A 72,089-nucleotide genomic window follows, 5' to 3' on the forward strand; every position below is an offset into this window, starting at 1 on the left:
ATCATGCCGTCTATGCTGAACGCATCGAGAGAGTCCAGAAGCGGTTCATCAGATATGCTCTTCGAGGTCTACCGTGGAATGATTCTGTTAACCTGCCTCCTTATAACCAACGTTGTGCGCTGATTGACATGGAGTCTTTAGCCAACCGTCGAACATTGCTGCAAAGACTGTTTGTTTTCGACGTTGTCACCGGCAAAATCGATTGCAGCTGTCTTCTTAGCAACTTGCGCTTCCACGCTCCAGCCCGCCGGCTTCGTAATTCGAGATTGCTGTGGATTCCCATTCATCGTTCGGATTACGGATATCACAGCCCGTTTGATTCGTGTTGTAGGTTGTTTAATGATGTGTGTGACTCGTTTGATTTTAATATAAGTAAATTAGTGTTTAAAAATAGAATTAAGTCTAGCTGATCAGTCTGTGCGGCATTCAGCCGAAGATGTTGTCAAATAAATAAATAAATAATTGTGGAAATCGATTCACTACTCTGGGAGCTTTGAATAAATGCGCAAATATTTTAAAATCATAAAATGTATGACAAATTGAAATCAATTTGAAGTAACTTAAAAATTGAATATTTTTGCAAAAAAAATCGTAGTTTTCTTAATTTTTTGTAGTTCTTTGGCCAGACTTATATCAATTATGTTCTTAATAAATACGCAAATATTTTAAAACCATAAAATGTATGGGAGTACGAGATTTGTTTGAAGTTATAACGAAATTGTATATCATTCCTGAAAATTCGTAGTTTTCTGATTTTTTTTGTAGTTCTTCTGCCAGATTTACATCAATAATATTCTGCAAACTTGTTCTGCATAAATACGCAAATATTTTAAAATCATAAAATGTATGGGAATTCAAGATAAGTTTAACTTATAACAAAATTGTATATTTTTCCTGGAAAAATCGTAGTTTTCTGAATTTTTGTTGTTCTTTGGCCAGATTTATATCAATAATGTTCTGCAAACTTGTTCTGGATAAATACGCAAAAATTTTAAAATCATAAAATGTATGGAAATTCGAGATTAGTTTGAAATTATAACAAAATTGTATATTTTTCTTGAAAAAATCGTAGTTTTCTGAATTTTTGTAGTTCTTCTGCCAGATTTCCATCAATAATATTCTGCAAACTTGATCTGGATAAATACGCAAATATTTTAATATCATAAAATGGATGGGAATTCGAGATTAGTTTGAAGTTATAACAAAATTGTATATTTTTCGTGGAAAAATCGTAATTTTCTGAATTTTTGCAGTTCTTCGGCCAGATTTATATCAATGATGTTCTGCAAACTTGTTCTGGATAAATACAGAAATATTTTAAAATCATGAAACGTATGGGAATCGAGATTAGTTTGAAATTATAAAGAAATTGTATATTTTTCCTGAAAAATTCGTAGTTTTCTGAATTTTTGTAGTTCTTCTGCCAGATTTCCATCAATAATATTCTGCAAACTTGTTCTGGATAAATACGCAAATATTTTAATATCATAAAATGTATGGGAATTCGAGATTAGTTTGAAGTTATAACAAAACTGTCTATTTTTCCTGGAAAAATCGTAGTTTTCTGAATTTTTGTAGCTCTTCGGCCAGATTTATATCAATAATGTTCTGCAAACTTGTTCTGTATAAATACACAAATATTTTAAAATCATTAAACGTATGGGAATTCGAGATTAGTTTGAAGTTATAACGAAATTGTATATTTTTCCTGAAAAATTCGTAGTTTTATGATTTTTTTGTAGTTCTTTGAAGAGAAAAATATCAACAATGTTCTGAGAATTTCTTCCTTAAGTATATGCGCACATTTTAAAATAAAAAAATGCATTGGTCATCGCGACAAATTTAAAGTTACAAAAGAAAATATGGTTTCTCTGTATTATACGTAGTTTTGTGAATATATTGCAGTGCTTTGAGTTATAAATAATCACTAAAATCACATTGATAGCTTTATTACACTCGTGTGGGCTATTCACCATCAAAAAATCATGTGGTCATCGCGATAAATTTAAAGTTCTGCTCGAACATAAAAATCTTACGAAATTTATAACGACTTGCTCCGGGGTTTTTAGTACTAGAAATTAGAATTATTATCAGAGAAAATTTTCAAAACATGTATACTCATCCAGAGATCCTAAAAAATTCATTGCTGCAAACATTTTTGAAATCGGACTTGTAACGGCCGAGATATAGAAGGTTGAAATTAGCGTTCCAACTTTTTTTGAGGCATCGGCGTTTGAGTGTTAAAAAGTTCTTTCAGGAATTTCTTTGGAAGTTCCTATGGAAATTCTTCCGGGAATTTCAAGGTAAGCTCCTCCATAAATTCTTTTCATGGGAGAATTCGTATAGAAATTCATTGGAAAATTCCTCTAAAAATTTTGTGGGAAATTCTTCCAAAAAATTCGAGAAATTCCTCAAAGAACTTCTTGGGAAATTTCCTCGAAGAATTTCTTGGGATACTTCTTTAACAAAAATTATGAGAAATCAATCCAAGAAGTTTAATGGAAAATTCATTTAGGAATTCTTCGGAAAATTCGTCCTGGAATTACTTGGGACACTCCTTCATGAATTCTTTGGGAAATTCCTAAAGGAATTCCTTGGGGTATTCCACCAGAAATTCCATAAAAAATCCTCCATAAATTTCTTGATAAATCACTCCCGGAATTTCTTGGGTAATTCCTCCAAGAGTTTCTTTGAATTCCTCCAGCACTCCGTTGAGAAATTCATCTAGGAATCCATTGGTAAATTCCTCCAGGAATTCCTTAGAATATTTTTCCAGGAATTCCTTGGGACCCTTCTGCAGACATTCCTTAGGAAATTTCTCCAGGAATTCCTTGGGAAATTCCTCCAAAAATTTCTTGGGAAATCTTTCAAGATTTTTGTTTGGAAGATTCCTTCAAGAATTTCTTAGCAAATTCCTTCAAAAGTTTCTTGGCAAATTACTTCAAGAATTTCTTAAGAAATTTCTCCGGGAATTATTTGGAAAATTCTTCCAGAAGCTCTTGGGAAATTCCAGCAGAAACTCCTGGGGGAATACTTCCAGAAGTTCCTTGAGAAATTTATACAGGAAATCCTTGGGATGTCCTAGAGTTCCTTGGGTAATGCCTTCAATATTTCGTAGAGAAATACCTCCTGGAATTCCTTGAATAATCTCTGAGAAATTCACTGGGAAATTCTTCAAAACATTTCTTGGGAAATTCACTCTGGGGTTTCTTGGGAAATTTCTCCAAGAATTTCCTGAAAATGCCCTCTAGGAATTACTTGGGAAATTACACCAACATTTTTTTTATTTTGATAAATTCCTCCCGGAATTCCATGGGAAATTTAACCAGGAATTCCTTGGAAAATTTCTCCAAGAATTCATGATGTTTTTCCCAGCAAATGTTTGAGAAATTCCTCCTGGAATTCCTTTGGGAATTCCACCCAGGAATTCTTTGAGAATTCTTCAAGAAGTTCCTTGTGAATTTTCTCTAGGCATCCTTTGTTTAGTTCCTCCAGGAAATTTCGTCAGAAATTACTCCCGGTATTCCTTGGCAATTCCTCCAGGAACCCTTTGGGAGATTTCTATAGGATTTAAATTGGTCTAGAAAATCCTTGAGAAATTTCTATAGAAAATTCATGGAAAATTCCTCTTTGAATTTCCTAGGGAATTATTCCTGGAATTCCTTGGAGAATCCTTCCAGGAATTCCACTGGAAATTTCTTCTGGAGTTTCTTGGGTGACTACTGCTGGAATTCCTTGGGAACTTCCTTCAGGAATTCTCTGGAAAATTTTTGAAATACTCCCTTGACATTTTTTTTCATTAATTCCTTGGTCAAATTGACCAGGAAATTCTTTATGGAGTTCTTTAGTAATTCCTTTTGGAATTCTTTGTGGAAGTCCACCAAGAATACGTTGTGGATATCTAGCATCAAATTCTAAGGAAATTCTTCCAGGTGTCGTTTGGAAAATTCCCCCTATTTCTTGAGAAACTACATGGACTGCGAAAGGGTCGAAGTACAATCATTAGAAAAGTGGCACATAAAGTTCCAGTGACAACGTAGAACCAGAAAGAAGATTAAAAAAAATCAAAACAGTGAATACACTGAAATAAATTTTGTTGTTGTTTCCACCGAATCCATGGTAAAATTAAGAACTGTACCAACAATTTTCAACCGAATGCAAAATTCTGTTAATTGTACTGAAACATTGTCAATATTACCATGCGTGAAGTACCATTGACTAAAAACATTCTTGATGTTACTATTTTGACATTGTATTTTTGACCATGTTTATCTAAGACGCGCAACATTCAAGTCTACATGGTCGAAATTACAATGCCCAAATAGTAGAACCAAGAATGTTTTTAGTCAACAGTAATACACGCATGGTAATATTGACAATGTTTCAGTACAATTAACAGAATTTTGCATTCGGTTGAAAATTGTTGGTATAGTTCTTAATTCTACCATGGATTCGGTGGAAACGACAACAAAATTTATTTCAGTGTAGGAGGTCTGCGATATTCAGGAGCAGATTTTGTTCCTCTGAAATTGGACGACAGCGAAAGATTAAGCATCTCTTTAAGCTGTTAAGCTAAACCAAAACGTTCTCAAATTTTGTTTGCAAATTTTTGACAACGGGCTCTCGGTGATTTGAAAAGCGTTATCACAAACACACTCAACAGAAATGTTTGGTTTGTGACGCGATGCGATTGAACCACTAGCTGTCATCGCGGCTCGGCTGCGGCGACCGCGGCGACGGCTTTACGGCGTTCTTTATTCTTATCCACTCGAAATGAGTCCATGTGTGAGTGACGTTGAGCGCATAGTGGGTAAGGTGCGATGCAAAGAGATAAGAGATCGGATAAGCGTCGAAGCACACTCTGTGGAAACTATATGCAGAACGCATGAACCGCACATAGTAGATGAGTTGCGATGAGTGCGGTGATGCGATGGAGCTGCTTCGACGCATGTGAACGCAAGAGAACGCAAGAGAAAGCAAGAGAACGCTTGTCGGGTATGGATTTTATGATTGCGCTCGTTGTGTATGTTAAGCAATGCGGATTTAATGTGTTGGGAATATAAAATGCTTTAATATGTTGTTGTTTTTAAACATAACTCAAAGCTTTCTCAAATGACTTGCATTTTGACGATCCAGTCGTAATAAAAATTTATCATACTGTCTATCGATCGCCATGTAAAATAACATACTTCATTGCATATAAAATAGTATTCCATCAAATCGTTTAAGTTTTTTTACAGCAAAATTTTGTTATTATATGTGTAGGTATAAGAAAACATTTTATTTTATTTGTTTGGGATTTAAATCAAGTGATCAATGTTAGATATGGTCGTTTGTTCAGGGCATGTTATTCATGTGCAAGTTAGAAAGTTTAATGTTTTATGAAATTCAACTTAATTGCTTAAAGGTGTCTGATTAAAAGGTTCTGCTTTTTTCTTTGTCGGGCAAAACTAGATCCCTTAACGAAAAGAGTAAATAAACACGAATATTGACCATGCATCCAAATCATACTGCTTAAAACCAAAGAACACCGAATACAAAATTATAAATATTAATTAATATCCCCCAATTTTAAAAATCATTCTCATTACATTCAACAAGGTATGTATGGTTATTGGTTATGGTTGATGTATAACATTATGGGTTTCACGCATTACGGGCTAAAACAACTTTTGTTGCTACGGTTTGTAAAAAAATGTTCATACTGACAACAATGAGTCATTTAACTAATCACTCTTAGTAATGTACACTGTACATATTTTTGTGCGAGGAATATGTAAGAATATGAATATGTTACACAGCTAGTCGCGTTCGGTAATTTTTACCGAAATCTCAACTGCTGAACGTTCGGTAATGGTTTTTTACCGAAATTCTGTAAAAATTACCAAATTTCGGTAAAATCTTATCGTTTATCTGTCAAAATTTACCGAAGTTCGGTAAACATCACCGAATTTTTCCGGTAAAAAACTTAACGGTTGAAATTTCGGTAAAATATTACCGAAGTCGGTGATTTTTTCTCAGTGTGTATGAATATTATTCAAACATGGAGAAATAATAGTATGATTTCATTGAACATCATGCAAAAATGAAACAAAAAACGTATACATTTTTTAAATTGGATGCACCATCTTTGTTTACTCTTCCGTTCAACATCCATTTACTCCGAATGAATTTGGTTGCATACGGTGTTTGGCGCAGTTATGTTTCAATAACGGTTGCAATTTGTAAATTAATAGACATGTCATGATTTATTAAAACTATTACACACATTTATTGAAGAATTTCAATGTATTGCTTGTGTACTTATTAGAGACATCTTTTCTCGTAGATATCGCCGAAAATTTTATAATAAAAAACCTATACCCTTACATAATACATACCTGCTGATTTATTGTTACTTTTTACCGAGACCAGCACAATCAAGAAGTCTACAAAATTTTCTAATGCCGAAAATCAGTATAACAGTCTCATATTGATTTAAATTGAAATCAACACTTAGATAGCCCAGTACAGAAAGTAAAAATATGTGTATACAAAAGACATCGCTCACGCGGATATAATTACATTTTATAAATTCTTTTCTTAAATAATTAATTCAATAATCTCAATCTTGTACAGTTACACCAGATTTTTTTTTTAACAGGTTTGTTTTTGCTATTGCAACAGGATCAAAACTGACTGTTATAGCAAAAAAAAAAAAAACGGCTCGTGAAAAACAAAAAGCGGGTGCATTTTATCTTTCCACTCTAATAGATGAAACGATCATTTCACTACCCACATCCAAAGAAGCGCTTCAACATATAAGCGACTTCATCGATCAAATCACGCGAGTCGTTGATGCGCACGAAATAGGCGAAAAAGGATGTGAAAACAACATGCGCACCCTCATTGAAAACCTCATGCACTATGGCATATCAAACATCCCTCTTCTCATCTCATAACTTATCGCATCCGATCGCATCTCACCTTACCCACTATGGTCACAGCCTGAGTGAGTGATTGAACGGCGGTTTTTCTTTTGTTTTCGGGCCGCCGTCCCGTCGCTTGAGCCGTTCGCTTTGCCCGTTCGTTCCGTTCGTTCAGTTTCAGCCAGTTGCGTTCGTGGACCCGTCTGGCACAGACGGTGGCGTGGCGCGTTGGTCGTCGTCGGTGGTGGTGGCTTTATTTTGATACTGGTTAATACTTCCGCACACACATTCATTGCGTTTCGGAAGATCGGTTCGGCTCGTGCTATCTTTCTTGACGTGATTGTTTCGAGCTGGATGGGATGAGGGTCTGCTGCAGATAAGCTTTGTAATCGCAATTTTGTCAGTTGCTACGTTGACAAGGATAAAGCAGAAGGTCGAATTTGGGGAGAGTAGCTGACGAAGCAAAGTGATCAACTGGTTGAGATGACGATTAGAAACGGTGCTTGACAGCTGCAGCCAGATATAATTCCTGAGATACGGGAGAAGAGTCCAAGGAATTTAAGACGAGATTTATTTTTAGTTGTAAGTATAGAGGGTGTCTCTATTTCATACGGACGTACAGTAGTAAGGGAAGTCAGAAGGTAAATGGAAATAAAAGTCAATGAACCGTTCTTGTCGAAGAAAATACTGAGACATCGAAGCCCAGTTTCTGTTAGACCACGAAACGTTTGATAAGAATGTGTACGCTGATAGAATACAATATTGATTATAACGATAAGTTTTCTGATATCAACAATCAGCGCTACGACAAGCACAAGGTCAAGAATCAGGCGAAGAAAAATGCAACGTAACAAAAATAACCGGTTTGGTTGTATGCACGATTCTAGAATTGCACTCCTGCTGAGAAGCTGAAATCAGACGCTACTTGAAGCCATCTAAGTTGAGAAATACGAGTCACAAACGCATATGGAATCTACAAGGTATAAGAAAAGTCCAAAACAAGGAATGACTTAACAAAACGTTGTGGTGATTTGTCGTAAACTGTAATAGAGAGTTCCCCAAAAGTGAACAATCATCTCTAAAAATCACAGTACTGCATACTAATTGAACCGTTTAGTGCATCGTGACAAAGGGTGACAGTTAATATGCCTCGTAGCGCTTTGATTAATGGAAATTGATTGAATAATTCAATTGTGAATTAAACCACCGCAAGGCACACGTTTCGATGCGAGCTGTGACGATACGATGCAGATCGTTTGCGAAGCGGATGGCAGACGCTGTGCAATTTACAACGTTACGCGCTGAACTTGATCTTCCCCGCATTCAAGATGTTCGCTGCTCTGATGGGTCGTCGTGATTGTGCTGGTATTAGACGACGCAGTGAAACAAATCCACGACGTTATAAATAACAGAGTTCTGTGTCAACAGCCGGCTGCGGGGCGTGAGGCAAATGATGCACCAATTGTGGAAATGAGCCGTGCTTGAAGTCACATCGACGATCATGGTTAAATGCGCTATATTTGAGTTGGTTACAATCGACGTTAATCGTCGTGCTTGGTTCGAGGGTTCTGAACTGAACTGGGAATGTGATGGTGGTGGTAGTGGTAGTGGCGATGGCGGAACGACTACCATACGATATGTGCAGAATCGTCTTTTCTGAATGGCACTGACCTACGGCAATATGCTGTTTGTGTGAAAGGGAAGGCACTAATGCGATTTGTGTGTTGAATAAACATGACCGATCATATGATAGGATTTGGTTATGTTGACTTGAACCGGTTAAAGTTTTTAGGGGTGTCATAAAACTTATGTTTTCGAATACAATGCCAAATGTAGTAATATCTGGAGATGAAGCATTATTCACAATCTTCAGGAGTTGAGAGAGGTGCGCCACGCTGTTGTTGCGCAAGCTCAGCGTACCCTAAGTAACAGAACTTGCTGAATAAAGGTTTGTTAAGCTAAAGTTTGCTTGAGAGTGGTTTGTTCCACTCTTGTACAGCAAAAATGTTTGTACTTGTCTGGGTCAGGTAGAACCAAAATTTTAACAGTGTAAAATAATAGAATACAAGGAGTTTTATTTGATATTTAATGCTTAAAGAGGGAAAAATCCTCCAATATGGTGTTGCCTTTTAGTGGTGTTTTTGACAACGAAGCTTTAAAAGCCCCGCTTATGCCCCAACTTTTGTAGTGAAAGAATATTTCTATGATTCATTGTCTTCATCACCCCAACATCGAAAGACCTTCAGCCGTTGAGTATTCTCCACTGATTTCCCATGAAATTGTTCTTGATTGCGGTAGTTCAACCTTCTACGCTGTCAGCGTGGTAATTGTATACATGGTCCCTCTGGGCTACACTAGACCTACAAAACTGAACACACACCCATACATTCTAAATTCAAATCCTTGCAGGCCATTCAAAATCGCAATGGACTTCCTCAAGCGATGCTTCGTCAAACGACCCTCGCCGGAGGACCTGGCCGATGGTTTGGAGACGGCTCAGGAGTACACTGCCCGCTGGAACTCTATCCGGATAATTTACTACACGATGTTTCTGATGTCACTGGGTTTCAGTATAATTCTGACCGGAGTTTGGCCTTATCTAGACAAGGTAATAGGAAAAATTTCGTTGTGAAGGTTGATCGACTCATCGAACATCTATATTTCAGTTGGACCCCGATGCTGGTAAGGAGTTCATGGGATGGATTGTTAGCGCCAATCCGGTGGGCCAGATGATATTTAGCCCTCTGGTCGGGTGGTGGAGCAACCGGCTAGGTTCCATACGACTACCCCTGTTGTGTTCACTAGCACTGTTCTCGATTGCTAGCGGGATTTATTCCACACTGGAGCTGTTCACCTCACACCACAAGTATTGGATGATGTATTCGCGTTTCCTCATCGGAGTTAGTTCCGCCAGTATTGCAGTCTGCCGATCGTACTTGTCGGCTGCCACTAAAGTCCGGGAGCGCACGGGCGCTGTATCGATGGTATCGTTGGCCCAGACCTTGGGCTTCATCGTTGGACCTGCTTTGCAGGGAGTCGTCACTCCTTTGGGTGACCATGGAGTGCCGCTATTTAGGGACAAACTGTACCTAAATATGTACACCGCGACCGGATGGATCAACGTTGTGATGGGCATCATGAACTTCTGTCTGTTTCTGCCCTTCTTTTTCAAAGAGAAGCGAATAGCCGCCAGAGAAGCTATGGTTCAACAAGGAAAGGAAAGTGAAAAGGAAACCTGGAAAGCACTCAAGCCGGATTACATATCGGCATGGTCCTTGATCTTCGCTTTCTTCATCTTAGTATTTAACTTCGTATTCTTGGAAACGTAAGTGATAAATTTGTAGAATCTTTGGAATAGATTACTTAGAACTTCCACTATTTATTCAAGGTTGGCAACTCCGCTGACGATGGACATGTTCGCGTGGACAAAAGCTGAAGCCTTGTATTATATGGCTTGGGTGATGGCCGTTGGAGCAATTGTTGCCAGCGCAACCTTCTTAACGATTGGGCCGATGTGCAAAAAGTTCCCGGAGCATAATGTACTTCTTTGGGGAGGGTTCTTCCTGATGGTCCTGGGTCGTGCTGTCTACATACCGATGAGTGATAGTCCACCAAAGCTAGCTATTCCATTGAATGACACCGCCCTACATCATGCGGAACCGTACGTCTACGCTTCTAACTTCACAGAAGTTTATTCCAACCTTACGAGGGTTGGGTACGACGAGATGTCTACAGTGCCAGTGGTAGAATCCGTACAAAATATTGAAGTACTAGGCTGTCCTATCTCTCAAGAGTGGTGCAAGACAACCAAAGGAATGACCATCAGTCAGTTTTTGATAGGTTACGCATTTACAGCGATTGGTTATCCGATTGGCGTGACGTTGATTACGACCATCTTCTCTAAGATCCTGGGTCCAAGACCGCAAGGCACTTGGATGGGTATTATGACAGGGTCAGGTTGCTTGTCACGAGCTCTGGGACCGGTATTTCTTTCAACTATCTACACCAAACTAGGACTGTATTGGACATTCGGATCAACTGCAGTCATGATGGCAGCTACAATGCTATGGCTTTGGCTTGTGAGGTAAGTTGTGAATACTCCTGGTAACTCCTCCAAATTCTCATTTCCACATTTCAACCCTACAGGGACCGATTGATACCACCGGAATACGAGAATCCCAACTCTGGCCAAGAACTTCAAACTGTCACTAGCAAAAAGAATCCCAACGCCGTTGATCCTTCCGAGCTGGAGAAGCTGAATGGCAACGCTTCGCAGATACTAGAGCGGCCAGAGCAACTGGAAAAACCAAGCTGAGTCTGATATTCACGTAGTTATTAAGTCTAGGTTAAGTGATCAAGTCGACAAATGTTTTGCACCAAAACTCAGACGCACAAAGACCCATTAGAATTGTATCATAAGAATTTTCGTAAATTATTTTACCAGGCTGAGAAAAATGTGATACTTACACATGGGCTTCATCCAACGCTAGTTCAAATAAACTTTTTGCTGTGTGGACCAATTTTAGTGTTTTACTCAATACAATGGACAGTTGATAAAGAAAAAAGCATTATCAGTCAATTGCTTGTCAGTACCTACTAACTACAACACCCAGTCCTTCAGTAGACTGTGAACCATCATTCATAATGGGGTTGCTTCGAAAGTGGTGGTCCCTTGATCAATCGGAAAGCGACCGAACTCTAGGTTTGGAGACTTCTGAGCACTACAAGGAACGATGGATATCGATTCGTGTATTCTACTGTATGGGTTTCCTGCTTTACTTTGCGTTTAATGTTGTCGTAACAGGATTGTGGCCATACTTGAAGACAGTAAGTTCTTTTCTCCTGTATCCGAAAGTTCTCTTACACATTTGTCACGAATTTCAGTTGGATCCAGAAGCAAACAAAACGTTTCTCACATATCTTTTTGCGATGCCTTCCGTCATGCAGCTGGTGTTCAGTCCGCTTTTCGGTTGGTGGACCAACAGGATTTCCTCTACCAGGATTCCAATTGCGGTCTCCTTGGTGGCATTCATCGCTGGTCATGTCCTGTATGCCGTGGTTGAAGATATTCCCGTCCACCGGAAAGAAATTCTACTACTGTCCCGTGCAATTGCCGGACTAGCCACAATCACTAGCACTATCTACCGGGCGTACATATCGTCTGCCACGACGGTAGCGGAACGGACCATGACCGTTTCGAACATGAATCTCGCTCACACACTGGGACTGCTGGCCGGGTCGGCTTTCCAGCCGGTTTTGTCTCTCCTGGGGAAGGACGGATACTGCCTATTTGAGTTCATCAGAATTAATATGTTCTCATCAGTGGGATGGATTGGCGTTGCTTTGGGTTCCGTCGTGCTGGCAATGATGATGCCATGCGTGTTCAAAGAACATCATATTGCGGTCAAGGAGATTGTGCTGAAGAATAGTGATGCGGTGATGAATGGATCGAGAATTTCCGATGATAGACTGCGTTATCATCCCATTGGTTTGATGCTGATGGTGTTCGCTTTGGTGATGTTCAGCTATAAAGCAGTTCAATCGTAAGTATTCTCTTACAAATCCAGTTTCTTGTCCATGTCCATGAAACTATGTGTTATCAGTAACTAGATTCGACAGGAACTAAACTCTCTATAGGACGCGACCCATTATGAGCCAAAAGTTCTACCTCGACCTCGCTGCGCACGAAGGAAGAGGTTTATCTGCTAAAGTTGCACTTTTACAACGACACGCGTCTCAGGAGGTTTAAAGCTATGTCGAGAATGTAACAAGACGCCATATGAAAATATGTCATAATTTTCAGAATTTCATCGGCCTTAACCTTTCAAGCGCGCGCCCTTTTGAGCCTAAAACTGCATGGCGCCCGCGCTGTATACGACGAGCGAGGTTTTTGGTGGAGTTGTACTTTTACAACAGCGAACGTCCTGAAGGGTTAAGGACACGATTGTTAGTGTCCAAAGATGACCGCCACAATGGTCGCCTTGTTGTACAAAAACATGAGGCAAAATGCAATATGAAAAAGGATTCCAGGGCCATTCACCTTAAATCAATTCTTGAATAATTTGTGACATTTCGATTATTAACAAACTTTCGTGTATCTCGAATTATTTTTCGAAAATAACTTGTACTTGGGCTTTTGAATCATATTAAGAAGATTAGAAAATATTTTATAATTTTAAATTTAAAACTTTCGATTTTTTAAATAGTCGAAATACTGACTTTCTGTGAAGAAAAATTCGAGGTACATGAAAAATTGGTAATCATTGAAATTTAGACACCATGTACTCTTCTAAGCGTATGTACCTGAACTACGCTATTTTGAAAATGTGCCCACCGTTTATGTTCTAGTTCATATTTTTATCGAGTATTAAAGATTCATCTTCATCATATTAATGATGAATCTGAAAAAAAAAAAACAAAATTCAAGTAAAAATGCAATAAAAGAGATTTATCCACTGAACACTTACAAAGCTATCTTGATATTACTTATTTTTTCCTCTTCAAGTGAAAGGCGTAACCTATTAGTTTTATGCCAAACAAAAGAAGAGCCATGTGTGTTTTGTTTACCAAATTGTTTCGTGAAACTGATCAAAGCGTATTAAGGTTGAAGGATTCGTCATTGACCTAATCGTCATCATTGAAAATTTGAAAGCAGTTTGCTTGTTCAAAGTTAAGAATTCCACAGCGAAAAAGTATTCACTGTATTGCCGGTACTGAATAGAGTACAGTGAATCCATTTTCAATGCTAGCATTCGAGTTTTTAACGAGAAAACTGCTTTCGAATTTTCATTGATAACAATTAGGTTCAATCCTTCAACCTAAATACGGCAAGAGCAAACGGAGATATTGATAGTGCACACATAACAAAAAAAGCATGCAGGTGTTGGACGGAATTGTATCAAAATAGAAAAAAAAATCATTAGTAGGGGAAATTCTAAGAAGAACAGAGGCACAACGCCTTCCGATAAGCGCAAAATGCCTTTATGCTATTTCATTTCATGTAGCTCAATAGCTCGAGAACTATTGATGTGGTCGAAAAAAGAGCGTGAAACAATGATTTTTTCACATATGAAAATATAATCTAATTTAGGCCGGAACAAATCTCATTTTCTTCTTTTGTCACTTTGCTCGTTGACTCGTCAAGGGGGGGGGGGATAATAAATAATAAATGTATTTGATGAAAAATTACCCAAACAATTAGGCAAAAACGCAAAAACTCTTCGGATTTGTTAAGAAATTTTTTCGACAACTCTAATTTCAATTCAAAATTTTTAAATTTATGAATAATTTATTTGTGTCCCCCCTCAAAATGTCGAATTCCGACCAAAATTTTCCGAGGGGGGGGTGACATTAGAGAAAATCGAAATTTGTGTCAGCCTTATTGGGCACGAAACTTGGTGATCGCGCTCCTGTTATATGTTATCAATCTATTCACTACCAAGCGCCTCCATCTCCTTCCATAACAGTTGTATAGAGCGTGCAGATGCCAAAATTAGTCATCTTTTTAAAAAAAAGGAGGCAAGGCGAAAGACACCCTTAATCAGCATTATTTTGGAAACATGACCGATCATATTTGCTAAGACTTGGCGTTCTACCTCACTGCGCATAGTTCATAGTGCTTAGTGATGAAATGATGCCCAGTTTCCTCAGAACATTGAGGAGCTCTTCAGAGCAAAAATTCATGAGCTAATAATCATCGAATCCAACCAGCCATAGAGTAAGGTGGGACAAGAGTTCGACAGTTGTAAAATAATTTTTTTCCTAAAATCTGCAAAAAAAAAAATGCAAACGAACAAATGCTGAACAGTGAGTTACCCGTATAAAAGGAAATAAAAAAAAACTAAAATAATATCTTATCTAGCAGTTAAGCACTATGCTGGCATAAATGTCGTACGGGGACACAAAAATCATGAATTCCCCTCCGACAAAAAAGACACACCACTCTACCAAAATCGACGACCCCAGGACCCCAAACGGCCAAAAATGTACTATCTTTGTAGATATCTTGCTTGCTTAACTTATCCTCTCCGGATATTTCTTCCAATGTTTATACTTTTTTGCCCTACGGTTCTCTTCTTCCGTTAATTCTGCATCTGAAATGTCGCTAGATGACTCTTTGTATATCTCTTCTGCTTTTTTCTTTAATCTATCCTTATCCTTTACTAACTCTTCCTATTCTTCTAAATCTGTCTCTCTATATCTGTTTTAGTGGTCTTCAAGTGAATTTTTTCATGTAATACTTGGTATGCCTTCTTTTTTCTTATTAAATTTAATTTAGTATGCTAACTTTAAAGGATGATTATCTTCTCTCCGTATTACATGACCATAATAACTAATTCTTCCTACACTAGTTCTTCTGTTAATTGTTTTTCTATCTTAAAGTTTTCTAGCATTAAGTTTAACCCTTATGTGGCCGACAGGGTACCCGGGTACCCAGCGCCCATTTAAAAAGCACGGTGTAGAAAAAAGCAAAAAATTTGTCGGACACATAACGGTTAATGTTCTGTGCTTTTCTATAGTGATTGTATATGCTTTCAAGAATTAATTTTCCATAGTTTGCTATCCCTACTCTACTTTTCTTGGTTAAAGCTGCAACTTCGATTTCATAAGTGATTGAAAGAGCTAACATTGTTTTGTTGATTAATTTTCCTAACTCCCAAGAAGGTTTTATTTTTTTTTTACAAAACTCTAAAACAATTCTGCTTGTTCTGTATGTGTTTGCACATCTTTGCCTATTCGTTGATTTTCTGTCTAGTGTTGCTGTTAGACACACTCCTAAATACTTTATCTTCTCTCATACTTTAAATGCTCTACCATTCAACAAGATCTCTTCAGATCTCTATTATTCGGAAATCTTAGTAATAGTCGACATTTCTCGAAGTTCAGTTCTAGGCCTACCTTTTCTAATTCTTTTAAAGTTCTTCTATTGTTTCTTGATGTTCCTTACTCCTGACGATAAAGAGCAAGTCGTTGGCAAAGGCTAAAAGCAAGGGGAGTTTAAGACTGTTCAAATCCAATAGTTTTAATTCAGATATTTTCTCTGCAATTTTTCTCATTCCATCCTGTATAATATAGTTGAATAGAATTGGTGCCAAAGGACAACCTCGCTTTATACCTTTCCCTCGTTTTATTTCCTCAGAATATTGATTGTTCCATAACACTTTTTTCATTTCAAAAATTTTGTTTTCTTTATAAGCTAACTCTACACTTAGAACATATAAAAGGATTCCTTGAGTAATTCCTATTTTTTGCACGTTTAATAGAGCTAATAACATTATTTTTAATAAAAACTTAGGAGTTTTATTGGAGGATTTTTTGCACTAACTACTAAGTTTTGGTGGAGCTCTCGCATAAATTTCAGGTGAAAGGAAGAATGTTGAATTCTTTGGCAAATTACTCCTAGAATCAGAGATGCATTTGAACGTGTTCTGTTCATGTTCTGTTCAAAAGCTGTGCTCGCGAGAGCCGTGTTCATGTTCAAACAATTCAGGTACCTGATCACAGTGCTCTTCGTAGCCTAGGATTTCGTAGCTAGGAGTAACCCGTAGTAACAGGGAGCAACAAGTAGCAACAAACTGCTACCGTAGTGTCATTTACGAGTTCTCTCTGCAACTGTTACACATTCTAGTACCAAACCGCAGAACTAGAATTTTGAAATGAATTGCTAAGTCCCTGCCGACCATTTGACCACATGTATCCAAAAACAGTAAACGGTTTTTCCAATTATCGTTTGTGGATGGCTTCATTTGCGCAAGGCTCAACAAAGGTTTTTGTATAATATGAAAGTTGGCTACAACAGTCATTTCAGTTGCTGCCAAGGTTGCTGCCGTTTCTGAAACTCTTGCTTTGCTCGACGAGATTTTCCTACTGTTTTAAACTCTATGGAATGCTCAATTTAGCATACTAAATATTTAGGGGACATCCGGGCAATTGTGCCGCATAATGTTTGAGCCCTGTGAGTAAAACCTACGGAGCCATGACTGCGTCACGAAAAGATGTACACGAATAAAACCACCACACCCGGCCGGATCTCGATCTGACCTTGATACAACTAATAGTCCCAAAATAGACCAATAACTAAAAATTCCGTAACATTTCAATCTCCCTCTCTTTTCGATAGATAACCCTTACTTCCAAATTCCCAATCTGACTTGTCAAACTTGAACACAGCTCCGTGATCAATCTAGTAATCTAGATTGTGTTCAAAATTTTGAACATGCTCTTGAGAGCTTGAATGGAACAATTTTGGCACGCTCACTGAACATGAGCGTTCAAAATGCATCTCTGCCTAGAATTGGGGTTTTTAATTAAGAAAAAATCAATGATTTTTTATTTTTAAACGAAAGAGCACTATGATTTTTTTCAGATTTTTAGAACTTTATTTTGGTACCTAAAATCAATTTCAAAGAGAATTTTTGAAATCACCTTTTGACAGCTGGGCAACTGCTTGACAGCTCCGCTCAGTACAAAATGCGACGAGGGTGATTGGACAAATCGCTCCCATACAAATTTCAAATTTATTTTTAAATAGGCTCCCGGGCACCAAAATTGATGGAAATTTGGATTTCGGCTCAGTTTGGCATGCAGATTCAGAATATGGAATTATCTCAACACCACTAAAGAAGCCAATTCGAGGCAGAAATCGCCTTGGAAGCCTACTTGACATCCTTCCTGACAAAATATTCAATTCGCATTTGTCAGATGTTCTCAGAGATTTCCCTAGATATTGTTTTTTGAGGGCATTCTGTTATTGCTCAATTAGTCTTGCATACGAGTTTGTTAAGGATCTTTTGAAAGTGTTTGCTTCATTTTTATGCAGGAACACTTTGAAAACTGTTTAAGGATCGTTTCCAAAGATTCATATAACAGGATTCGTGTTTTACCTAGGAATTCCAACCCTCCACGAATTTCCTTTTTTATGTTTTTATTTCACTGGTTGATCATAAGAATTCTTCGAATATTTTATAAAAGGGTGTTGTAACTTTAATGATAAAATTCCCCACTTACCTTCATTACGACACGTGACTAACAAATCGAACACCACAAGATTTAGTTCAATATTTAGTAATTTAGTTCTATTCAATGTTCAGGTTCGTCTGAAAGTTTACAACTAATTTCCACTGCAAATATTTACACATTTTGGAATCGGGGGAAATTTTCAAAAATTTACAGAAAACGGACAAAAATCTAATGGGAGCGCCCAAACGTATACAGAGTTTGCAGTCCTGGTTACGATTGCGCTTTCTATTACGCAGACTATTAACTTGTTCTGTGGTTTAAGCGCCAAACTAGTCATGGATTCAAATCCTACCAAATCAAGTGGTATTTATACAGTAACGAAAAAAACACACATCTTGATAATTTTGGAGATTTTCCTTCTGAAAATATTTTTTTCTGGGATTTTTTCTGGACTTAAATCAAATACTAGGGGTGCTACACAAATTGTATCACGCAAAAATAAATCTTTTCAGCCACCCCCTTCCTCCTCTCAATTGTTCGTATGGGTCGTCACGTTCCGCAAACTAACCCTCCCCCCTGAAAGCGTGACGTAATTTGTGCATGGCCCCTACAAGTCGGACTGTAATAACCCTGGTCGGGTTCTGAACCTTTCCCAAACGGAATGCTGTACACAGCTGAAACTTTGACTATTTACTAATAGAAGTTGGCTTGACAAGATATCAAAATTCTAGAAAAATCGTGAACAAATCAAAATATATATGACATTGCTATATCGTAGGAATTCCCAAATGTACGAAAAAGTAAAACTTATAAGTATCCTGAACAACTTGAACTCGCATGAGAATGTTTATTGTTTTATTATATCTATATAAATAAACAAAATGCTGTTCATATGTCACGAATAGGCTCGGGAACGGGCTAACTCAACGGGATCACAAAATTCTTCCACTATTGCATTCGTTCAGGGCTCCGACGTGTTCGCGTGAAAAAAATAATTATGAAAAACAACCGGGAAATCAATGAGAACGAGAAAATTTCAAAATTTATTTTTCAGGGAAATTTTCTACCGCCTGAAATGTCAAAAAACACAATAGGCAGGCAGTATGACGTTTGCCGGGACAGCTAGTTGTTAATAACATATTTCGTGGTTGCATATGCGCATATGCATAGTGCGCAGTGATATCGCAAATAACAATATTTTAATGTTGTATTAAGATGAACATAACTAGACACTGATTTTTAATTTGGGCCTAACTGACATTTTCGAGTTCTCGTCATCAATCCTCTCTTTGTGTTATCACAGAATGTGTATTGAGTTTTCCAAAGATTTTTTGGTTGAAATGCGAAGAAGATGACTACATGTTGCTATAGAAACAAAAAGAATAATGATTTTGTTTGTTTTGATCAAGTTATTAGCGATAGAGAGAGTCGACGAAGAGAAATCGATCAAGTCAGTTGGGCGCTTATGAAAAATCATTGTCAAACTGATGAACACGCATAAAATGAGCGAGCAAATTAGCAAAGTATCTATTAAATTCACATAGTTATGTACTACTATGATCATCATACGTACTGAACATGGCACTATCTTATTATGGCACAAATTTCCCAAATGGAGGAGAACGTGCCTATGGAGCCGACCTACTGATCTTATTATGTCACAAAACTAATTTCATGTATAATCAGTTTTACACCATAATCCTGAAAAACACATGCTTTTACTTTAATGCGAACTGGAATAACTTTGGGTCGTAATAGGTTAAGCTTGAGAGACAAAACAAAACAAATCTTCGTCGCACATTCACCGCAAACACGGTGCTCATTCTTCTTACATGTTAAATTTCCCACACGTCAAAGTCGTGCCATTATTTATGACTGACTGACTGATACCGTTTGATACTGATTTCACTTTGCCAAATTGTCTTGTGCTGGGAGTATCAGTTCAGTTCTTTTTGATCTGGAGCACGTGTTTTGTCGTAAAAGCATGAAAACAATATGTAGTGACGTTCGTGTGCTTTCTATAGCACTGAGGGCATAGCGGAGCAAAAGAAGTTAGAAGCAAATTATTGAAATGATGTGATATTGAAAATGTCCTTCCCGTACCATATGAAACATTCATGCGAAAATAAGCCTCGAAAAATAACAGCTGAGGACAGGCACATCTCCCGGTAGGATCGTTCATGCGTCGAAATAAAAAAATACTGTCGATGATCTTAGCCGTATTGCTTCGCCTATTGATAACCATGACAGTTGATTGCTTCGCACCAGTTATTAATCGGATTCGGCGAAAGATTGTAAATTATGAGGTGCTATTTCATTTGAAGCTGGACGTTCGTGAATTACGGTCTGAATTCGTGCCGTTGCGGCACGAAACGAAAGAAGATTACAACGATCGGACGAGGTGCCATGGATGTGGTTACAAAGTTTTTCTCATTGAAGCAGTCGGAAGCTGATCGTGCACTGGGACTGGAAACGGCCAGCGAATATCGGGAGCGATGGATATCGATTCGGGTGATGTACTATACCGGATTTCTGGTTTACGTTGCGTTCGGAATAATCACGACTTCTGCGTGGCCGTATCTGAGAAGTGTGAGGAGAATGTTACATAATTTGGGTATTAGTGGCTGTGTTTAATAGTTACTGCTTTCAGCTGGATCCAGATGCAGAGAAGGCTTTCCTGACGTATGTGTTTGCTATACAATCGGTGGTACAGCTTGTGTTTAGTCCAATTTTCGGATGGTGGAACAACAAGCTGCCTTCCGTAAGGAAGCCCATGTTATTCTTTCTTGTGGCGTACGTGGCTGGTCAGATTCTGTACGCCTTGATCGAAGAGATCGACGCTTACGAAAAGTACATGCTACTCATTTCTCGAGGATTGTTTGGAATAGCATCCGTGTCGTGCACGATCTACAGAGCTTACATGTCATCGGCTACGACTGTTGCGGAAAGAACAAAAGCCATGTCGTTTCTATCCCTGGCGCAAACGTGTGGTTTGTTGGCAGGATCGGCAGTACATCCTCTGTTTTCCCTACTGGGTGAAGACGGTTTCTCCTTCATTGGACTGTTTCGAGTAAACATGTATACCGCAGTAGGGTGGTTCTGTGCAGTTCTTGGATGTGTTAATCTGATCCTAATGATGCCTTTCGTGTTCAAAGATCAACACATTGCACTGAAAGAAGCGATGAATGGTCAAGACGTAACGGCCACTAAAGATGTGTGGAAGTCGATGGAGTTGAAATATCTGCCTATTACTCTCATGGTGGCTGCCTTCGCCTTGCTGATGTTCGTGTACTCGGCAATCCAAACGTAAGTATTGTTATTCTCCAACATGATGAATTCTCTAAGACTTTTTCTAACTGCTTCAAGGATAATTTAACTGGATCATAAAATACCATGAAATAATACATTTGGACATGTCATGGCATGGGAGGTCTAAAACCTCCTTTTATGCATGTTATTTTCATGCACTTTTAATTTTAAGAATCTTTTTTATGCCCTGCATAAAAAGAGGAAAAGTTACTCAGTATCAATATTGTGCATAAGGAAATGCCATGATTCTTCGGCTTAGTGGGTAGTCTATAAATGGCATGATTCAGGGACATTTCGAATTGACTTTTCGACAACTGATGATTTGATGCAACGGTCATAGACGCTATTTTGAACTTGTAGATTTGTTTTCAACGAATAATAACTATTTTACAAATTAAATGTGTGCCGAATATTGAGGCCATTTTTTTCACTATGTACCCAAATCTTGGCTCATTAGTAAAGTGACGTCAAAAACATCAATAAAGTGACGTCAACAACATTGCTTGCGTATAAACCAGAAAGAAAGAACAGGAAGAATGATTTTGTGTGCGGTGACTGTAGAAATACATCACAAAAAATGGGTTGCGTTGTTTTTGTTACTAAATTATGAAATAACTGTATTTTAAGTGATTTATTCATAGTTTTGGTGAAAATTTGTCTCCGAAAATGTAATTTGATAGTAAGATTGGTGAACAAACAGTGATAATACTTCAGCAGACATATTGAAAAAATGAGAGAATAAGTGGTTCTAGCGCTCGGAAAGCAATAGGCTAACGTTGTGTCCACTAATAGACCAATTTGTGTACTGTAGACCAACATTGCATACCATCTTTTCAACGTAAGTAAGCGAGTTCTGGAATATTTACGTTAGTTCACTTCCAAGTGGTGAAACATGCATTATCTAGAATGCGTGATAGGGACAACATGTCATTTCTAGTGCTATTAATTCACGAGTTATGGTCAAAATTGTCAAAGCGGCTTGCATATTATGCCAAGGTATGGTACATTAGTATGGGACAAACATCAAATTCTCGCTCCAGTCGACTTTTTTGATTCCATTTAGGTCCCATATGAACTGCACAAAATTTCAGCGCAATCGGTGAAACTATAATTTAGCGCAAGCGGTTCAAAGTTTGCATAGGATTTACTATGGGAAAAGTTACACTTTCAGATAAAAAATCCCAGAGGTCACCCCTTGTCCCCTTAATTCAAATCGATCAATGCTTCTTGTAGAAAAATCATTTATGAAACTTTCCTTCGAAGACCGCAAAACGATTGGATGCTTGTGGAAAAAGTTATAGATTTATTACCGATTAGTGATCGAACGAACGGCTTTTTATTTTGTTTTATTAGCAGCACTGTAGCTGCTGCCTTGACTGCTGCTGTTTCTGGGGGTGGTGATGCCTCCCGCCACCCCATACAACAACGGCAGCAGCAGTGCTGCTGATAAGGCGCCATCCACAAATTACGTAACGCTCTAGGGGGAGGAGGGGAGTATGACCGAGCGTTACGGTCCATATAAAAATTTTCGGATTTTCATACAAAAAACGTTACGGAGGGGGAGGGGGGGGGGGGGGGGTAAAAAAATGTCGATTTTAGCGTTACGTAATAAATGGATTCTGCCTAAAACAAAACAAAAAGCCGTTGGTTGGATTACTAATCGGTAATACAGTCAGGTTTTTTTTTACGCGGTTTTCATTTACGCGGCCGCGTAAATGAAAACTTCATACAAAAAAAAATTTCATCGTCTTATTTTTGCATGATTCGTCGAGAAATGGTGAGACTTTTTTTGCGCGGTTTTTCGGATTTTGAACTGAGTTTTTTTTTTACGCGGTACGTATCCCCCGCGTAAAAAAAAACCTGACTGTAAATCAATAACTTTTTCCACAAGCATCCAATCGTTTTGCGGTCTTCGAAGGAAAGTTTCGTAAATGTTATTTCTACATGAAGCATTGATCGATTTGAATTAAAGAGACAAAGGGCGACCTCTGGGATTTTTTGTTTGAAAGTGTAACTTTTCCCATAGTAAATCCTATGCAAACTTTGAACCGCTTGCGCTAAATTATAGTTTCACCGATTGCGCTGAAATTTTGTACAGTTCATATGGGGCCTAAAGGGGATCTAAAAAGTCGACTGCAGCAAGGATTTATTTTTTCATACAAGCGTGTCCCACACTAATGGTACATATACCCTACGTTTTCGTGGGTTTCCGGGGGTCTCACGTGCGTTACATGGGGTCCTAGTGGGTTTTAAGGGGGTATCGGAGGCATTTCAGGAGTTCTCAGAGCATTTTAAGCTGGTTTCAAAAGCGTTTCGGAGGCGTTTTTGTGGAGTTCGGAGGGTCTCAGGTGAGCTTATCAGGTATCAGGTATCAGTAGGTCGGCTCAAGAGGCACGTTCTCCTCCATTTGGGAAATTTGTGCCATCGCCATGAATACGAGCCTATTCATCATTTACCTGAGGGAGAGCGAAGGGAGGAATAAGGGATGGGATAGGGAAAGGGAAGGTAAAGGAATAGGGTCGATATAATCGCATAAGCGTACCACAACGGGTTCAAACAGCGCCCTGAAAAGGGCACTGTGAAAAACGCATAAAGCGTAAAGTAAGCCTATAGCTACTTGCCACAACGGGTTCAGAACAACAGAACATCCTGAAGATTCAGGCCTCTTAGGTCAGTTTCACTTAATCAAGTGTATACCGAGTACTCGGAAACGCAGTTGCGTAAAAACTGGGTAGTTACATATCAAATGATTCAAAGTTCCACAGTCGGATTCTCAGCTAAGATTTACAAATGAAGCAACCTGTTGAGGCTTGTGATGGACAAAATCATAAGTAGGAAAACCACATTGAGTTATCTCAATTGCGTTTCTGCTACGAGATTCCTCAAAAATCATGACAAGACTCCCGCATGGGGGCATCCACAAACACTCAATTTCCTAATCGCTGCTTGACGTAATGCCGAGAAGAGATGTTGGTTTTTGAGCATTTGGTAAATCCAATTGGAAATCATTGAAAGATAAATAGGACAATCCATGCGGCTTCCAATATGGAATCGAAAGGTACGTATTCAAAAGTATCCTGGAAATCCGAGAAAACACCCAAACAAAATTGTTTTTGAATGAATGCTTTTCCGATATCGTAAACAACATTGTGTAGAAAAATCACAGTGGACTTTCCATTTTTGTAAGCATGTTGGTTCCCATGGAGAGGCATGTTTGCTAGAAAAACATCACGGGTGTGATGCTCGACAAAGCGTGCTAATCATTTCAAAAGAAAGAGGTCAAATTGATAGGTTTGATCTTCATACGAAGACATTATCCACTTACGGAATAAACTTGACAGTATAATCTCACCAAGATTTGGGAATGGCAAGGCTGCAAACAAGTAGGGGGGGGTGGGGGTAAGACGGACATGTTTAGTAAACACTCTATTTTGACAGTGTAAACAATGCGATAATTAAAATTTTATCTCCATACTATATACTTCAACTAAGGTACTTTACAGTCTGCAAGCCGATTTTGCAATAAAATTTGATTTTCCATGACTTTTGAGATAATTAAAAAGTGATCTCCAAATGTATGTTTTTCAACAGTGTGGGTAAGACGGACCGGTAGGGTGGGTAAGATGGACACGTTTTGAAATTAAGCTAATACGCCTCTAATTGTGTTAAATGTTGTTTGTGGCCGTTTGTATTCGGTAGATCAATCATAGTAGAATCTAAATTTGGCCTTAAATCTCTTAGCGAAACGTATTTCTGCAAATTAAAATCTATTTTGTAAATTGGAAACCTCCATAGACTGATAAACGCCTAACAGTATGCAATGCTCTGGTAATTTTACAAAGTTCAAAATGTTCCAACAACAAAAATTCTAATAAAATGAATTTTTGAATAAAAAATCAATGTGAAATGCTTTATACGGCTTCCATAATCATTTTTGTACTCCATAGATTTCAATCTGTGAACAATGTGTGGGTCTTAATGTTTTTTTTACGGCACTATCAAAGTAACCCCAACACTGTCCGTCTTACCCAACCTCAAGGCGGACCGTCTTACCCCCACACAACGCAAAATATTCATTCCACAACCGTTATTTATAATCCATGAAATTTACCTGAATGTCGTTGTGTATAGGACGGAACAGTTTAAAACTACTGGGAAACTCAAAATAAAGTGCAAAAACTTAGCAATTTAATGTTAAAAAGCTTATTTATTGCCGCCTCAATATTAGCTCCCAGCACAAAAGTGTGTAGTCTGGTAAATGGTTGATTATTTTTTGCACTTTTGACATATGAATTCTCTCATGGAGTGGTTCAATAATCATCAACTGATAAGAAGATAGAGTTAATCGTAAAAGAAAGTTAAATTTTAGCTCTTAAGTGCCAGAACTAGTCGGTGGTCCGTCTTACCCACCCGGTCCGTCTTACCCCCACTCCCCCTAGTTTTATCAACACATTTTGGAGCTTGAGGCATGACACGCAAGATTGTCATTTCAATTTTACTGAAAGTGGCAAACATCGGGTCAAACGCAAAATGCGGAACCATATTGGTGTTAATTAAAACATTACATCTACATAGAAATCCTCCCTACGAAAGTAAGGTTCTTGGACCAAAACTGTTATTTTATGCTGAAGATTGATCTGAGCTGTTATAACCATAGCCACTACCCAAACTAGGCACGATCGAACTCTTACAATAACAACACAAGAAAAAAGAACAGCGATAAAAACCAATTCGGTACCGATTGAAGAGCGCCAGAGACGAACATACACAGAGGACACTGTGAAGAACGCATAATGCGAAGAGCCATATAGGTTATAATTAAGGACAATGGAAATTCGCGATTTCGCGGAAGCCGCGAAATCCGCGAAATTGGGCATTGATCGCGAAATTTGAAATATCCCGCGAAATGCTGCGAAATCTGGCAGATTTGAGAAAACACCCTACAAATTTACATTTATTTTGAACTTTTAAGCAAAAATTGGCTATTAGCTTTTGACAGTGTAGAGTAATTTACGATTCCTCATCTGCATGATAAAAACTTTTCTTATCAGATTTTCATCAAATTTGTTACTTTTTCGATGAATTTATGATTGCTCTTCACAGAACTCAACTAAATTTTTCATTTGGTCTTCAAAATTGAAACTTTCCTCAACAATACGGTCAAAAATATGAGTCCGCGAAATTATCGCGAAATTCACAATAGCAGCCCGCAAAATTTGAGAAATTTTGCCGCGAATTTCCATTGTCCCTAGTTATAATTAAAGCTAATAAACAACATACTAATAATCCCACCCTTATTGAGCCTCGCAGTTGAGGCTTAAGAAGGATAGCAGATTATTTCGGAGAAACACAAGGTCAACTGCACCATTGCTCCGGTTAGCGCAGGCAGAATACTGTGGAGGGCGCCCTAGTACTCCACAAGCTCCGTTTGTAGTTAGGTTTTTATTAGACCCCCCTAACCATTCATTCCTTGGCACGGTAAGCATAAAGCCGCATAACGCCATGAATTAGGGGTCACCTGTTTAGTGAACTCTTACCACTGGATCAGGCGATCCAGTATCTAGGCTGATCGGGAAAAGAAGTTAACATTGATGGTCAACTTCCAAACGAGCCCGAACAGCCTGCCGAACGAGCCCGAACAGGTGAGCTTAATAGGTCAGAGGTGGCTTTAGGGGGATCTTTGAGGCATTTCAGGAAGTTTCAGATGATTATCAGAGACCCCATTGCAATATTTTTGAAACGTCCACGAAATGCCCTTTAATTTGAGGGGATTCTTGAAACACCTTGATTTGATCCTGACCGGAAATACCTCAAAACGTCCCTTGAACCTCTGTAATTCCATCAATACGCCCTTGAAATAATCATAATTAATTTGAAATGCCTCTGGAACCCCTTCGGATGCCTAGGCTCCAAAAGCACTTGAAAATGCCCCTGAAATGCTATCAAACATCCCAAAAACCTCTAGGAATGCCCTTAAAATGTTCTTAAAACTCCCTGAAACTCTCTGAAATGCCTTAAAACACCCCTCAAACTCCTTTAATACTATTGAAATGCCTATAACCCCATTAACCCTTAAGGGCGCGCGCTGTTGTAAAAAGTACATCACTACCATAAAATCTCGCTAGTCGTATACAGCGCGAGCGTGGTGCTGTTTCGTTTACATGATGGTGCGCGTCCTGAAAGGTTAAAATGCCAATAAAACGTGACTTTTTCCTTTTCTTCTTTATGGCTCAACGTCCTCACTGGGACTTGGCCTGCCTCGCTTCAACTTAGTGCTCTTTGAGAACTTCCACAGTTATTAATTGAAGGGCTTTCTTTGTCTGCCATTGCATGAATTTGTATATTGTGATGCACGCACCATGATACACTATGCCCAGGGCGTCGAGAAAATTTTCCCGACTATAACGGGAATCTAACCCGCCGTCTCCGGATAAACGATCCATAGCCTTAACCACTAGGCTAACTGGAGACCCCCATGTATAAAACCTAACTAAACGCCCTTAAAAGACCTCTGAAATTTCATGAAACAACCCCCCTGGAACGCCTCTGAAGGGGGGGCTCTCTGGGAACTTTCTGGAATCTCCCTTAGCTCCACCTCAAATGCCCAGGAACAAGACCTGTTCTCACGAACTAGATTCCTTCATTAAAGACCAAGCTTAATTTATTCACAAATTTCCCTCTTTTTTATGCCTTTTTAGCTTATTTATGTTAAGATTATATGAGATATTTTTGGCAAATTTTATTTGGAAAAAGTAAGAAGTATATTTGAAAAAATAATACTTATGAGACTGGAAGCTGAAAATCACCGTTAACGTGGTACTTATGAAAGTTTCAAATGAACGCCTTTCTTTTTTTTGAAATTTATATTTTTTAAGAATGAAAGAAAAAATACGACAATTCCTTTATAAATCTCTTACAAAATTTGCGTAAAAAGTTCAACAAAAAATTGATTCTGATATCTAATACTCATGGATGTATTCAGCAATTGGGATGAACCAGCTTAAATCTAATAAATATAGACAACAAAATATTCTAGAAACACGATGAAGACTTAAAAATAATTTCAGAATGGAGAGATATGTATGTAGATATTCTCTCTCTCTCGTTTGTCGGGTGAAGATCACTGCGTCCAGATTTTGAACTATTGTGATATACCCTTTTGCTGTGAGGTACGCAAGTTATCTCAGTAACATGTTTGTCACTGAGGCGATACCTTAGTATCGTCTGAACTCAAGATCATCTATTATTGATGAATAAAGATCCTGAGTTACAGTATGTGACTCCCCTATTCTGGCGAGACTTGCTTTATAAAGCCAATCACGTCCTTGGGGGATAAGATCCATATGTCAGCACGCCCTAAAAGGGGCTTGCTGAGAACTTTGAACCTACGTTGGGTGAGTGCACTGCAATAGCAGAGAATGCGTTCTGATGTTTCTCTCTCCTCGTTACAGAAGCGGCAATTTGAGGTTTGGATCGCTCCGATCTTTTGTAGATGGTATCTGCAGGGGCAGTGTCCAGTTATTAGACCGGTGTAGATGTTGAGATCCCTTTTGTTGAGACCTAATAGTAGTTGGGTTTTCTTGGGGTCAATCGTTATGAGCCTTTTGGATTGGCTCGTATGGGGAAGGGCATTCCAGTTTGATGTGATTTGACTGACCATATATTTGTTCAGTTCCATTTTTACAGAGCAGTCTGAGATCCCGCAGAAATGCTCAGGGCCAATGAACCTTTCATTAGAACCATTCCTGGCTAGCTCATCAGCGATTTGTAGATATTTGATTCTTTTGGCCGAATTATTTCAATATAAAACTTGTTTTAACCATATAAAAATAGAAGAAATATAACTTAATATCAAACCTAAATTGATTGGAAAAATTGACATTCCAATAAGAAATTGTGATGAAATGTATAAAAAAATAACAAAAAAGAACATTAAATTGAAGATATTCTTGCAATATTGCTAAAACAGCCTAAATAATTTTCTGCTGGTAGGGCAAGTGTACCAATTATGGCTATAGTGGTTCCCTATTTCACCATAGTGGGTATTTAAAAAGTTGTCGAGATTTGACCTGTTATGAAAGTGTAGCAAGAATTTAAATGTATCTTGTCATTAAAACTCTTGAAATGATGCAAAATTTTATATTAGATCGAATAATCACTATGGCCAAATAGAGAACCACTTTGGCGATAACTGGTACACTCAGCCTATATCTATACCCAAGTAACAATCTTAATTCTATTTGGTTTTATTTGTTTTTATGATAGTTTTATCGGAACATTGCATATTCTAGTTGATCTTATCGGAGTCTCAGCTGAGCACAACTATTCTTCGTCAATATGTGGTTTTAAAAACACCTCCAAGAATACTTGAGGTTCAGTTCATAAAACCATAAACACAACAAGAACTGTTGAACTTATTTTCAGTTTTATAAGGTTCTTGTAGTTATCTTCAATCATCCGTTCTTGATCAAGAGTAACTGTTCTCGCATAAGAATAGTTTGGTATATGAAAAATACAAGAAAAAAAAATCAAGCATCAGATTTTGATTCTCATCGTTCCATTATTGCTGCCAATCAAGAACACCTACCCGGAAACCCAACCGCAACGCGGTGCAGTGCCAAGTTCCTCCGGTTGCAGCATTCGAAATGAGGTGGGTATGGTCATCTAGGACGTCGTTTCCCGTGCAATCGGGGTTCCAATCATCGATCTTCGAAATCAACAACTACTTACCTGTTGGAAGTGCTGACCGGAGGAATGAGGCACTGCACCGCATCAAGGCCGGTTATCGAAAAAGGTCTGCCTGGTTGGCAACGGTACCGGACTGATAAATAAATTCATCGGACGAGATTCACAAAATCCACCGCGGTGCGATAATTTATTGTTTGTTTACAATTTGGCGTACATGTTTTATGACGTTCTTGGCGGAGTTTGCATAAACCTATATCAAGAACGTTATAAACCAGAGTACTCTTGAGTAATACTTCTTACCCTTGCATAAGATGAAATAAATTTAAGGCGTTCTGGATGGAGGCCAACTAGGCTGCATTGAGAACGTTATAAATCCTAGTATTCTTGAGTTATGCTTTTAGCTCTGGCATGAGTTGAAAGAAATTTAAGACGATCTTATGGTGATGTTGATTAAAACCATCGATGATGGACCGACCACCGGCCTAGATTTCAATGGAAGCCATGTTGAGAAAACTCATGAGCAATGTTTGCATGACCAGGAATAATATTTTTAAATATTTTATTAGTGCGTTATAATGGAAGCGCGTTGCAATTTTTGGAAGTATCTTGCAACATATATACGATGAATTTCGCTTGGCATTTGGCATCCTTGTTACACCACGGAAATATTTCTAATTTGTGTAATAAATTAATCCCGATTACAATAATGTGTCATTTTCATTGTGTTTTTAATTTCAATTTAATTCACCAAACTTGTCTGTCGACATAAAAGCTGCATCAGCAACAAGACTGACAAATTTATTATCGTTTTATCGTACACTTGAAGAATTCTACAAGGAGAGAGCAATTCGCCTTGAGGACAACTTGGGAAGTACACCAAGTTTTAAGAGAAATTTAAAAACAACTCTCCAAGAGCATCTTAGGATGGGCCTCTTTGGTCTTATGGCGGGTTTATGGTTGAGTTGATGTCGTGTTGCAGAGCAGTTTGGTTTATGCATGGTTTTAAAGAACAGGTGTTGAAGAATACTTCAAAAGCATTATAAAATTAATTTTGTTACTTGGGTAGGAGTCTTCGTACACTGTATCCAACAGTGGCCTAACATACGATAAAAATTGAACCGACTTTGACCCGACATTCGATATTTTTTCAGTCTGACGGAATTTTGCATGGTTTTTCGTGTTTCGTTCCCACCTTCTGCATGACCCCCCTTAAATCTCCGGTTATGGAATGTTATCCAGAGTTTGCCCGCGCTTCCAAATTCTTTTAATCAGAATTCGGCCAAATGACCTTTTCGGCCACACAACATTCGGCCAAACGGCATTCAGTCAAATGGCCGGACACCAAATTCTCCTAGTCACTCTCCTTTTTAAACTTCTTTGCAACATTGTACTCCATTGAGGTAATAGACTGAATCCATTTAGGTAATGAATCCATTTAGGGAGCATTCATAAATTACGTCACGCTCATAGAGATATGGGGGTTATGGAAAGTGTGACAAGCAATGAATTAGGTACACGAAAAACCCGTACGAAGGGGGGGGGGGGGGAGGAGAAGTCCCAAATTTGCGTGACGTACTAAATGGATGCTTCCTTTGGTAAAAAATACATTTAGGCAGTCCTGACTCGTTATCAAAATGGAAGTTTGGGTGTATATTTATTCTCACAAAGCCGCCTTTAAGTCTCAGTGCCTTGTTCTGCCTACGGGAATTTCTTCCCACCTGTAATTCTTTACGATATTGCATGTTTCAATAATCTCTACATATGTACTTTTTTTTTCGCAAGAAACACTTCTGTTGATATTTCATTATTTATTATGTACATTTCTATTTATTTTCACTGAAATTTACATTAAAGAATTTCTTGTATAGAATGCTGAATGCGAACTTCATAGTGAGAGTAAGCTGTAAATTTATAAACTGGTGTAAAAATGTGTACGATAGGACTCCTTTATAAATTATATTATGGAACATTTTTCAACTGTGTAGGTATTGAAATACCCAGTGTTACTATTCGCCAGCTATCCGTAGTACAAGTTATTATTTTAGGTAATTTACTCTTTGTGTCAGGGCTTATTAATACCATATTCTACAGTCATTTTCACCTGCTAAACACCCGCGGTACAGACGAGTGACCTACTATTCTAGGCTCATCTTTATGAGTAACTGTTAAGCGGTGATACCATCCTTACATGTTCCTTTTTCATCTTGAGCTGGTAGATGGCGAGGCTGTTGCTTAATTCCCTCTACAACCTCTACAGTAGAGTTTTGGTTTTTTTAGAACAAGGGTGCCATATGACTTTTAGGAAAAGCTAGACGGCTCTTTTGGAAAATCTGTATCCCAAACAACATTTTTTATCAGGGCCCTTCTCGTCGAGTTAATTGGGTTTTTCTAAGCCACTATGATTTTTTTTTTCAGATTTTTAGAACATTATTTTGATAGAGTCGTTATTCGCGATAGTCAAAACATTGCACTTGGAAGTGAATGACCGAACGACGGCAAAGCGCGACGTTTTAAATTATTTGTCATTTTGATTATTAAGCAACAACGAAATGGAGTTAAGTAACACATTGCTTCCCTATAGGCGCTACCCACTTACCGATTCGGCTTTGAAATTAATCCAGTACAGTGTGTGTTGGTGTTTGCCAATAATTGTGACGTGCATCGAATTCAATATTTTAGTTCTTTTGCAAATCATCTTGTGATACGCGGAATCACAATCACTTGTATACGACGTATGTTTGATTAAATTGTGAAAGCGAGCGTTCCTCAATCGAACTGATAGGATGGGATGGTTTACGCTCGCTCGCGAATCCGTTCTTATCGGCGCGTGGTGACGATGACGGTGCTTGTTTGGTAGTGGTTGTTCCATAAATTCGACAGCTGATTGCAAATTTTAAACCGGGCCCCATTCGCAGTAGAACTATGGTGGATTACGGTTCGAGTGGTATGGACACATGTTGAAGAATTAAGTGCAGTGATAATGAGTGTTTTAGGAAAAGTGTTTACGTTGAAACAACCGGAAAGTGATCGTTTGCTAGGACTCGAATCGGCCAGTGAATACCGAGAACGATGGATATCAATACGAGTGATCTACTACATGGGATTCGTGATCTATTTGGCGTTTGGAATTGTTGCAACATCCATGTGGCCGTACTTGAAAAGCGTGAGAAGATTGTTACGTCATTTGAATCATAGTGAACGTGCTAAACCGTTGTCGATTGCAGCTGGATCCGGCGGCAGAGAAAGTGTTCCTGACGTATGTGTTTGCAATACCTTCAGTGCTGCAACTGGTTTTCAGTCCTTTGTTTGGATGGTGGAATAACAGGCTGAAGTCCATAAGGCTACCGATCATGTTCTTCTTGGTGACCTTTGTACTCGGCCATGTGCTTTATGCTACGATTGAACAGATTAATTTTCATGGAAAGCATATGTTGCTTTTATCGCGAGGATTGATCGGAATGTCAACTGTAGCTTGTACGATCTACCGAGCATACATGTCATCTGCCACAACAGTTGCTGAAAGGACCAAAGCTATGTCGTTTCTTTCGTTAGCACAAACAGGTGGTCTATTAGGTGGATCAGCTCTGCAGCCGATCTTTTCCTTACTAGGAGAAAAAGGTTTCATCTTCATTGGATTGTTCAGAGTCAACATGTATACTGGTGTGGCATGGTTCTGTACAGTCCTTGGATGCATCAATCTTGTTTTGATGATGCCGTTCATATTCAAGGACCATCAAATTGCACTGAAAGAAGCCATCAAAGGACTCGACACCAAAACAACAAAAGCAGTTTGGAAATCATCGAAATTGGAATATCTACCTATCAATCTCATGTTGGCATCATTTGCCCTGCTGATGTTCGCCTATACAGCGATTCAAACGTAAGTAATGACACGTGCGGCGCCGCACGAGTTCCGCTCTATCCTTCCGTTAACTTTTCCTAATCGATTTGCTTGGTCCGGGTCACCGTCCAGTTGCTAGGTTGAACTGGAGATATAAATTGTTGCACAGCCCGTTAGTGTCACTATCTTTCTGAATCCTTAGCAAATAGTACAAATAGCCGGCAAGGCAGAGAAACCACTCACATGCACAGCACATCGTTAGGCGCGCAGGCAGACCGCAGCGCTCGGTAAATGAGGGAAGCCGCCTTATCGCCTCTTAAGCGTGGACAGTTGATAGCAATTTTTGCCCGACCCGGCGATTATGATTTGCGATTGTCTATTTACATAAATAATCGGCTCGTCGATAGTTGCGCGGAGATGAGGCTCGCTGCTAGGGATGCCATGGTGGGAGTTTTCCGCGAAAAACTCTCGATGGTTGATCAGTTGTAACAGAAGAAATAGGGCATCGACAACATTATTCAAATTGATTATTTTGAACGATTACTTTTGAAGCATGAAGATTTCAAGCAAATTTATGTTTCGTGGAAGATTTGCTGAGTTTGAACTGAATCAGTTGACACGAATGCACTGCTAGTGTAATGTGACGATAGTAAAAAAAATCAAACTGGATCATATGAAAAAATTTAGCCTTTTTAATATGACACATTCTACCGAGATGTTACAGCGTTTTGACGCCTTTTTGATTAGATTTTTCACTATAACTCGTAAATTCGACGAAATAACAAAAGTTTCATAAACAAATAAAAAAATGCATACATAAATCAAAAGTTTCCATAAATAATTGATTTTTGAGCAATTAAAAACGTCAAAAATGCAATGAATAAATCAATTGTTGCAATAAAAAAAGCCATTTTCCCCACCAAAAAACTTCGAATTTTCCATGTAAATTCGATTTTTCCATAATAAATTAGAAAATTCACAATAAAAAGAATATCGAAAAGGCAATAAAAAATAAAAAAAATACAATACAATAAAAAATGACGAAATTACACACGAAAAACAAATGCAAATGACAGTGAAATGCTGAATCGCACTTATATAAATGAAACGACTAAAAAGTCTGCGTAACTATGATTGCAATTTACCGAGCAATTGCTTGCCGTCCGAACTCGCTATCGCTCGTCGGACTAAAAAAGGGATGACATCTGTGTTTGCATTACACCGGGCAAATTATTGGATCTGTGGTTTGCCTAGAACCGAAACGATGCAGTTGCGGTGCATCGGATATCGGAAACTTCGGCGGACTTCTGCCGCCTCAGTTCCTCAATCCTCTATGCGGCTTCGCCGCATGGTCTATATATTTTTTTGGCTGAAAATGCATTTACGTTTATTGATCATTTTTTGATATTTATTGATATTATATTTTTTGTTTATTGCACTTACGATATTTTTTTTATTGAGAATTTTTCAATTTATTATGGAAAAATCGAATTTATTTATGGAAAAATGGCTTTTTTTATTGCAACAGTTGAATTATTCATTGCATTTTTGACGTTTTTAATTGCTCAAAAATCAGTTATTTATGGAAACTTTTGATTTATTTATGCATTTTTTTATTTGTTTATGGAAATTCTGTCATTTAGTACTGCTTACACCCCTGTTTCTTCACTGGGACTTTTGGAATTATTAATGAAAAATGATCACTTTCTTATAAGTCGTTTATATTTTAGCCAAATTCGATCCTTATTTTTTTAGCGTGACGTTACAACGTTGTAACGTCACGCTACTAATTCCCATTTTCAAAAATCTTCATGGGCTCTCTGTCCATACAGACAGTTAGCTTTCTCTGCCGATAACTATTTTGTAATTGTTAGCATTGTTTATCAAGTTACCAGTCCATAATCTATCGTGTGACTGACGGAAAAAGGCGCTGTGTGACCAAGGAAATGAAAGAAATTTCTATTACATAAAGTTCCTATACCTATCGAACCCGTTACCCTTAGAAGAGTCTCGCTGAATACCAGCACGTTTGCCGGTTCGATTATGTGAGACCTTTTACTCCTGCTACTATTCTTAAAAAGAGTAACAAAACTAAAATAAATGAGTAGTAGCGTTATCTACTCGTGCCAGCATCCCTAGCGTTCACACTGCGATTCATTGATGAAGGTTAATTTAAAGTTAATTTGTTTGCATGTCATCACTCTGTTAACAGAGTTGCGACTAACGCCGCCTTCGATAGTCAGCCCTAGTGATGTGTGCACAGTGGGAAATGATATTTCATTCCTTTTTTTTTGTTTATTTGACAATCCAAAAAATACAACAAAATCATGTTATAATTTGATAAATACATTCATTCGATTAACCTGAAGAAAATAGCATTGTTTATTCGCTAAACAACCCAAATTATCTAGTATTGCAACTCCACAATTGAATAAGGCAGCACTTGAGCAACTCAATCACTATGACATAATATCTCAAAATTCTTACATCTTCCAAAATCGTGATCTTCATCTAAATTGTTCAGAAGTCTTATGCCTATTTAGTGATGAAAATCTTTGTTTGGCTTACTCGGGTTTTCCAAAACGATGTAACTTATTAAATAATGAAAGAAATTTAGTGGAACAACACGAGATAAATTCTGCTCTTTGAAGAACATCTGCCGCATTTTTTTTTTTCTTTAATACAAGTCTTAGTTATTCCAGACATGTAACCATTCGAAGTCAATTCAAGTTGTAGTCTAGAGGTCTCACTTCAAATTTTTCAGACTTGTTGAATAGAATGAAATAGTTTGAAAAGTTTTCTTCAAACCATTTAAGAGATAAAAAAATATTCAAATTGAAGAAAATTCCGGCAGAGTGTTACCTAACTTTTGGAAAGATTGTATGAAGAAAAAGCAATTTTGTTTCTTCAAAAAATTAAAACTCGGGAACAGTTTGTTGGATTGGAATGTTGTCTTCGAAGATGTTTCAGGATATTTTAAGGACTTATCGAAAAAAAAAGCTCTGGAAAAAAATCATCGTGCGTCTATGTTAGATGTCATATAGGTAATTCCAATTTAAAAAAAATACTCTTCACTTAAAAAAATGGTCAATTAGCTGTAACTTTTCGAAAAGTGCATCACAATATCTCAAATTTCCACTGTAAGTTGATTAACTAGATGTCTGTGAACGGTCCTAATTTGGGAAAGATCGAGCTATTTACATGATGTTAGAAAGATTGTAGTAAAAGGCATAATTATCCGATAGTAAACTTTAAGCTGTTGTAGGGTAAGTGTACCAATTATGGCTATAGTACCAATTATTCGCAATAGTTGATTTTCACCCTTTAACGATGTAAGTCAACAAGAAAAAAATTGTGAACAACAGACCACGTTCACAAAAGATAGTCGCACTCATTTAAACTCCACATTTTCCTCAAATCATGGTAGAATTAAATCATTTTCCTTAAAATTTCGGCTTCCTTGCACCCTTTTTCGCCATAGTGTACCAGTCATGGCTAACCCCATAAGGAATGCATGCAAATAGTGCGAAAAGGAACCGAAGTTAAAAAATGTATCCATAACTGGTACAGGGTTCCTATCATTGGCACACGCTGTAATCAATACTAAAAGTAGTTTTAGCTCCGTTCCTATATTTTTCCTGTAAAGTATGGAAACTAAGCTGTCTTTTAACTTGTTGATGACATTCGTTGGTCTTCTCGTTATTTTTGTATTAATAGCTTTCCTTAGGTAGTGCCATAATTGGTACACCCACCCTATTTCCGGAAGCAATTGGTATGGACTTTTGAACATTCATGACTCATAAATTGATTTATTTTTAACACGCATCCCACATTTTTTTTTTCAATTTCTCGACGATTATTTAGTTACTTTCTTCAAAACATATTTATTTATACTGAAGTCAATTAAAGGGTATTCAAATGAACGGTAATTACTATCTTGAACTTTGAAACGATGTTGAAGTTTTGGCTGATTTGGTGTAATATTTGAACAATTATCTCATCGCAATATTTTTTCCGTGTTAGCTATTTTAAGTTGTGTCTAAAGTTTTCAAAAATTCATCATATTAGTCATTAACGTTCAAACTTTTAATGCGTTCGATCCATAGAATGCGGGTATATAACAGAATAAAGTTGACATAATTACCAAATTATGCCTTTTAGCAGTATTTCAGGCATTTTGTTAGAATCTTGTCAACTTAATGGCCTGTATTTCTCAAATTTGGACGATAGATAGACAACTAGCTTATAAGCTTAAAGTGAATACTTTAGATTTTTTTTTATGCCTTTTACGAAATTTACAGCAGAAATTTGGCAAAAAAACAACCAAAAAATCCGTTTTTCTAAGCATCCTGAAAGAAAATTTACTTTGAACTTTGAAACGAGTGAAGATATCGAAATTATGTGCACATTTTTTGCCCATTTTAGGTTCTAAAACCACCGGTTTTAGTGGAATAGCATATTTTTTTTGTCGAAACAAATTTCATGTTTTTTCGCCCCATACAATTTTTGACAACTTTAGGGCCCTTGAGGGACCACTTAGCCTTGAGAAACAGACTACTCACTTTGGTGTGGAAAGTCACTTTGGTGACTTTGGTGAGATAAGTTTTACCCTGATTTGGGTAAAATCCATATTAAACTTTTAAGTGTATTCTAGTTTCAACATCAAATAGTAAATAAAAAGAAAATCGGGTTAAGTACGGTTCCTTTGAATTCCACTAAGAATTTGCATCCTTTGACAGATACGTATTTCGACCTCAACTGTAAGGTCGTCTTCAGTGTCTTGTACTTGACTCGAGTCAAGTACAAGACACTGAAGACGACCTTACAGTTGAGGTCGAAATACGTATCTGTCAAAGGATGCAAATTCTTAGTGGAATTCAAAGGAACCGTACTTAACCCGATTTTCTTTTTATTTACAGATATTCCCCTAACAAGCCCAGGTTAATCATCATCATCAAATAGTAGTTGGTTCCGGTATTACTATTACCAAAGTTTCAAAATAGTGTGCTACGGTTAGTGAAATTTACCGTAAAGGGCCCATATAGCCGAGGCGGTAAACGCACGGGTATTCAGCATGACCATGCTGAGGGTGACGGGTTCGATTCCCGGTCGGTCCAGGATCTTTTCGTAAAGGAAATTTCCTTGACTTCCTTGGGCATAGAGTATCTTCGTGCCTGCCACACGATATACGCATGCAAAATGGTCATTGGCAGAGGAAGCTCTCGTTAATAACTGTGGAAGTGCTCATAGAACACTAAGCTGAGAAGCAGGCTTTGTCCCAGTGAGGACGTTACGCCAAGAACGTCCTCTCCTCAGGTTAGCGAAATTCGACAAACACTCAGCCATTGCATTCCATGAAAAAAATAATAGACTCGAAAACAAAAGCGCTCCGATATTGCTCAAATTATCTTGTATAAGGTGGTCCAAAATACGATATTTCTCATTTTTTTTAAATTTTCGAACCGTCATAAGTCCAATGGACTTATTTCCAATATTTTTTCGCGAATTTAAAGATTATTAGTTGCAGTTTAAAAATAAATATAGCAAAACGAAATTAGTTATCTTTAATATCAAAAATGGTTGAAATATCTATTTTTATAATTTTCACAATGTTGGACAACAACGACTATTCTTGTTTATTTTTTTATCGAAAGTTTAACATGGCATATCAAACAATTAGATATGTTCTTCAAGTCGTTTTTGAGCTGCATTGTTTTTGAAAATTTCAAGTTTTGTGACCAAATGATGGTGACATTTTAAAAATGCGTTTCTGAGATTCTTCAAGGAATTCCTTGGACTCTGTCTTGGATTCCTCCAGAAGCTCCTTCGAGGATTCCCTCAGGATGAATTTTCCAAGATTGACATGAAATTGCTTCTGGAATTTATCCAAGAGTTCCTTCAAAAATTCATTCTTCTGGGAATTTCAACCGTGATTTCTTCCGGAATTTGCTCCTTCCTTTCAAATCTTCTTCAAGAGTCTTTTGGGATTTTTCAAGGAGTTTCTTCTAAGATTCCTCCATTGAAAATACCGAGATTTCTCGAAGAATTCCTTGCGGGATACTTCCAGGATTTTTTTCCTGGTTTCCTCAGAGAATTCCTTCTGTAATTCCTCAAGGAGTTCCTTCGCAGATGTTGCCAAGTGTTATCATACCTTTGGTACTTCTTCAATGAATCATACCTCTAAGACGATCAGATTGAGAATGATTTTATTGATCAAAGAAACTTAGCAGCTAACTTACAAAATCGACTGCTAGAACTCCTTCCGGAATTTCTTAAGGATCGCATTCCGGCGTTCCTCCTCCATTCCCCTTAATTGTTTTGTGGTACATATTTCCAGCAATTTTGTATAAATTCCTCAAGATATTCGTTCTGGATTTCCTTCAAAAGTTCCTTCTGAGATTACATTTATCCAGGATTTCCTTCTGGGAATTCTGGTAAAAGTACTTCTGAAGACATTCCCTTAAGAAACCTATATAGAAATCTCAAAAGGAATTCCTGGAGGTATCACAAAAATAATACTTGGATGATTCCTGGTACTTCTGTATGCATGCCAGATGGAACCTCTTTAGGAATTTCAGAAAAAAAACTCCTGGAAGAATCATAGAGGCAACTTCTGAAGGAATCCTGGATAGACGCCTGGGAAAGTATCAATTAAATCACTCATATAAAATCACGTTGGAGTTTGCCAGAGTCATTCCGGAATTTCCCCGGAATCTCAAGAAACTCCTTGAAAATCCCAGAAGGCTCTTGCAGAAATAGTAAAACGATGGAGTGAATTCCGGAAGGAGCTTCTGGAGAAATACCGAAAGAAATCATGGTTGAAATTCCCAGAAAGAGGAATCTTTGAAGGTATAGTATTGGGTAAATCTCAGAAGCAACAATATGTTTTCTTAAATAATAATTTCTTAAATAATAATAATAACAATTGGTTCAATAGTTATGACGATTCGAACCATGTTTTCAAAATGGCCACCCTAATGGTGAAACAAAATTTTACGGGCCTGAGTATTTGTCAAGTAGCCCAGGACGGTTTAATGTTTAACAATTTTTTCTTCAAATTTTATTTTTTATCGATTTTTAAAACAAGCAAAAAGATATTTATTGAGATTTCTTATATCAAAAATTTATTCAACGTACAAGCTCCAATGAAAAAACTCCACATATTTTTTTTCCTACATCGAACTTTATTTAAGTTACAGTAATAAAAAAAACAAGACAAAAATTTGAACCTTGTTAAATGATATTTGAAAAATCGCTTATACCTTCTGAGATATAATTGATCTTTTTTGATATAAAAGTAAAACAGTAAAAATATCTCGAATAACAATTGATAAGGTACCAAACATTTTGCTTAGTTTTTGTTTTTGACTCGCTGTAACTTAAGTATTAAATATACTTTTTTCATTGAAACTTGTGCGTAGATCCTTTTAATTTTAACAAGAATATTTTTTTTGTTTGATAAAATAGAAATTGAAGAAAAAATAGCAAGAAGCCTTTGATTACAGTGGGCTGCTTGGCAAATGTTGAGTCTCAAAATCAGCTTTCTACAAAAAAATAATAAAAAAACGAAAGATGACGTTTTTCGAAAATTAAAATCATGTTATATCTAACATACATTCATGATGAATATAATCCTCAGTCAATTGTTTTTCTAAGTGTTTCAAATATCATCAATCAACTTTAAAGACATTATTTTAAACCAATAACCCATTTTCGTGTTATAGTTTTTTGAAGTAGGAAATAAGATTATTTTTTCATACACCCTTCTCAAATGTTCAGTGAGGAAAAATAGTTATGCATCAATGCAAAAGTAAAATCAAATGATTAATTTAATGATGCACGATAAACAGCGCATGAACAAAATATCATTCAAATTGGAAAAGATCGAGTCAAAAATGGTATATTTTTTTCTGTGTTTTTGATAGGAAACGCTCTATAGATGGCTCCGTCGAATTGTTGAAAAACATGCTACATTGATCACATCATCAAAGTGAATCCAGATCAAGTAGACTCAGTGTACCAGTTACGGTACACTGTGTAGTGTACAGTACCTCAAATTCGCTATCAACTATTTTCAACCTTAAATGATGCAAATCAACAAGAAAAAACCCGGATTAATTCACCTAGTGGTGATAGTGCCTTTCTCGTCGAATATGTACCTATGATCTTTCCGTCGACGTAAGCATTCTGAATCCTGAAGCAGAATTTTATCCAAGCCATCAACGAGTTGAGAAACTTATTGGTGGCATATATTCCCGACGTTATGTTCAATGTATAGGCAGAGCTGAAAAATATATATATTAGTTGACTGCGTGACCACCTTTACTATTACTGGAGGCCGATCAATACCTAGACGATAATAACAAGCTAAAATATACATAATTTATTTCACAATCAAAAATCACTTTACAGTCTTCGATAAACTTTTTCCTGCACACTTTACTGGTTCATGAAATTTGATTAGAAAAATGGAAGCAAGTGAAATTTTTCATAATGAATCCAATTCAAATTTGAACCATATCACAGAACGCGAGGAGCAACCAGTTGAATCAAAATTTTGCGCAGTAATTTTAGACGCAAAAGGGGATTGAAAAATTTTGTTTGAGGTTGATGCAAATTAATTTCAATTTTCCCACACCTCAGGAATTTGAAAAGGTGTGATTTGATGAGCCTGCTTCAGTTTTGTCAAGATTTTGTTCTCTTATCTCTTGTTCTCTTGTCCAAGATCACAAAGTGATCTGTGATAGTAAATGAAGTCAACCTTCTTCATGCATTAGCTGACGCTCACCCCGCTGCCGTAGTGAGTAGAATGGGGTCACAATGATCCCAATCAAGATCCCAATGCATTTTGCAATATTTTTTAGCTCTGTTTTGCTGTTGAACATAACATCGGAATATGTACCAACAATAAGTTTTCCAAATCGATGTTGGCTTTATTAAAATTGTTGCTTTTCTATATAAAGGACTCTGGAACGTTTTGGCTAACGTCGACGGAAAGATCACTAGGTGAATTAATCCGGGTTTTTAAATTTTATTTTCAACAGCCATCGTTTAGCATACTTTATACGAATGCGAAAATGCTTTCACTTTCAGTTAATAAATGAGAAAGTGTTCATAAAACGACGTTTAGCCCAAAGGGGTACTCTGCCCTGGTATAACGATATCAGAAAGAAGAAAAGACCTTGTTTCTTTTATTATCTGTAGTATGCGATTCATGAAACAACAAACTCACTCGATGAGTAATCAATTTCAGTGATAATTAAGTACTAGGGTGCCTGTACCAGTTATCGCACTACCTAAGGAAAACTACTTCTACAAAAATAAGAAGAAGACCGACAAATGTCGTCGATATGTCAAATGATAGATTTGTTTTCATACTTTACAAGAAAAATATACAATCTGAGCCAAACCCACTTTTACTATTTATTACGGCGTGTGCCAATGATAGGAACCCTGTACCAGTTATGGACATACTTTTTAATTTCGGTTCCACTTCGCACTATTTACATGCATTCCTTATGGGATTTGCCATAACTGGTACACTATGGCGAAATAGGGTGCAAGGAAGCCTAAATTTTAAGGAAAATTATTTATTTCTATCATAATTTGAGCAAAATGTGAAATTTGAATGAGTACAATCATCTTTTATGAGCGTGATCTATTGTTCACATATTTTTTCTTGATGATTTGCATCGTTAAAGGTTGAAAATCAACTATGGCGAATTTGAGGTACTATAGCCATAACTGGTACACTGAGCCTATACAGTAGTCTTCATATGCTCACGGGCTAGAAGAAGACAAACAACCCTACCGGACCTTGAAGCTGGGCTCATTTCAAATTCAAAAACAACCGGCAATGCAATTTAGTTGCTTCGTAATCACGCGTGGCTGACGTTTCCAGATTTGTTTTCGTTTCATATCGCAAATTATCATGATAAATATAACCAGTTCACACACAGTAAGTAAGTTCAAAGGGTTTCGATTAGAAGCTGGTGGCTAAGTAATACCCCGTCCGTTCCAAATTTAGAATCCCCATCGGAAAAGGCACAAACCCGTCCCACTCTGGCCCATGTCTCAAAATCAAGTTTATGAATAAGTTAAGCAAAGACATCGATCCGCCTTCCTCCCCATGCCGTTGTTGTTTGCCCGATAACTTTAAAAGCCCAACCATTACAAACTCTAATGGAGGCTTGTCACGGCACCACCGCACTGTTCATATTGTCTGTCGCATCGCAACCAATTGTGTCCCCAAGTTGTTCGGTTCGGTTCCAGTGTGCTCGATACGCCGTTCGCGCGATTACATCGATGATTGGCTTTACAATTTGTAGACCTTGATGATTTATTCTTCGATCGCTCGCACTGACTGTTCAAACCTACCGCCGCGGACCGCGAACGGATGCTTTCTCGGGCCGCGCGTGCATATTTCGGAAGTTTTCGCGACGACCAGGACCGAGAGACCGACCGGTTCGTTCGTTGTTGGTGGCTGACGCGTGCAGGTCGGGAGACTTTTCGGGTTTGACTAACAAAGCTAATATAATGTTGTAGGTAGTTCCGCTTAAATGTTTTAAATTTCTCTCGTTTGTCGCCACCGGCCACTTGTTGGTGTTGACTTCGATTCAGCGGCCCCATATAGATGATTTAAATAGTATCGGGGCGCATGAGCTTACCTTCCCCTTAGGGGGATGGGTTGGGAGAGGACGACGACGTCACTATTATATTTGATAAAGACACCCTCGTTCGATGAGTTTGCGATCAGTTTCGAATCGGCACTCGAGCGGGTAACAAAGCGGCTGACCGTCCTCGTCGTTCACCGTTGGCGGGGCTTTTTTGAGTAGGTCGCTTCGGGATTAGTTTGTTTGTCGAGATTCAGGAGGTATTAGGGTAGGTCTTGTTGCAAAACAGGATGGCGCGATTCAAGCAGTGGATTTCGTTGAAGCAACCGGACAAACAACGAGTTTTGGGGTTGGAAACGGAAGCGGAGTATCGTGCACGTTGGATTTCGATTCGCGTACTGTATTTCACGGGGTTCGTGATGTTTTTGGCCTTCGGAATCGTTGCGACCGGAGTTTGGCCCTACCTTAAATCCGTAATGATTTGTGTGAATGTAGTGATTGAAGAATTGTTGTATCTGATAAATTGATTTCGGTTACAGCTGGATCCATCGGCGAATAAAGTATTCCTGGCCTATATATTCGCCGTGCCTCCGGTGGGCCAAATATTTTTCAGTCCATTTTTCGGATGGTGGACAAACAAGCTGTCCTCAGTTCGAGAGCCGCTCGTAATCCTGGTTGCAGTATTCATCATTGGAAATATATTATATTCCGTCACGGAAGAATTTCAAGATCATCGAAGGTACATACTTCTGGTGGCGAGAGGACTGGTCGGTGTCGGGACATCCGCCGTCACAATCTGCCGAGCTTACATTTCATCTGCAACACGAGTGTCCGAAAGGACCAAAACCATCTCCTACATGGCACTAGCTCAAAGCATCGGGTTGATGATAGGACCCACGTTTCAGTCGGTATTTTCCGGATTGGGAGAGCAAGGATTCTCAGTATTCGGCTGGTTCCGAATCAACATGTACTCGTCAGCCGGTTGGATCTGCGTAATATTAGGAGTGTTCAACATTTTCTTCCTGCTGCCGTTCATCTTCAAGGACAGCCCAATTGCCGTTAAAGAAGCTATGAAAAGTCAAGGGGCGACCAATGCGAAGGAAACGTGGAAATCGATGCAGCTGCCATATTTTTCCATCACCGTGACAGTAGTTGCGTTTTCATTGCTGATGTTCTTATATGTGGCGTTCCAAGCGTAAGTCGTTTGCAGCAATAGTGTAATTTGTGCTAGATGAATTGCCGGTGATACCGAGTGGCGGATATGAGAATCAATTTGAATGACGACACCATTCAAACATATTTCTGTAATTGATATATTTGCCGGGGTAGCGTGTTGTTTCGCTGTATGATATGTGATATAAATTGATATGCGGCAGATGAGTTTGCTCTGACGAGTCATGTGAATGGCAAACAATATAACGCTAAATTCAACACTTTCTCATAAACGTGATGCGGTACAAATCAGGTCAGTGTCAAAGCTGACGCAAACAAGATATTCACTCGTATATTTCAAGTGATGAAATTAGATGATTTGGAATCGTACGTGAATACTAAGTGTTCTTGGCTAGGGTGGGTCGTTAGAATGGTCCAATCTAGGACTTATTTGCAATTTCGAATCTTTCCTCCAAAATTGAATGTTTTAATGCTCAATATGAACCTTGAGTTTTCTCGGCGTTCTATGAGTTTGTTTAGTGATTAACGAACCCTAAATTCGAGTGATACCTAATGTAAATAAAAAAAAACTAGCAAGGTATATTTAACAACCTGCTTTCACACTGGATTTTAATCTAACTTTCAAAATATTTTCATAGTTTCGCCAAACATATCAAAACAGAAAATTTATACATTTTTATATAAATTTATGATAACTTTTGTAGTTATGTTTTATATTATAGTTATTGTTGAGTTTAATTGTCCGAACCATTTTTACCAGCCGTTTTTTATGCAAAAAGGGCCGGATGTACGGATGTGGTTGCCGGATCCTTAATGTTGAGGAGACCCTTTTTCTAGATGATATTTTTTGCGAGAAATGAAAAAAAAAATCATTGTGTGTATAAATTCAGCCGGATTTCATGACGCAGTCCATAGACGCGTTAAAAAAAGTGATAAATAAATCAGTGTTGGACAAAATATTTAACAAAACCACCAACCATTTTTCATACAAAATGGCCAGGTTTGACGATATCGCCGCACCTCGATATAACGTAACTGCATTTTTATTTTCGTTACGTTTTATCGAAGCTAACATTTTTTTCCGAATTTCGTTTCAAAAGTATATTTTGAAAAGAAAAATACTCTAAAGATCACCCAACAATAGTTTTCAACCTTTCTCATGTATTTTTTTTTTCATCATTGCATTTTATATATTTTTAAAACATACATAAATCAAATTCACAGCATGCCTATTTGTATCTAACTATTCAAAATCCCCCCTTCTAGCACAAACGATGAATTCAAATTTCACTAAATTTCTACTAGGATTCCTCCAGTCATTCCTGCTATGATCCCTCTAAAAAGCTCTAATATTTCAATTGTTTCTGTTTAAGCACAGTTGTGCTGTTGAACGGTAACAGTTTTGCATATTTTTTGTTCTGTTTGTTTTGACTTTGTTTTATGTGATGTAAACTGTTTCAATAATTCAGCCATTACTTATACTTGTATATGTGTGCAAACAAGTTTTTGTTTACATTGCCTGTGAGGTTTATCACTACAAGGTAAACAAAAAATGCACAAAAACAGTGAAAAATGAAAATGTTTTATACAGTAGTCCACGTGATTATTCCGAGAATTTCTTTGGAAATTCTACCAGAAATAACTCCATGGATATCTAACGGAATTTCTCTAGGCATTCTTCAATGAATTCTACTAGGATTTTCCCAGGGATTTCTTCAAGAGTTCTTCTGGGGGTTTGTCCAGTGATTTCTCAAGAAATTTCTCCAGGGGTTAAACAAAGCATTTTTCTAGCGATTTTCTGCAGGGTTTCCTCAAGGCTTAGTGGAATTTTCCGTAACTGGCGTTCTCACATGAAATCGAATAGCTTCCACTGCTGCCTACTGTTGTTTGGTGTTTAAAAGCAAAGACCTATATAACATTTCTTACACAACTTTGATACCTGTCGAAATTTCTGCTTCCAGGCGCTGGAGATTGCCAAGCAGTTTGCAGGTGAAGTATGCCGTAGCCCAGTGAGGAAACTCTCAAAACCTCACTGGTGGCTTCTTCACTGCTGCTGCTGACGCTCCATGCCGCTGCTAACCGGGTCTCCGCTATGCTGCTGCAACCAAACTGCCGAGTTGTGTCGTTTATGACATCCGTTTTCAGAATGAGCTTGCTTCGGTTTACTCTCTGCTTTTATATCCTCTGTACGCACATTGCGACCAATAGGAAAGGCTGAATGAAGGGGAAATAGATTCTCCTTAAATTGCAAGGAAATCGACTTTTTCTCACTGTTTCTCAAATCGGTTTTAAAATCTATATATTTTAACATTGTTTTTTTTTATATTTTTTTATTACATCTAATTTACCTATATTCTACAATACCGAATACTGTCATAAAACTGCACTATTGGTCTTATAACGCATAACTGGGGAGTGAGTTCGAAAACGCGAAGAAAAAAAATACAGTAGAGCGGAATTTTTTTCGACTTCCCAAACAAGGTTGATGTTTTGAAATCGATTTTTGTTCTATTTTTAAGCAAAGTCGCTCACTTCACACATCTTATTCTCCGTAATCAATGATCCGATTGAGTTGAATTTTTTACTGTAACTCGTCTACATATGACATGTCGAATAAACGTTGAGAAAGAATTTTTAAATTGTTTTTTTTTTCTTATTGAAAAAAAAATTTATTCATATATTTTTGGAAATTTTGCTAAAATTTAAGTAGAATGTCCTCAAAACTCGCCAATATTTTGAATTTCATCAATCTGAGGCAAAATCTGCATTCAGATGATCGAATGGTATTATAGTCAGCTTTTAATTTATAGAAAAAGATTTAAAATTTGTTGAACAAAACGCAAGATATTTGAATTTTATTAAATTCCATATTTAAAAAAGTTGTAAAACTCGAAATTGAGCTAAAACTCAAAAACTGTTCTACTTTAAATTTTTTGAAGCACGGTTTTGAAATCAGCGCTAAATTATGCTTCAAAAATTTTGGTTGTTAACAGAAGTTCACGACTTTCGTTTTATTTTGTAAACTAGTGTAATCAGCATTTGAAAGTTGGTCTTATTTGGATACTCAGGGCCTGTAAGTCCGGCCCGAGGCCACAGTTATGTGGGGCCCTTTTCAGAGGATATAATATTATTTTTTCTCACATAATTGGAAAAATATGTGAAAAAATATTAATACGAAAACGATTTTATACAAAATATAAAATACTCCTTTTCACCTTAAACTACTATCACGATTAGTGTTGGCAGCATAAATTTTGATTCAAAATTCAGATCTGTCAAAAAAGGAATTCTTTGTCCTTTTTTTCAGGGAAATCTTTTATGCATTGATTTATTCTTCTATGCATTGATTTAGGAGTTTTTACAATGATACTTTCAGGAACGCGTCCAAGTATTTCTTCATGAACATTTTCAAAAATTTCTCAAAAAAAATTCAGGAATTCCATATTTTTTTTTAAATTTCTTTAAAGTTCTTCAAGGAATCCTCCAGATAAACCTTAACGAAGTTTCCAAGAATTCCTTTAGAGATTTCTCCAAGAATGAATCTCACATGAGGTCTTCAATATCTTAGGAGCATTTTTGAGACCATGCGTGGAGCCATACCTGAATGGATCTTTGGGAGATTTTCTAATGGAAAGGTATAGAAATTGCGGAACTGCTTGCAGAAATTATCGGAGGAGTTTCAAAAGGAATCCTTGAAGAATCTTCCAGGTGAATTATAAGATGTATTCGGAAAGAATCATTGGGTCGATTTTGGAGGTATCTTTGATGATATTCTTGAAGGATTACTACAAAAACAAAACTACATGAACTCTAGTATAACATGTGGGCAGGACGTAAGGGTATTTAAGTAAACAAAACTTTTTTGGTGGCGGAAGGTTTTTTTTACCTACTACTAACAAATACCGTAATTCGGGGGTTCTCAAACTTTTCCAGCTTGCGACCACTTTTGATTTTCAATGAATTTTGCGACCCACCAGCACGAAAATTTATAAAATAAGTTTTTTTTGCAAATTTGGACTGCTTTTTTCAAATAAATATATTTTATCTTTCATAGGTTGTGATAAGCTTACGTTACATAGCCGTCAATACATATTAAAAAATGTTTTTTTTTGTTTATTTATAGTGCTCTTATAGTTTTTTTTACAAAAGTCTAAGAAAGATTAGGGTGCCCAAATTTGCAGAATCAGTTAACTCTTAGTCTTAAAAATTTGAGATAAGATTTCAAGTTTCTAATATATTGAACCAGTTTGCCTTTGAATATATACTAGTAGTTTTATGCTTCTGCAGCACTTTAAAATTAAGTCTCGGTTAAAACGCTACAGATACCAACGCCGCGAGTGTTCGATTGACCAACTACCGAATATTTGAATCAACCGTTAAAAAGGTAAGCGGAGTGTGAAGTCTGTTTCTCCGTGCTTAAAACTTCAAAAAACTCATAGTATCAGAATCGATTCAAAACAGTAGTTTCAATATTCAATATAGGTACTCCACACAAGACTTATAATACAAAGTTTTGTAAAGAATTAAGGAGAAACCGAAATTCTAGAAATAAATCTTCTAGAAATGGATTCTCCAAGGGAGTATTTGAAAATTAGAAAATGGCTAGCAATAACATTCGTCATAAGTTAATAAAGACTACGCGACTCACCAGAGTTCAGCCCACGACCCACCAGTGGGTCGCGACCTATAGTTTGAGAAACGCTGCCGTAATGTGTGTCCTTCCTGTTAGCGGTGCACAATCGAAACAAGTTTGTTTACAAAAAGCACCTAGGCTTTCTCACACGCTAGGCTAGAAATGCTATGATGAATTGCGTAAAGGATTCTTAAAAAAATGAAAGCAAAGGGATTTTTGGAAGAACTTATTTTGAAATGGCTGGATTTTTCCAAAAATAAATCAATGACCGAAATCTCAAAGAATTCTTCAAAAGAATGCCTATATATTTCCTTGGAGGAATTCTGCAGGAGGCCTTGGGGGATTTTTTGTAAAACCCCCTTGAGGAAATTTACACAGGAATCGTTTGGGGGTGTATGTGTTCATCCTCTTAAGTACTAGGATTATCTGAAAAATTTTAGAAATTCCTGAAGGAATCTTTGTAACGTAGTTTGAAACAGTCCTTGGAGAAAAATATTAAAGGATACTTGAAATTGGACTCGAAACAATCGCCCAATGAATCTTCGGACGATTTCCTACAACAATTTTATAGGAGAAATTTCTGAAGATATCCCTACAGGTATAACTAAAACAAATGCTTGAACAAATTCATAAGCAATCCTTCAAAGGACTTCAAGATAGACCGTTTGACGCATTGCAAAAAGAACGCTTGAAAAAAATTGAAGAAAAAAAATTCTTGAAGGAATACCTAAAGGATTTCCCTGGGAAATTGCTGAAGAAATCTGAAAATATTTGGGAAAACCTCAAAGGAATCGTTTGTGGAAATCTTTAAGAAACTCTATAGAATTCTTGGGAATATTTATTACTGAAGAAATTACTTCAGAAACGCTTGAAGGAGTTTCCGAAGCAACCACTTAAGCAACTTGTAAAAAACAACTTGGAGTACAGAAGTCCTTTAAGTAATTTCCAGATAAATCATAAAAGAAACAAGTTCTTGGAGTTCTTGGAAAAGTTGCTTGATGAAATCGTTACAAATTTTTCTTAGAATTATCGAAAAGGAAATCCGACGAAATTAGTGTTATTGCAACAAAAACATATCTGAAGGATATCAATAGAAAAATTCCTGATGGAAATCTTGGAAAAAAAACTAAAGGACTGATTAAAGGAATTCTAGTAGAAATTATTATTTCTGGAATTCTTGGAATATCTGGAGGGATTCTTACATTTTTTTTTATTTGAATTGCTGAAGTATACATTGGAGGAGTTCCTGAATCCTTGAATGGCTTATTGGAGTGATTTCTAAAACATTTCTAGCAAAAACACTCACTCTGGCAATTTTGAAGGAGTCAAATCAAAAATCCCAGAAGAATGCTTGTAAATATTTCTGAAAGAATCCTTGGGGAAACTCCTAGAGTAGGTAGAATATAAGGAATTGTTTGGAGAAATTCCAGAAGGATTTTTTAAAAGAATTCTAATAGATATTCCAAAAGGAACTTCTGTAGGAATCCTTGGAGGAATCTTTGAATTGTTATTCAATTGATTCGTAGGAAATTTCCAGGAGCAATTCTAGTATGAATCTCTTAGTAAAACCTTATAGAAACTCCTTAAAGATCCTTGCAGAAATTTGTCGAAGAAATCTTTGCAGTAATTCTTGAAGAAATCCTTGGAGGTATTTCTGAAGGAACCTTCAGAAGAAGAAATCTTCTGCCAAGATAAATATTTGGAAAAATCTTTGTGCTCTCTGAGCTTTTACTTTCTATGTTACAGACAAGGTTGCAGATCTTTAGAGCATTTATTTCAATGAAATAAATGCTCTAAAATTGTCAGTCTATTAGGTCATACATATTCTGTTCTTTAACTGAAACTTTCCATTATCTTTTGCAGGCTCTTGTCCCCCATCGCGTTGGACCAGTTTGGCTGGAGCAATGAGGACTCCCTTTTCTACCTGGGCATCCTGATGACGGTTGGTGCCCTAATATCCTGCATTTTATTCCTGCTGTTGGACCCAATGTGCAAACGCTTCACCGAATCGAATGTCCTGGTCTACGGTGCAATGTTTGCTCTCTTCGTCAGTCAGCTTTTGCTGATCCCATTTGGATCGGACCCCATAACATCGGTAGCGAATGAAGGCAACTTTACCGATGGAAATTCAACCATCACCACCATTCCCGGATGTCCCGCAACGCAGGAGTGGTGCCAGTGGATTCCGCCCATCGGCAAAGTGCAATTTACGATCTCCTACACGCTGCTGTGCGTATCGTTCTCGATCGGAACGACGTTGAGCCAGGCCGTGTTTTCGAAACTGTTGGGCCCAAGGCCGCAGGGAACCTGGATGGCTCTGCTGACGTGTGCTGGAAGTGCAGCACGAATCTTGGGACCTGGCTCGGTGACGATTTATGTGCTGTTCGGAACGTACTGGACGTTTGGAGCTGGTACGATTTTGGCCGGATTGGTGTTCCTGTGGATGTGGTTCTACCGGGATAGCTTACAGCCTGCTAAGCCGGCGGTGACAGCTGAGTTGGCTGAGGAACTCAAAGTGCTTAACTCTACAAAACTTAGACAATAGAGTAGGTTTTTATTTGCGAGAAAAAGTAGCTGTGATCTGTACTTATGAGATAAGTAATAAAGATTTTCGTTTTATATTTGTTTCGTCGTAGAATAGCTAGAAGAAGAGGAGAGATATGGTTTTTGTATCGGTGGGACAACAAACCTCTTCTATTTACGTTTTTGTTATCAATTCAAAGAAACAAAAAATGTCGCATCCTTATCAAAATAAACAAATGGATTGTGATACACCGTAAGTTAACCATTTCTTTTTTTTTTTCAAAAAATATTGTATTTTTACCAATTGCTTGACATTTTGTACTTACTAAAACAGGTCATCGGTTGTGTAGTAATGTTTCTGTTAAGCAAGTCGCTCCCTGCCTTTGTTGCCTTCGTCTTCGGTTTTCATGTTCATTGCTTCCTCGACCGTGTTTGGCAGTTGAGTATTGAGCGTTTCAGGGAACTCTAGAATCGCCAGGCCGGATGCAATACCAATGCTTCCGAATATGACCATCGGTAGCGGGGCCCAGATTTTAGCTAGGAGGGGTGTTTGCGGTGCAACCATAGAACCGATTCGACCGAACATTGAGCATACGGAAAGGAGACTCTGCCGGAGGTTGGTAGGGAAGATTTCCACCGTGTAAATGTAGAGGGTGCCGAAAGACATGGTGATAGCCATTTTGCTGACCAAAAATAGGATCAGACTGAGCCAGTGATTTCCTGGAAGTTGTACAAAAATGAGGTTGATGAATGATTTTAGTTGGAATGTTCCATCATTTACCTGTTGGTATGAACTCCGAAAGGAAACAAAACAGTCCACAAAGTATCATAGTGGTACAAAGCGTAATTCTACGACCTACTCGATCAAGGATCAACTGCATGATCAGAAAGCCGGGCAGCTCAACCAAGGATACCAAGATAAAGTTGAGATATTTGTCACCCGCCAACGTGACGGAGTTCAAACTAAGCCCGAAATAAACGAGCACGTTCGTCAGCCAACAGAACGAGCAGTTCGCTACTCGGAGTATCAATCGGCGATTCTTGAACGCATTCGTCAGCAAGTTGAAGAAATTGTTGTTTTCTAGCATCTCGGATCTTGATTCGTTATCGCTTACCGGGCAGAAGCTGTCAATCGCAGCTGGTGACAGGGTTTTGCCGTTCATTTTTGCTGCTTTTTTCAGAACGTCGAATGCTTTTTCCCGTTGACCCTTGGACAGCAACCATCGAACGCTTTCTGTAGTCATCCACAGGAATGGCAATGATACTATGCCGGGTATGTACAAAGCTCTTAGCAAATGTCTCCAGTTTTTGAGCAGCATTGCTAGCAGTCCAAGACCAGCTTCAGCAAACGAGAATGCACATGATATGATGTTGTTGCCGGTAACTCGCATTTTGGGTCCAACCAGTTCCAAGGCCAATACGAAAGCGGTTGTGTACATTGTAGAGCCGATCAGGGGGTCCAGGAATTCTAAGGCGATGAACATTTCATAACTCGCTGCAAACGATCGGATCACGCCGAAAATGGCACTGCCGGCCACACTAAGAAGAAGTACTAAACGTCTTCCAAAACGATCAGATATGTATCCCGCGATCGGAAGCGCCACAAACTGCCCTACATTGTTTATAGTCCCCACAAGCGTTAGCTTCCAATCGTTATTAGGACAAGTGATGTTAAAATCATTTACGATTGTGACTTCGTCATCTTCGTAGATAAAGCTGTCGCAGCCGATGATGCTCGTCTGATCGAATTCATCAGCGTCGCACAAGAGGTTATCTAAGCTCGCGTTGCTTATCGGCCGAAACCGTTCGCATTGTGCTGGGATTCCATGCTTGAATGGAACTGTATTGTTCAACCATCCCGGGTGGTAAACCGCGTTTGGTCCATTATCACATCCTGGTACCTCACATCTACAATGACACAAGAAATACAGACCAACTGTTGCATCATGAACCTTTGGCAATGTAGCATTTATCTCACCTGTAATTCAAATTCCCCGCCGTAAAAACGTAGCTGAGTGTGAAGAACGCATTCAGAATAATCGGAATCACCATCAATCCATACTGTCGTATTTGAAAACGTCCGAATTGCCCTATCTCGTTCAGCACTCCGTCAAGATCAATGTCATCTTCCGATTTCGGCATTTTTGCAACCACCTACGACCAGATTCAGCATGCACTACTTTCACGACAGCACAAAACACGAAATTCACGCCTCAGACTGGCGGCGCGGCCTGTCTTACTATGAAGCACGGATGTGCGAAATGAATGAATCTATTTCAGGATCGGATCGACACCGGACGCATGCGCCCTACCTAAAACAACTCTGCCACCAAACAATTTGTCAATCAAAAAGGTTTTTTACTCTTTTCCAGTAGTCCCTTCACAGATGGACTTCCGCCAGCAGTGCAACAGCATTCAGCACCAGTCACTTCAATTATTGAACACTAATTGAATTCAATCTGGTCAACCAGCACTCGCGGAGAAAACTTTTCTCACACATCACGGTCCACACCGGCGGCCGCCAACGATGCTCAACAACGGCATGGTAGATCGTCGAATGAGGTCGCAAAATAACCCACTACTGTCCGAAGCCCGACAGCCAGTCGTAAACACTGGCTGACGACGAGTGCAGTGTGTTTCTCGTTGTTCGCGGTAAGAACGATTCTGTATCGTCGAACTATCGAAAGAAAGCATGAACAGCGGCGACGTTGACGACGACGACGACGAGTGCGACTAACTGCGATGGTAGCTGTAATTAAACTGAATTGAAAGAAATGTGTTGTTTTCAGGGAAATGATTGTGGCGTGAACATGCGTTGATTGAATGAACCAGACAGCGAGATATAGGAGTTTGTATTAGAGTCACTATCAGTGTACCGCTCCTCGGGACGAGAGTACTTAGCTACAAGCTTGGCGCGCTTTTTTGTTAGCGTTGTAGGAAGCATACGAAGATCGGATTGGTTAGGTGGTAGGTGAGCTGCATTTTGAAGTTTATTGAACTTTCTTCTCCAATTTAGATTATGTTTAAGAGATTAGCTGACTTTTACTGCTTGTCAAACTCAAAAGAAATTTGAAATTTCCTCATATATTTTTACATTTGGTGCAAAATAACCACATTTTTTTGTGGGAAACGCAAATAAATATATCTATAATTGTCAAGCAAACAACTAATGCTTTTATTCTTTCTTGTTTATGTTCCTGATTTCTGCAAAATCATAAAGAAAATGCGGAAGCAGCCATGCTTTTATTAGCTAAATGTAGCTCTGGCTAGCATACAGCTCGTTAATTTTGAATCGAAGTAGGGTATGTGTGCCATCAGTAATCTCACGCTCTCATGTTCATCCTATTCGAAAACAAGCGATTACGGCACCGATTGATTCCGTTCTTTTTGTTTTCATGGGTGCTCACTTCCAACAAAAAATATAAAAATAAGAAACAAAACAAACAGCGCTCCATTCCTTTGTTTTTCGTAGGATGAAAATGGGAGCCACATGCTTAAGGACAACGTCTTGAAATCCCGTTTCAACAGTGCATCAGAACTTCAAACGCACAAATCTCAACAAGCAAGCTTCACACAACAGTGTATTTTATTATTCTGTTCTTGCTCACTTGTAATAATCTTAAAATAAGAAGATCAGGTGCGCTGGTTTTGTTTACGAAGAGATTCGTGCCCTCAAAATCGTGAGTAGATGCCAAAGTCAGCCATTGTGGCGGCCATTTTGGGATTCTAACAAGTCTGTCCTTAATAAGGGAACCAATACCCTTAGTTTAGTTTTTTGCAGTATTGATCGGAAGGAGGACCAAGCACATTTCGCTAATCACTATGTAGAAGGCTTGCACCGGTTTCTACAGAATCAGTTATGGAGCATAAGTACAGATGAACGGCGTCAGCGAAAATATGAATCATACAGTGTTACAATACAGTAAACGTTCGGTATGTGCAAACGGTTTAACTGTAACGATTTTAACTGCTAGTCCAATAAGTGCAACATGCTTTCAAACCACTGCCAAACGTCAAAACGGTGCGCTATGTTAACTCAAATGAGCAGTCGGATAATTTTTATGTTCATTTCACGTCTATTGATATTGTTACCGTAATCTGGGGGGTAGTTGATCAGCGGGGTGAAGTTGATCACTAGGGCATCCACGTCTTACAACGGCTGAGGACGCTACAATTTTGTTTCAGTGGAAGAACTGTTGACGTAAATCAATTGGGTAAATGTATTTGAAGGATGTGAAGGTTTTTAAGCCAATTGTGTAAGATTTTACATACAATATCGACTTTTTTGGATGTGTATTAGAACACGGTGAAAAGATTGTCTTTCAATAAACGCCTCCCATCTACGCATTGTATATCAGATGACTCATAAATACTTTTATTCATACATGGTAGGCTTATTGAACATATATTTGAATTAAAGTTGATGTTAACATATAAGTTTTATTATAAAAAAGCTTATTTTTGAAAATAAAAGACGATTTTTTGAGAAACTGCCTACCCTTAGGCGTTTACTGTGGGTCATTCTGAAACTAACTAAACTTTATTTGTTTGGAATCCTATGCTTTGTAGGATCTGGGACCATATGGGCAGGAGCACCTATTTTGGGCACTTGCTGCTACAACTCAGTCAATTTCAAACCGATTGACTTGAACTTTTGTACATGGCTAGATGCTGTGCCTAGCTGATCGTGTCGCTAAAACCAAGTCAATCGGTTGAAAGTTGACTGAGTTATAGCAGCAAGTGCCCAAAATAAGTGCTCCTGCCCAAATGGTCCCAGACCCTGCCTGATGTTATTGAAAGGAATAGAAGAAAAGTGATCAACTTCCCCCAGATTACGGTATTGAATTTCATTCGCTAAGTGAAACGTAAACATGTTGCAGTTATCGAACGCCTACTGTACCGTGGGAACATCATTAATAAAGAATGAGATTGGAAAAGGTCCAAGGACTGAACATTTTATAACACCCAATGTAATGCTAATTCAATTCGATAACTCTCCATTTCCATTCACGATTTGAGTGCGACTACCAAGTTAGGATAAAGTTTGGGTTACTGCGCTACGTGAAAAGTAAAAATGTTGTGAAAGCTTTCTCAGCAACTTAGCATGCGAAATACGATGGAATACTTTCGAGAAATCTATGAAATCAAATAAAACAAGTAAAGCTGCACCTTTTTTGTCAATGACTTGGTGAATATCCCAAGTATTGCGACATTTGCACCCATTTAGACTCGGCCGAAATTCATTATCATCATAGTCGAATTTCGCACACGACTTCGCAGCGGCTGGCATACACAAGGTCGATTGAGTTCATGACAGGGGCGTCGGATGCACAACAGGTAAACAAAATAAGTTTGATTAGTGTGAAATTTCACTGGGAAATGATGATTCAGTGGATTCTCAAATTATCACAGAAGTCTAAACATTAATGAGAAACCCAATAACATTTTAAGTTTTGTGCGGCTCTATAAGAGGTTTTCATGATCAATTTAATTAAACTTGCTATAAAACTGATTCATACATCAAAGCCTCTTGATAACCTCTTTAAGAGCATCAACCGGCTAAGTGGACCGCTCTCGGAGATGCTTTGCAAACCGTAGCAACATTGGCGTAGCTAGTTTTTTCTTTTTTCTCACTCACTCTCCTAAACAAACATGAGAAAGAGCGGGATGTAAGATGGGGCCTGTGCCCCCTCTTTCATCCTTCTCTTTTTCGTGTTTGTTCAGGAGAGTGAGTGAGAAAAAAGAAAAAGCTAGCTACGCCAATGAGTAGCAATGAAACTGTTTTAAAACCTAGCTGAATTTTTGTTTCATACTCGAAAAGAGGTTATTGATTATTGTGAATGTTGGGGTTTCAGAAACATAAAATTAATGCGCTTCGAAAATAATGAATATTATCATATTGGAATGAAATCAACCAATTTGTAAATTTAGTAAATGTATCTCGAATTACAAGAAATTACAGCTGAGGGCGTTTATTTATGCGAGCATGCTGTGGAAATGACGGCAAACTATCAATTCGTTGCTAATTTGAGCAAATTAAACTATTTTCCATTCACGTATCTGATTCTTCAATATGGCGACGACCGAGGCGACGACCATGATTAGCGAAAATAAAACGAAAGCAGGTTTACTTTTATGATGACCGCAATAAACCTAGCAGTGTCATAGTTTCTGCTTTTCCACCAACAGGTCGTTACTAATCGAACGGATCGCCATCTGTTGAGAGTTTGAACAGTTTGATTGTGGTAATAATGAATGTCAGAAGGTTTTAATATCCGAGAGTTTTGTTTACTCTCAAAATCTGGCTTTATGGATATCTTCAAGTATACAGTAGTCATAAAACTGTGAGTTTTAATTACTGCTGTAATAAAACCCTAATAAAAATCAAGCAAAACCAGTCAGCAATGGGATTGTTATTTGGGATCGTCATGTTCCCAGAAATCAGATCAATTGTGAGTGATTGTGGGAGCTCTTTCACTGGGCCCTACACGCTAAAACTGCTCAGCACTAAAATGTGTAACTGTTTCATGGTGGCTTGTCAGTATTGACAAAAATAAAACACTATTTATGTTATTTTGTTCGACGTTTCGGTCCGTTTGGGACCTTCTTCAGGGACTCAATAGTTACAGTGTTCTCGTCCAGTGTGGTTCAGTACAACCTGTAACTGTCGATTTGGTTCGAATTTTCCCGCACAATCGCAGCCAAATTGGATGCCCTATCGGAGGAAACTCGTTTCGAAAATTAGCACTCCGGAATTTACACGGAGAAACTCAAGTACCTAAAAAATCCACTTTTTGCAACGAGCTCCACACAAAATTTTATGCAATGATTTTTTTCATAATGCAACCCATTTGAGTTGCATAATGTTCATAATACAACTCAAATGAGTTGCATTACGAAAATTATACAACTATTTTTTATTATGCAACTCATTTCAATTGCATAATGAACCAGTTCGGAAAAATTGGCCATTATGACACCAAAATGAGTTATATAAAATGTAAATTATGATACTGAATTGCATATCAAGCAGTTCTTGGAGGAATACCTGGAGAAACTTCTCGATGAATCTGTTGAAAATTTTCAAGATGATTTTTTGGAGAAATTAAAAAAAACTATGCAGTTTTACGGAGAATTCATCTATTTTCTATGGTGCAATTTTTTTAAGGTGCAATTAAATTTTTCTATGGAGCAATATTCAATTCAATATATGGAGCGTTTCTATTTGTTTATGGGTGCAATAAATAGGCTGCCTATACGGTTTCATCTTTCTTGCATGAAGTGTATACAAGAACACCTTGCTCTATCATCTATACACTTGCATGCCACTTTTAGTACTGATGTACGGTGATCACGCTAGAGACCGCATGGTGGCAGCACAATAACTGTTATAATAAATCAAGCATCGCTGAATTGTATTATAGGTGGCCAAAAAAGCAAGAAAATCTCAAGGATAGTCTATATATGAGCGACTATAGCATTAAAAATGAAGAATGCAATCAACTATCAAAAAATTAAATATCTCTCTAGACTAGACCAAGTATGAACCTTAGCATAGGGGTGATTCAGAAAGTACGTCATGCTAAGGGGGGTGAGAGGGGGGGGGGGGAAGGTGGTTGTGAAGGTTTGACAAGCAATGTTTTAAGTATCCGGAAAAACCCGTACGAAGGCACTAAGGGGAACTTTAAATAATTTAGGATTAGCAAACTAATATTCTAGAATTATTCTAGAATATTAGTTTGCTAATCCTTAAAGTTATCGAGATATTGACAGTAGAATGAGACCATCGGCAATTTTTGCTAAAATGGACGAATTGTTCATCTTCGCATGTCTTCGGCTTGAATGTAAAATGTTGACGTAGAAAAGCTGAACGTAAAACTATTAAATGATGCCACTTTAAAAAAATCTTATTTTCTCCACACAAAAAAAGTTTTATAAAACTCGCTTCGACACTACTTCTCGGGGAAGGTGGGGTAATATGCACCCCCTAAGCAAACGTGGCCCAATAACATGATTGAGATGATTTTATGGATGTCCTGCGTATTGAAAGTTAGTTTATTTTTGCAATTCTGCTCTTTAAAATTTGTTTTTCACTTGCCGTTTCAGTATCATTACGGCCTACTTTTCGTTACTGAATCAAACAATTGCATTATGGTTCATAATGCAACTCATTTGGGTTGCATTATGAACCATAATGCATTTGTTTGATTGACAGCCTCGATCTCCACGGAAAGAGCTTGGTAAACTGTGACGGTTATAGCACGGCTTGCTTGATTTAAATTTCATGTCTAGCATGATGGAACACGTGGGTATTCCCATTGAATCACCAGGAAGTACGATGATACTGATGGTAATCATCATATTCCAATGAATAGTTTTTATCATTGCAAAAAATGTTGTATGCAACTCGTTGCAAAACTCGATTTTTACAGCACTCGTCATAATTATCCAACTCGGCAAGCCTCGTTGGATAAATGTACGATCCCGCTGTAAAAATCCACATATTGCAACTCGTTGCATAAATAACTATTATTTAACCAAGTGATACCAACTTTTGGTTCGCGTGATATCAATTTTACCGAATCAAATTAACAATTTAAAAAAGTGTTACGTTTCGGGTGGGCTGCAAAACGGTGAGTCGATAAGGAGAGCGTCCAACATAGCTCTGGTCCTCACAAGTTCCTACCTCATGCTTCCACGGGTCAAGCGATGACAAAGACCGCCAGATAAGAATTGTGGGCTTAGCTGGTAGTGTAGCCTGGGCACTGTTGTCCTTCTGACTTCAGCTAGATTGAGGAGGTACGACCTGAGCGTCTGTTCACTAAGGAGGTGCGGCTCAAACAGCGTCTGTTCTGGCATCCAGCGGCTGAATAAGAAACGCGCACCACGCCAAGCTAGGTGGTAGCTCCATCAGCGTCGTCTCAGTGTTGGTTGGGACGTTAGACAGAACTGGCATGATGGCCCTCCGGCGAGACAGGGGTGTTGGCGTAGGCCCAATAAGCCACCCGTGAAAATTCCCATTGCGAATAACATAGGAGGAAATACGACTCGATACAATCGGCAAAGACCCACGCGACGTAATAACGACTACGATTGGAAACTTGGAACATGGAATTGCAAGTCACTAGGTTTCGCAGGATGTGACAGGATAATTTACGACGAACTACATCCCCGGAACTTCGACATCGTGGCGTCGCAGGAACTTTGTTGGACTGGACAGAAAGTGTGGGAAAGCGGGCATCGAGCGGCTACCTTCTACCAAAGCTGTGGCACCACCAATGAAAATGAACTGGGAACAGGATTTATAGTGTTAGGCAAGATGCGGCAACGTGTGATCGGGTGGCAGCCGATCAACGCAAGGATGTGCATGTTAAGAGTTAAGGGCCGTTTCTTCAACTACAGCATCATCAACGTCCACTGCCCACACGAAGGGAGACCTGATGACGAGAAAGAAGCGTTCTACGCGCAGTTAGAGCAAACATACGATGGTTGCTCGCTGCGTTACGTGAAAATCGTTGTCGGCAACATGAACACGCAGGTAGGAAGGGTACAGACCGGTAATCGGGCGAAACAGCCTGCACGCCGTATCGAATGATAACGGCCAGCGAAGCGTAAACTTTACAGCCTCCCGTGGTATGGTAGTCCGAAGCACCTTCTTCCCCCGCAAAGATATCCACAAAGCCACCTGGAAATCACCCGACCACCACACAGAAAACCAAATCGACCACGTTCTAATCGACGGTAAATTCTTCTAGGATATAATCAATGTTCGCACATACCGCAGTGCGAATATAGATTCGGATCACTACTTAGTCGCTGTATGCATGCGCTCAAAACTTTCGACAGTTATCACCACGCGTCGAAGTCGAACGCCGCGACTCAACATCGAGCAGCTGCGTAACGTATAAGTGGTTCAAGACTACGCGCTGCAGTCAGCAGTGGCCCTACCAACGGAAGAGCAGCTTGGCGCAGCTATACACTTGAAGATGGCAGCAGGGGCATCCGATCCGCCATAGGTAGTACCTCGGCTAGCACTAGGCTTCGCGACTCCAAATCACAAAAATCACTGGTACGACGGCCAATGTGAACACCGTACGAGAGCGAATGAGGCACGTTACAGACAAGCGCGGAACAGGCAGAACTCAGTCTTCCGGATGAAGAAGCGCCAGCAGGAAGAACGAGTTCGCGAAGCGATGAAAGAGCTGTACCGCACTAAGGACACACGAAAGTTCTACGAGAAGCTGAACCGCTCGCGCAGAGGCTTTGTGCCACAAGCCGAGATGTGCCGAGACAATCACGGCAATATTCTCACGAGCAAGCGTGAGGTGGTCGAAAGGTGGCGGCAGCATTACGATGAGCACTTCATTGGTACCACGTTGCAAGTACCGAAGGTGACATGGTAACAGATCTAGGAGTATGTGTACAGGATGAAAGACTTCCGGCCCCTGACCTCCAAGAGATTGAGGAGGAAGTTAGCCGGTTGGAAAACAACAAAGCCGCTGGAGCAGATCAACTACCATGCGAGCTTCTAAAATACGGTGGAGAAGCACTGGAGAGAGCACTTACACTGGATCATTACCATGATTTGGGAGAATGAAGTATTATCGGAGGAATGGATGGAAGGTATCGTGTGAGTACCGAGCGCTGCCTACAAGATACTCTCTCAAATTTTATGCCGCCGTCTCAGGATTTAGGGTGAACGCGCTACAACGGACCAGATGTTCGCCATCCGCCAGGTGTTGCAGAAATGCCGCGAATACAACGTTCCCACACATCACTTGTTCATCGATTTCAAATCGGCGTATGATAGAATCGATCGAGAACAGCTATGGCAGATTATGCACGAATACGGATTCCCGGATAGGGCACTGTCGAGTTCCTTCGAATCTCGCCGAGGGTTACGGCAAGGTGATGGTCTTTCGTGCTTGCTGTTCAACATTGCGTTAGAGGGTGTATTAAGGAGAGCGGGGATAAACACGAGTGGGACGATTTTCACGAAGTCCGTTCAGCTCTAGGTTCAGCTGTTTGGTTTCGCTGATGATATTGATATTATTGCTCGTAAATTTGAGACGAAGGCGGAAACGTACATCCGACTAAAGAGTGAAGCCAGGCGAATTGGATTAGTCATTAATGTGTCGAAGCCAAAGTACATGATGGCAAAGGGCTCCAGGGAGGAATCACCGCACCCACCACCCCGAATTTATATCGACGGTGATGAAATCGAGGCGGTTGAAGAATTCGTGTACTTGGGCTCACTGGTGACCGCCGACAACGACACCAGCAGAGAAATTCAGAGACGGGACTTGGAGAAGGCGAATGAACCACGAGCTGCATCAGCAGCTGAGAGAACCAACCATCGTCCATACCGCGAACATCGGGAAGCTACGGTGGGCGGGTCACGTGATTAGGATGTCGGATAGCAACCCGACTAAAATGGTTCTCGAGAGTCATCCGACCGGTACAAGAAGACGTGGAGCACAGCGAGCTAGGTGGGTCGACCAAGTGGAGGACGATCTGCGGACCCTACATAGAGTGCGGAACTGGAGACAAACAGCCATGGACTGAGTGGAATGGAGACGGCTACTATGTACAGCAGAGGCCACCCGGCCTTAACCTGATCGGAGTGGAGTGAGTACGTTTTGGGTGTTGGAGGCGGATGGTTGTTAATAGGGAATCGCGCTACTTGGGCGGTGGCTTTTATATTCGTCTGTTTCCCACTATAACTCAGTCAATCTTGAACCAATTGACACAATTCTTGGAATGCGGTGAGATAGGTATAGTATCTACCCGTGTACAAAATTTCAAGTCAATCGGTTCAAAATTGACCGAGTTACAGTGGAAAACAAACGAAAATAACAGACGAAGAAAACCACCGCCCAAGTAGCGCGATACCCTAGGTTGATTCCATATAATCGGCGCGCAATCGCTTAAATTGCGTGCGCTTCAAATTAGACAATCTTTCCAAATGTGGAAAATCATCGTTTTCCACGCTTTACATTCGAATATTTTCGTCATTGTTGGGCTTGTTCGGCTCAATTTTTCGTCTAGTTTGCTTGCATCTGACGGAACTCCACTTATATAGTGAAATAGCTTGAGGTCGTTTTGCCCCAGGGGTGCGTATTACCCCAGGTTACCCTATACCTTTCTGAAGGATCCCTTTGAGACATTGAAATCAAAATTGGCTGCTACTAGCTGCTATTCTGCAATTCCAATCAAGTTGTCGGCGAAGATTTAATATGAAATCACCCTATTGGTCATTAAATACCTCTGACGAAACATTTAACCGTCATGGCCGCTTTTCTCGGTACCTAGATCAATCATAGTTGGTTGGAGGTATTGAATGGCGGCCAGCACAATAACTACATATTTCTTCGTGATTGCTTAACAGGATTTTTACATAAAAGCGATGTTTCCGTTCCCACCTCATATCACAATTCGATATCGATCAAACAAAACAAGTCGCCTCAAATTACCCGACTACTTTCCAAGTGCTAAAGGTTGCCTCACAAAACGACTCTCCTGAAAACGGGAGTGCGAGTAACACTCAATCAAGATGGGGACGGGCCATGCTTGTGCTTGCACAATATATGTACGTGTGCACATGTGTATGTGTGTCCGTCCGGCGATGGCTGCCGTGGTTTTCCGAGCTAGAAACTCCTCGACCGGGCACACGCCGCCGTGTGTGCATATGCAAATAAGTGATAATCGCAATTATAATTTAATTACACAATTACTAGCTTATAAATTCTGCGAAAAGCCATTAATCGTCAACTTTCGAGTCGGCAGCCTTATCGGACCGACGACGACTCTGTGGTGAAAACGGCGACTTGAGGCTTTAATTTATGGACTTATGCGGTGGCCGGTGTAACACCCCGTCGTCGTCGTCGTCGTCGGTGAGTGCCCGAGTCAACAATGGTCATGCCCTTCCGGCCTGGTGGCTGGTGTGTGGCAGCAAGTTGTTGCATCTCCTACTGTCGTCCTATCAGCAGCGCGCATCGTTTGCGGAGATGCTGATGGCCCAGTTGCCGCCCAGGGAGGATATGCCTCCGTCGTCGTCGTCTCGTTCAGGTATACGCACCAAGCGGCCATAAATTGCTCTGTCATTTAAATTAAAGCAACAAATTATCCTTTCCCGGGGCATTAGAGGTCTCACGCAATAATGACTGGATGGGTTGGGTGGGTGTCACTGGAGTGAGATGTGTGCCTTGAGTCAACCGTATCATGAAGTACAAATTATGATTATTTGCCTAATAGCTAAATAGGTGCTAAGGTAGCGTTGTCATTACGCCGACCTACACATGTTCCGAGTGGCACTGGTCTTCTGGTTGCGTTGTCGTGAATGAGAGCCACCGGGCAGAAGAGCTCGTGGGACGATTGCAATATGCATTATTTGTTTTAAGCGAAGGTCAGTATATGCGAAAGCAGCACCGTAACGCAGCTACAACAATTTAGCATTTGTGCTTGCATGGGAATGTTCTGTAACTTTATGTTCCGGCAGGCCATAAAATGCATATTAACTCCAAGAGTTATTACTTTAATGGAAGCTTCCTGGGACCAAGCCATGGTCTGTTCGATATTAGAGCACATGGTTTTCTTGTGCGTTTCTCAGGTCTGGCCTGTGTGAGTTACTAGCTTTTGAAGTAATTTTCTATTTTGTAATTTTTCGTAGGCAGACTTATCTATAAGAAAAAAATATAACTGTCTTACTTTGGAAAAAGCATCAAACAGATAAAGGATGGATTGACCGATAGTTCCAGTCATAAGATTATCATATGTAAGAATAAGCATCATTCCAAGGAATATCGAATAGCTAAGGAAAAAATATGTTTGTGAAAATTTGGAATGAATGAGACAAAGTTTCTGCAGTCTTTTTCAAATGACTTTTTATTTTTCATAAACATATTCATTGAATAAAGAAACAAAATCAAGCATTACAGATTTCAAAGAGAAGCATCGATGGTACTGTTATCGTACACAGCAAAAAAATTCTTGTGATCACATCATTTTCGCTGCACATCAGTCGCGTCGTAAAAGTGATGTAAACAATTACATCATTTTCATGCAACAAATTAGCCGCCGCAGCTTGAGAGTGGGTCTAGCAATCGCTAGAACCGGATCTATAGATGAATCATATATAAGTAAAATATTGGCATGGATTCGTACACTGATCCGTTGATTGTGAGGCATATCCCTTACATCTCAGCTGTTTCACCGAGTCTAAAGGAAGGTGATAAATATGATACTGCTTCTAGGTATCTGCTGGAATAGGTTTGCTGATACTTTCCGGTGCCAACTAGGGTGTGCATGGTGAGTGTGATAATTGTTGGAAAACTATGTAATCGAGTGAAATTACGTTCGGAAATGAATACATCACCAGAAATTACGTGCCTGGATATTACAAAATTATTTGCTGTGTAGAGAGAAAATGCGGTTCCAGACGTTTTATTCTACACAGCAAATAATTTTGTAATATTCAGGCGCGTAATTTCTGGTGATGTATTCATTTTCGAACGTAATTTCTCTCGATTACATCGTTTTCCAACAATTATTACACTCACCATGCACACCCTGGTTGGCACCGGAAAGTATCAACAAACCCATTCCAGAAGAAACCTAGAAGCAGTATCATATTTATCACCTTCCTTCTAACTCGGTGAAATAGCCGAGAGGTAGGGGATATGCCTCACAATCTACGGATCAGTGTACGAATCCATGCCAATATTTTACTTATATATGATTCATCTCTAGATCCGGTTCCAGCGATTGCTAGACCCATTCTCAACCTGCGGCGGCTAATTTGTTGCATGAAAATGATGTAATTGTTTACATCACTTTTACGACGCAACTGATGTGCAGCGAAAATGATGTGATATCACAAGATTTTTTTTGCTGTGTACTAATAAGCCCACAATGTCCATATAAATCCCGCTGAGTTTATCTCTATGGTTATATGATTTACTACTGCCACAGCCTTCTATTTGTGAACCAGAAATGATCCCCTCCCTAACTTATTTCCAGAACACGTTCATTTTATTGAAAACTATAAACAGTTGAAAATCTCGTAAAATCAACAAAAGAAAAACAACCATCCTTTCGGGAATGATTAAATGACTGTATTAAAATTTATAAATTCAACTCCGAAAAGAACGTTTTATGGTCCAATTTTCTCCGGCCACACTTGTTTTACGACCACTCGGTTTCGGTGACTATTACGAACGGGATAGTTCCAATTGAAGAGACCTCGGCCGTCCGCGGGTCGTGTGCGTAGGACAACCTGCTGCTAGCTGCTGCAAAGGCGGCGGCACCATCATCGGCATGTTCTTGTTTTATTGGATAAACGCACCAACCAACCAACAAAACACACGCCACGCTTGGCTCCATGATAAAAACTCAAGTTCTGGAACTAACCGATGGTGGTGGGAAGCAATAGACCCCTGAGAAATAAAATTCACAGCTAGTTAAAAACGGCTTAGAGCATAAATAATTATCAGTGAACGAAATATGATAACTATTTTCTCATTGCATCACTGCCGTAATTCTGCAAAGTGACGTAAGCGACATTGAGAGTTTTGGCCCAATTTTTGGTTATTATGCATAAAACTCTTGCTCATTCTCTAAGTGTCTTTCCATAGATGATAGATTACGACTAGATCTTGCATTCTAATACAGCTAGTATACCACAGTGTTATTTTTACACCAGATATTATATAAAATATAACAGAAAATTTCGAAATTTTGAATGGCGCTTACGTCACTTTGCAGAATTACGGCAGATCAGCTAACGAACCACCATCTATCTGCCGGGGACGACGATGGAGCGGTTGACTCACAGGTAAACTTACAACGATGAGTTGGCGGAGAGAAGTTTGGTCGTAAAATGTAATTTGCTTTGCACCTGCTTTTGATAATATGCTGTGTCTAGAAACTCAGATATGGGTTCTAACGAGGGATGAGAACCAAAAAGGTGTTAATAACTGTAAATAGATTTTCTATGATTATTCACAAACCAACGGAATTAATTGGCAGATATTAGTGATACGCTTTGAGATAAATTAAATCACTTAAAACACATGTCAATGGTATCTTAATCTAGAGGTGAAATACTATAATTACGTGTCGTGGACAGGAGGCTTTCCAGCTGGACGTGTTCTGCCAATATGATGCTGCCATGGATGCTACATTGTTGCAAGGTGCAATCTACAGCGGATTTATTACAACACAGTTGATTACATGGGGCATGCAAAGGAGACCTTTTAGCATCTTTCATTAATCGTTAATCCTCATGGGAGCGTGCATGCTCATCTCTTTTTTGTTCAGGTCAATTGACACTCTGGGGTTTTAATTTCAACGGTGTGATTCCTCGCGGGTGGAAGAAAATATGTAGCAGGAGCTTTATTTATTCTTCAACAACATAGCCTAATTTACAACTCTTTTGTGCACTAGGACACTGCGTGAGTGATTTCAATGAATTAACCACATCGGCAGGTTCGGGCAGATAGACTTATGGAGGAGTTAGTTCAAGCATGATCAAGATCCATATCACGATATGTCCGTCCGAGAGGGTTTAACCGTTGTTATGTAACGTTAGTGTATCAGTGTTAGTCAGATCCTTACTGGAAAATGTAATTTCTTTGTTTAGGGGCCGTTCGATTACCGTTAGGGGATGTAGGGTTTGAGTTTGATTGACGCCGTTTCGTTGTTTTGTGGTCCTGTTTTGCTTCTGTTTCGGATTGTAGATCCTGGGAGTTGCCGATTTGTGGGTGCGGTTTTGAGTGTAAAGATTTTTATTTTTTCAGTTTTGCTAATTCGTTGATCATCTTCTTGAGTAATCGCCGGAGATTAGCGATTTCTTGGTCCTTCAATTCTAGCACCTTCGTCAACTCAGATGATTATGGTGATTCAAGTCTATCCTGAACAGAAGATTCTCTCTGTCTCATTTCATACCGTTTACGTGCTTCAGGGTATGACACGTCTTCGTCAACTTTTATGCGAACGATCTTAGTTTCCGCCATACCCTTGCTCGAGCGCTATGCGACCATTTGCAATTAACGCAATGGGGGTCAGCAAGGCAAGGAGGCTTATTTTCATGCTGAAGTGATCATTCCGGGCAGCTGTGCTTCTCTTGGCAGTTTTGCTTTGTATGACTGAATCGGTGACAATTACCACATTGAAGAGGGCTTGGATAATAGGGCTTGGGTGTAACTTTAGCATAACCAAAATAGAAGCATTCGGGCAATGTTGTTTCTTGAACCGAAATTAGGCAGGTTGTCGTTGGGAGTAATTAGCTTTTTGTTTTCCAGATCCCGTCTGAGGAAACGTTTTACTTCTACCACACGCTGTGGCCGAAGTTCATCTAACAATTCTTGGTCGGACATCTTTAAACCGTGTTTGGTTGTTACTGTGCATTTTCGGATGTTCAGGGTTTGGTGATAGTCTACTTTAACTTTGGTTCCATCGGAGAGCTCACGGAGGTTCAGCAGTTTGTGTACTTGCTTGGCTTGTCTTACCTTCAGGATGTACTTTGATCCATTTGACTCGGGGCGGGCGTTCTCGATGCAACCGACTGCACATTCAATGGATTTCCTTATCAGCCACGGATTGTCTGGAAACGTACCTTTTTCTTGAGCTGGCATCATGACCAAGATGGACAACTCTCCGTTAAGCGGATCCATCCATTCTGGTACACGTCTTCCTGCAAAGCTTCCATCAACCGTCTGGGATACTACGCCGGACGAGCTTCCCCAGTTCGTGCGCGTGTTTGAATCAGTGGATATGTATTCATTACCCGTCCCAGGAGATGACCCTGCCATCGCGCTGGACGTGAAAGATACCCCACTAGCCTTTCATCTGACTATCAATTGGTGTATTTAGTGCTAACGTAAGAACAATCACGGCATTCACGAAACGCGACGCGAGACAAGACACGACACTTATGGTTCTTACAATCGTCAAAATAATTAAAAAATTACCTTAAAGGCATTAAGGTAATTTTTTAATTATTTTGACGATTGTAAGAACCATAAGTGTCGTGTCTTGTCTCGCGTCGCGTTTCGTGAATGCCTTTCACCTGAATTCACATAGCTGCAAATGCTTAAGGTTCTACAGCTGAAGTTCACAAAAAAAAATATAAAGGCCAACTACTAAGCAATTAACGAGTATCCGATCTTTGTTCTTCAACAATGTACTTGAAACGGTCCACTCTTTCACAGCAAAAAAAATCTTGTAATATCACATCATTTTCGATGCACATCAGTTGCGTCATAAAATTGATGTACAAATTACATCCATTCTACGCAGCAAATCAGCCGCCGCAGCTTGAAAGTGGGTCTAGCAATCGCTAGAACCGGAACGATTGATGAATTATATATAAGTAAAATAATGGCATGGATTCGTACACTGATCCGTTGATTGTGAGGCGTATCCCTTACCTCTCGGCTATTTCACCGAGTTACAAGATAGATGATAAATATGATACTGCTTCTGAGTGATTGCTGAAATGGGTTTGTTGACACTTTCCGGTGCCAACCAGGGTGTACATGGTGAGTGTGATAAATGTTGGAAAACGATGTAACCGATTGAAATTACGTTCAAAAATGGATACATCGCCAGAAATTACGCGCTTGGATATTACAAAATTATTTGCTGTGTTGAATAGGTTGCTGGAATGACACAATAGCTACACTCACTGTGCTCGATACGAGGAGAAACCGAAAAAGCATCCGATTCGCACGGTCATTGCGAGTGAACTGATTCAAATGAATTGTATAATGGGAAAACCATTGCATAAAATTTTGTACGGAACTCGTTGCAAAGCTCGATTTTTACAGCACTCTTTGTATTTATCCAAGTTGGCAAGCCTCGTTGGATAAATGAACTACTCATGCTGAACAAATCAACTTTTTGGCAACTCGTTTCGTTATATAAAGAACTATTTCATCGTTGATTTGTGCTTGAAAATCCGCAAATGTTATTCACTTTAAGAAGCGTTTGCGATTTTGTGACGAAGTGTGATGATAGGGTGGTGGGGGTTTGTGATATGCTACGTAGCTTTCGACTTATTGTATAAAGTAATTTGTAATTAATTAATTTTTACTTGCATTATTTAGTAAATCGTACAAAAGTATATTGCATAATTCATTTTTTTCCATTCACATCAATATAAATAACAAATAATGGAAGTAAATGCCGACTTCCATTCATAAGACATGCATAAGAATACTCTGAAAATGTTTAAGGTGGGATTCTTATGCGGTTGGGGGCTGGGATCTGATACAATTGGGATTAAATTATGTTTTGTTCTAGAATGTCCTTATGGGAATCCTTTAGGAACTCCTTCCAGGATTTTTGCAGAAACTCCCTCTGGAATTCTTTCAGATGCTCTCAATGGTAATCTTGCAAGAGTTTTATTCCTCCAGGATTATTTTATGGAATTCCTTATTATA

General features: G+C 38.8%; 3 protein-coding genes across 7 annotated transcripts; 2 read left to right on the forward strand and 1 right to left on the reverse strand.

Moving 5' to 3' along the window:
- The first annotated feature begins 7,022 nt into the window (after positions 1-7,022).
- On the forward strand, positions 7,023-11,428 carry LOC109621446 (major facilitator superfamily domain-containing protein 8). Of its 2 annotated transcripts, none has more exons than XM_062856507.1 (5): positions 7,023-7,490; positions 9,318-9,516; positions 9,575-10,233; positions 10,297-10,992; positions 11,055-11,428. In XM_062856507.1, exons 2-5 carry the CDS (start codon positions 9,334-9,336, stop codon positions 11,221-11,223), a joined length of 1,707 nt encoding a protein of 568 aa, XP_062712491.1. In that variant the 5' UTR covers positions 7,023-7,490; positions 9,318-9,333; the 3' UTR covers positions 11,224-11,428. The 2 variants fall into 2 exon arrangements, with proteins under 2 accessions (XP_062712491.1, XP_029731749.2); XM_029875889.2 differs by lacking the exon at positions 7,023-7,490 and adding an exon at positions 7,590-9,231.
- Positions 11,429-11,551: 123 nt separating this feature from the next.
- Positions 11,552-52,904, forward strand: LOC109621448 (major facilitator superfamily domain-containing protein 8). 4 transcript variants are annotated; one of them, XM_020075469.3, is made up of 3 exons: positions 19,665-20,456; positions 20,518-21,173; positions 51,988-52,904. In XM_020075469.3, the coding sequence occupies exons 1-3, from the start codon at positions 20,274-20,276 to the stop codon at positions 52,667-52,669; spliced, it is 1,521 nt and encodes a 506-aa protein (XP_019931028.3). In that variant the 5' UTR covers positions 19,665-20,273; the 3' UTR covers positions 52,670-52,904. The 4 variants fall into 4 exon arrangements, with proteins under 4 accessions (XP_062712492.1, XP_019931028.3, XP_062712493.1 ...); XM_062856509.1 differs by lacking the exons at positions 19,665-20,456; positions 20,518-21,173 and adding exons at positions 32,320-33,027; positions 33,089-33,744; XM_020075468.3 differs by lacking the exons at positions 19,665-20,456; positions 20,518-21,173 and adding exons at positions 43,793-44,791; positions 44,858-45,513 and having other exon boundaries at positions 51,988-52,745.
- Positions 52,857-55,750, reverse strand: LOC109621447 (solute carrier family 22 member 4). Its single transcript, XM_020075467.3, has 3 exons — positions 54,626-55,750; positions 53,429-54,555; positions 52,857-53,367 (listed from the first exon to the last, which is right to left on the reverse strand). Exons 1-3 carry the CDS (start codon positions 54,787-54,789, stop codon positions 53,009-53,011), a joined length of 1,650 nt encoding a protein of 549 aa, XP_019931026.3. The 5' UTR covers positions 54,790-55,750; the 3' UTR covers positions 52,857-53,008.
- Between the last annotated feature and the right edge of the window lie 16,339 nt (positions 55,751-72,089).

This window comes from Aedes albopictus, chromosome 3 (assembly GCF_035046485.1).
Source record: "Aedes albopictus strain Foshan chromosome 3, AalbF5, whole genome shotgun sequence".
Classification (NCBI taxonomy): domain Eukaryota; kingdom Metazoa; phylum Arthropoda; class Insecta; order Diptera; family Culicidae; genus Aedes; species Aedes albopictus.

Coding starts and splice junctions, on each gene's coding strand:
- LOC109621448 (XM_062856508.1), top strand. CDS start 11,553: ATGGGGTTGCTTCGAAAGTGGTGGTCCCTTGATCAATCGGAAAGCGAC. Junction 12,452..51,987: donor AGCTATAAAGCAGTTCAATC/GTAAGTATTCTC, acceptor TATCTTTTGCAG/GCTCTTGTCCCCCATCGCGT.
- LOC109621446 (XM_029875889.2), top strand. CDS start 9,182: ATGAAATTGTTCTTGATTGCGGTAGTTCAACCTTCTACGCTGTCAGCG. Junction 9,232..9,317: donor CCTTCTACGCTGTCAGCGTG/GTAATTGTATAC, acceptor AAATCCTTGCAG/GCCATTCAAAATCGCAATGG. Junction 9,517..9,574: donor TTTGGCCTTATCTAGACAAG/GTAATAGGAAAA, acceptor TCTATATTTCAG/TTGGACCCCGATGCTGGTAA.
- LOC109621447 (XM_020075467.3), bottom strand. CDS start 54,789: ATGCCGAAATCGGAAGATGACATTGATCTTGACGGAGTGCTGAACGAG. Junction 54,556..54,625: donor GCGGGGAATTTGAATTACAG/GTGAGATAAATG, acceptor GTGTCATTGTAG/ATGTGAGGTACCAGGATGTG. Junction 53,368..53,428: donor TTCGGAGTTCATACCAACAG/GTAAATGATGGA, acceptor TACAACTTCCAG/GAAATCACTGGCTCAGTCTG.